The 70,075-nt window shown below is 42.2% G+C and overlaps 5 protein-coding genes across 10 annotated transcripts; 4 read left to right on the forward strand and 1 right to left on the reverse strand.

Annotated features, from left to right (window-relative positions):
* The first annotated feature begins 570 nt into the window (after positions 1 to 570).
* mapre2 (microtubule-associated protein, RP/EB family, member 2) lies at positions 571 to 9,467 on the forward strand. Of its 3 annotated transcripts, none has more exons than XM_071523659.1 (7): positions 571 to 648; positions 5,033 to 5,160; positions 5,871 to 6,016; positions 6,181 to 6,397; positions 6,757 to 6,899; positions 7,598 to 7,756; positions 8,045 to 9,467. In XM_071523659.1, the coding sequence occupies exons 2-7, from the start codon at positions 5,040 to 5,042 to the stop codon at positions 8,141 to 8,143; spliced, it is 885 nt and encodes a 294-aa protein (XP_071379760.1). In that variant the 5' UTR covers positions 571 to 648; positions 5,033 to 5,039; the 3' UTR covers positions 8,144 to 9,467. The 3 variants fall into 3 exon arrangements, with proteins under 3 accessions (XP_071379760.1, XP_071379759.1, XP_071379758.1); XM_071523658.1 differs by lacking the exon at positions 571 to 648 and adding an exon at positions 3,042 to 3,275 and having other exon boundaries at positions 7,598 to 7,760; positions 8,052 to 9,467; XM_071523657.1 differs by lacking the exon at positions 571 to 648 and adding an exon at positions 3,042 to 3,275.
* Positions 9,468 to 10,415: 948 nt separating this feature from the next.
* Positions 10,416 to 35,791, forward strand: spidr (scaffold protein involved in DNA repair). The gene is made up of 20 exons (XM_071523676.1): positions 10,416 to 10,578; positions 10,930 to 11,088; positions 11,260 to 11,323; positions 11,941 to 12,156; positions 12,966 to 13,108; positions 16,233 to 16,468; positions 16,909 to 17,009; positions 18,698 to 18,917; positions 22,662 to 22,878; positions 23,716 to 23,957; positions 27,930 to 28,088; positions 30,472 to 30,559; positions 30,981 to 31,121; positions 31,264 to 31,323; positions 31,975 to 32,173; positions 32,388 to 32,588; positions 33,851 to 33,944; positions 34,047 to 34,161; positions 34,445 to 34,501; positions 35,232 to 35,791. The coding sequence occupies exons 1-20, from the start codon at positions 10,564 to 10,566 to the stop codon at positions 35,349 to 35,351; spliced, it is 2,847 nt and encodes a 948-aa protein (XP_071379777.1). The 5' UTR covers positions 10,416 to 10,563; the 3' UTR covers positions 35,352 to 35,791.
* A 167-nt stretch (positions 35,792 to 35,958) lies between these two features.
* cebpd (CCAAT enhancer binding protein delta) lies at positions 35,959 to 37,447 on the reverse strand. Its single transcript, XM_071523664.1, has one exon. The coding sequence runs from the start codon at positions 37,205 to 37,207 to the stop codon at positions 36,305 to 36,307; it is 903 nt and encodes a 300-aa protein (XP_071379765.1). The 5' UTR covers positions 37,208 to 37,447; the 3' UTR covers positions 35,959 to 36,304.
* Positions 37,448 to 38,811: 1,364 nt separating this feature from the next.
* Positions 38,812 to 47,071, forward strand: mcm4 (minichromosome maintenance complex component 4). The gene is made up of 17 exons (XM_071523667.1): positions 38,812 to 38,845; positions 39,123 to 39,197; positions 40,007 to 40,165; positions 40,524 to 40,687; positions 40,917 to 41,018; positions 41,123 to 41,218; positions 41,386 to 41,481; positions 41,742 to 41,880; positions 42,072 to 42,292; positions 42,444 to 42,564; positions 42,715 to 42,974; positions 43,486 to 43,851; positions 43,999 to 44,126; positions 44,520 to 44,727; positions 45,205 to 45,433; positions 45,680 to 45,813; positions 46,344 to 47,071. Exons 2-17 carry the CDS (start codon positions 39,134 to 39,136, stop codon positions 46,437 to 46,439), a joined length of 2,583 nt encoding a protein of 860 aa, XP_071379768.1. The 5' UTR covers positions 38,812 to 38,845; positions 39,123 to 39,133; the 3' UTR covers positions 46,440 to 47,071.
* A 391-nt stretch (positions 47,072 to 47,462) lies between these two features.
* ube2v2 (ubiquitin-conjugating enzyme E2 variant 2) lies at positions 47,463 to 51,693 on the forward strand. Of its 4 annotated transcripts, XM_071523671.1 has the most exons (5): positions 47,593 to 47,612; positions 47,658 to 47,662; positions 50,234 to 50,379; positions 50,516 to 50,641; positions 50,834 to 51,693. In XM_071523671.1, the coding sequence occupies exons 1-5, from the start codon at positions 47,593 to 47,595 to the stop codon at positions 50,978 to 50,980; spliced, it is 444 nt and encodes a 147-aa protein (XP_071379772.1). In that variant the 3' UTR covers positions 50,981 to 51,693. The 4 variants fall into 4 exon arrangements, with proteins under 4 accessions (XP_071379769.1, XP_071379771.1, XP_071379770.1 ...); XM_071523668.1 differs by lacking the exon at positions 47,658 to 47,662 and having other exon boundaries at positions 47,463 to 47,608; positions 50,231 to 50,448; XM_071523670.1 differs by lacking the exon at positions 47,658 to 47,662 and having other exon boundaries at positions 47,463 to 47,608; positions 50,231 to 50,388.
* Positions 51,694 to 70,075: the final 18,382 nt, after the last annotated feature.

Raw genomic sequence — 70,075 nt, forward strand, 5'->3', positions numbered from 1 at the left:
TCCTGCGTCATACGTCAAGCACTGTTGGCATTATGGTTTTATTGGGATTTGGATTGGATTAGATTGGCTATTGTTATAACAACATTGCAATGCTGCACCTTGCAACAATGTCCTCTAGTATCTTGTATTTTGATAAACCTGAAGCAGTTTTCGGGACTACGACTGTATTATTTTAATAAGGTTTCATCCACACATTCCTCTATTTAGGGATGGTTAATTTTATTTAATGTTATACTCTATCAAGGGAGGTCACCCTATGCTCTACGCCTATCTGCTGCACATCGATCATATACTCAGTCAAGCAAATAATTTAAATTGATTTATTTTGCAGTAATTGCAGTGGGACTGTTTCTTTTAAAATATGAATTTCTCCAATCAATAGAAAGGGAAAGTGACACGGAGTGACACGACGGAAAGCTGTCAGACGTACTCACTGATCAACGCATCGAGATATAATTGGTCGAACTCACAACAGATGTCACCACCAGGCCAATCAGCTGCAGCAGCGGTGACACATTGTCCAATGAAACGTGCGCGCGTTTTTAGCGTCATCGTCTAGCGTGAATGGGTGTTCGGAGGGTGGGGTGACTCCGGAAAATAGTAGCTTTTTAAAAAATCGCCTTGTAACCTGCGGATCTGAGTTCACTGGTGAGTCATATTTGCTGTGTACAATGTGTGAGATTTGCCTCGAAACGTGCATCTTAATATCTACACAAATTGGACCGTATCCATCTTTGTGTCGCCGGTTGAAAGCGTGAAGTTACTTAGGGTTAGTGCATATGTCGGCTGTCACTATTCTGTCAAAGTGTGGGCATAAACATAATTAGCTTAGCTTGAGGTTAGCTGAGCAAGCGGTATTGTACTGTATGCTGCTCTCTGATAACGTCCAACTCTCGGCAAATCAGTCACTCACTTGGTTTTGTCTCGGCGCTGTTCAGTTACATACTGGCGAGCTTGTTCAATCAGTTTCTTTCATTTACCAACGCTACCTAACACAAGCTAACCAGCCAGACAGCTTTGGAGCAGCCGATGAGACCAAGTTAGCATCATCTATAAGATTTGCTGAGCTACTTCGGCATGAGGTTGTTAAAAAAAAGTGTAGAAATCAGCAAAAGTGTCTTGTGTTTTCCATCCATCAGTAAGCCGATAACTCAATGTTTCAGACCATCAGCACTGGCTCTGTAGCTGTAGAACAAATTGTAAGAACATTGTGTGACGTTAGCTAGCAACCTAGTTAACGTTTACATCATTTTGACTCGCCTACATCTCCCCAATTTAGCTCTACCCCTGCATTTAGGCCTACTGCATATACGGTTGTTTTTTTTCTAGTCGTTAAACTATAGTCTTGAACAGCATGACACTGACAGCAGTCAGACTAGTCTAACTTGGGTCAGCTGCTTCAGATCAGACACATTCCTTTTCAATGCTGATGTTGTAAATGGCGAGAAAATACAGAAGAATTCACACGGTCGTTTTCTTTTTCCTCTATATAACCACAGATGTGTCTTTGGTCTTTCATATGTGGGCTGGGCATTTTGTTCCGGTCTCAGAGGAGTTCCCATGTGTGGGCTGCTGGTGTTTTATTCCCTACAGTAATATGCACCAAGGAAGAACAGCCCCCTACACATGAGGAATATACAGAAATTGCAAGCGTAAGCAAAAAATAGGCCCATAGGGTATGCATTTAACTTATTATGGGCTGTCTTACTCCATCCTCAGGTGTCACACTCTGAACATTGAGTTATAACAGGCTGTGTATGCATGCTGCACCTCTTAGTGGTGGCACTTCTGGCTTGGAGTTGAAATGTAGTGCTACATGCTTTTGGTGTTTTGCAGACATTCATCACTTTGTAGCAACCACAGTGGTGGCACTTGCGGATGACTAGATTATTAATTGATTATGCCTTTGGCTCTGCAGGAATTGATGTAATGACTGAGGACTTTTGACCTGGTGTTGACAGGCAATCCTAATTATCTGCCCTTCTATAAGAACTGTGCATTTTTTCCAACATCTTGAGCTACAGACAGATATTCAGCCTTGGTTTGTTTCTAATATTTTGAAACTGAAAGAGGAGCTCAAATGCACATTTCAACATACGTGTGAGCGATTGGTGTCACAGTGAAAGGTTTGCAACTTATAGTGTAAATGCAATTGAAAGTTTAAATATTAACGCTGGTGGAGGCAGTTACAAGGCCAATGGTAGGCCAAGGCATAATTCTTGCACTGTGCATGAAAGCTCATAGCAGTAGTCCCATTTTATGTGCTGATGGTGCGGATCAATGCTCTTGTGGAACTCTGACACCAAGTCAAAGTTTCATTGTGCCTGTTAAATACTTAGCAGACCTGCTGTGGTTCACATAAAGCTTGCCATTGTAGATTACTAACCATGTTCAGACAAGATTGAACTGCATTGGCCTTGCTGCCTGGCGCATTTTCATACAGACATTTGGACATCAGTAAACACTGAAGTGATGATACAGTCGCAGCAGTTGAATCAGCCAACTTCTGTCTTTATGATGTTATCATAGTGATCAATTTATATGGTTAGTAATCAAAACAGCATTTAATTATACTACGTCACACCCAATATGTGTGTTCATCATTTTCATCAGCAACACTTAGGTCTATCTAACAAAAGATCTGCCTGCTTTTTTGACCCATATAATAGTATTTGCATGCCTTCTGTTGTGCATAGTAACTAAATGATAGATACTCATAGATTATAGATATCATAATAGATAGTCAGGATTTGAGGGTGAAACTGGGTGGGCTGCATTTCCCTTTAATCACACAAGTACTTTTCAGTTGATTGGGAATTGTCCGAGCATTTGATTAAGAACCTGTTACAACGTTAATCTGCATCTCAAAAGCAAGAAGCAAGCTTTGCTTCATGACTTGATCTGATTGATGATGTCCTTTTTAACACAGAAATGATCAATTGCATTTGGTGTATTGAAATAGCCCACTGTATGAGGGAACAGGCAGCCACCCCCATCAGTCACGTGGGCAGGGTGCAGCAACGTCATTAGGCAGAGATTTGTGAAGAATAAGCAGACAGAAGGAGCCCGAGGTGCGGCACTTTCTTAGCATTTGCATCGTCCTTTTTTTTGGCCAGAGAGAACAGAATATCTGTTCAATATTTTAGAGACCCAATGCCTGGTCCCACCCAAGCACTTTCCCCAAATGGAGAGAATAACAACGACATCGTCCCGGACAACGGATCCAACATCATTCCTTACAGAAAAAATACAGTGCGAGGAGAGCGCGCCTACAGGTAAATCGGTGTAATGCCGCATTTGATGTGGTCTCATAAGATAAGGATTGGAGATATAATAACACTGCTGCAAAACGGCATTCAGGTCCGTTTGGCAGTAAGCGCTTCTCATCGTTTGTCGGTTTGCTTGTGCGCCCATCCGCAATTTTCTATCCCTGTTGTCCCCTAGTCTGCTGTCATACTAGCTCTATCTCTCTCTCTCTCTCCCTCTCTCCCTGTGTCTGTGTGACTATGGCGTAAATCGCTCAAGGCCCTTCCAAGTAACACCCGTCTGCTGGTGTAATAACGAAATCATTGGCACGGAAGGTCACCTATAATGCCCCCATTTTCCACTACAGTCGTGTTTAATGGCACGGTCAAATAGGAAGACGGGATCGAAACTCTCCGGCTGGCCAGCTTGTCAAATGTCATGCAAATACACACAGCCGCCCCTGCTACAATATTCCCATTCCCATCATGACATGACATGTTAGTTTAGCCACTTCGCAGCCGACTGGTGTATCACGATGAATGTGTTGGAATTGCGTTGTCATATGTGAAGCAACCCAACGCTATAACGTGCTGCACATGAGGGTTTTCCCAGTGTAAATTGTCCCAGGCATCCAGCCCAGCCCTTGTGTCCGGCTATCCATGGCTCGGCTAGCTAACAAAGCATGCTAACGGTACATCCGCTTTGTTGACATGGAGAGCGGCTGGCCCAGTTTCCTTCCCGGCGAGTCGGTGGAGGATCTGCTCCTGTCCTGCACGGATGTGATAATAACTTTAACGCTAAAGGTTATTACCCCAAATACCGCCGTTAGTGTTGGCTAGTGGATGGTGATTACGCATGATGCAGTAGCATATTAGTCGTTACCGTAATCCAATAAAGGGGGAATGTTTTGTTTGCAGCTGTCCTGCTCCTTCTCGTTATCACTGACCTAAGCCCAGTATTGCTGACCTGATTGATATTGCATTCTTCCTTTTTATAGATACGTTTGAGGAGGAGTACGCACTTTTAAATACAGGGATGTCGGCCCCTCGATTGTTTCTTTTATTGAGAAGTAAAGTAATACATGATTTTTTTTAAGTTATGCATTGATTCACTATTTTGTGACCATTCTCATGAATTGCTCATGACAGCCTAGTCCTGCATTATTATTCATCAGTAGCCCAAGGTCAAGGGTCAAAGCTTTGAGTTCCCTGATATATATGTTTTGCCACAGTGTATGCTTTGGATAGATAGTAAAGGTGTTATAATATTGTAAACGTTTGTGCAGTGTTGCTGTTGGGTTTCCAGTGGGGTTTTTTTTAGGGAAAGAGTCAAAGGGAAAATTAGGTTAGGGCTAGGGTTTTCTTATTGAAGTCATTACTAAATCTAATTTGACCTGATTTGTAAGTGGGTTTGAATGAACATCAGTACAGCTGCTCACAACAAGAACCTAGTTACAGTTGCTGGGCTTGCCTAGTTTGTGTTGTAATGATTATTAATGGGTCCTTTGAGAGGATACAGTATATGTTGCATTGATTATCTGCACTGGTTTATGTCTGACAGACAACATATCACTAATATAATTGTTTACCTTTTTTTGGAATTTGGATTTATTTGAATAGGAGACAAGATTGGTAAACTAACTGATCCATGATGTGACCAAACAGGGTCTTTAGTCTCAACATATTTGGCTTTGCTTCTTATTTCTTCATTGGTTTTAAGTGTTATACTTAATTTTTTTGTGTTTAAACAGAAGTCATCTGCTCATTTTTTTCCTTCTCTATTGTAGTTGGGGGATGGCGGTCAACGTATATTCTACCTCAATAACCCAGGAGACTATGAGCAGGCATGACATCACTGCCTGGGTTAACGATATTCTCTGCCTAAACTACACTAAAGTGGAGCAGCTCTCTTCAGGTGAGAACAAAATGATCCTTCAGAAACTGCTCTCTTTCTCTCTCTCTCTCTCTCCCCCTCTCTCCCTCTCTCTCCCCTTGCATGCTATATGTGTCGATGAGGCTGGTTGAGATGGGGAAGCGTGTTTTTTGTTATTGCAGCTTTGCATGTAACACAAGGGGATAAACTAATTTTGGATATAAGCTGCTAGTTAAAGCGACCTGGGGAAACATGCTCACCTATCCCTGGCAGAGAGTTGTCTATAAATAAGCCTGCCATGTCCTCCTGCTGTATCCAAGTAATCTAATCTCAATCACTCAAGGCCTACACACACACGCACACACATAAACACACAGTCTTTTTCTTTTCTTAAGGTATATGTTACTTGTTTAGTGTAGATCTCTATTTGGGCATATCTGATTTGCATATTGATAGGCCCCAGTCAGCCAGCCAGCCAACAGGTCAAACTGGTTCCCTGGTTCCATTTAAATTGATAAAAATCTAACTGAACTCAAATTCATAATTGGAGCCATGTTTGTGAGAACATGCAGACATAGTTTTTTAGGAAACATGATCAATGATCTGGATAGGGAATAGTTTCCAGAGGTTTTGTTGTTGACAGCCATAATACACTAGTCTATAGCTAGAGTCAGTTTTCCTTATTTCTATCGTGGCAATCAAGTTTCCAGCAAAGGCTTATGAACTCAACTGTCATTTTATTCCTTCTTTAGGAGCAGCCTACTGCCAGTTCATGGATTTGCTCTTCCCTGGCTGCATCAGTCTTAAGAAGGTCAAGTTCCAAGCTAAATTGGAGCATGAGTACATTCACAATTTCAAAGTGTTACAGGCATCCTTCAAAAGGATGAATGTGGACAAGGTGGGTTTGCTAAACCTTATTTGTACCTTGTTAAATTTGCGAACTTTGTATTGTTGTTCCATGTGTGCTTTACCATGCATGTACATTCATTGTACATTCAAATTCAGATGCTTGAATTTAAAGGTTACCTACTTTTTGTCCTCTTTTCCTTGCCCTTGATTTAGATTATTCCTGTGGAGAAGCTGGTTAAAGGCAGATTTCAGGACAATCTTGATTTCATCCAGTGGTTCAAGAAGTTCTTCGATGCCAATTATGATGGTAAAGAGTATGACCCGGTTCAGGCCAGACAGGGTCAGGATGCCATTCCCCCACCGGACCCCGGCGAGCAGATCTTCAACCTGCCAAAGAAGTCCCACCACGCAGCCAGCTCCCCTACTGCAGGTCAGATTGATCCCCTGTGATGTGCTGTGGGGTAACAAAATGATCTGTGTTGGATCTGGTGATTATTGTTACGAACCTTTCTCCTGATATCATATGGCCATTGTCAAGGGTTTTATCTATTTTCAAACTTAACTGATGTTTGCAGAGGGCAGGATATTTTTGAATTTTTTATCACTGACCCTGTTTTTCTATTTGGATTTCTGGGTTAGACTAAGGAACATTTTACATTCATACCAACACCACCTGTGATTACAACGTCTAGGTTCTATTCTTTTTCAAAGAGAAATTTCATTTTTCATTTTTAACTGTGCGTGAGAAATTTAATTTACTTACTACTGATAACCTTTCATCTGCTGCAGGAGCCTCAAGGGCAAGCGCTACCACACCCAAGGCGTCAACGCCGTCATCCAGACCCTCATCAGCCAAAAAGATCCCTGCAACATCGGCTCCTGCCAAAGGAGAGAAAGAACTGGAAGCGCAGGTCACGCATCTTAACGAGCAGGTACGTTTACGTTTTATTTAATTTCAGCAGGTATCAAGAGTTTACCTCTTTTGGAACTGTCGGTGATGTGATTGGCATACTTAGGAAGCAACTTTAAAAAAATGTTTGTGTGATATTTCTTTGGATAATCCAGTCTGAATGTCAAATGAGTCGTATCACTTAGTCCTTAAACATGAAACAGTTTCTTAGGCGGCGTTCACATGGGACATTTGGCACATTCGAGGACAAGTATGTGTTGAAAGCGCCTGGGTCGCGTTGCTGTGGGCGTGTCTGGAAACCTTTTGAAGCAGTCTGGACAAATTTCATTGGCTCATGAAGTCTATTTTAGCGGATGACGTTCACCTGAGCTCCCTCAAAAGTTAATTAGCTAGTTTCAACTTTTTTGATGGACTGGGTTGTGATATTTTCATGTACTGCTTTCCGTCAATCCATGTTATCCGTCAAACATAGGTCTCATTGAAATACATGGGATATTGTCAGTTTTTTGACCTATCACTAATGCTCATATGAACGCTCCCTTAGAGTGAAGCACTGGGAGATCAGTACAGTTCCATTCCTTTGCTACTCATCTGTTCATTGTCCAGTTGAGCTTGTGACTCCTTATCTGTTGCTTTTTGACTGTAACCAAAGTCCAGCCCATTGCATAGCTGAATATTGACGCTACAATTTATTTCTTTGGTTGTTTTGTTTTTTTGTAGGTGAACACATTAAAGCTGGCGTTGGAAGGAGTGGAGAAGGAGAGGGACTTCTACTTCAGCAAGCTGCGGGAGGTGGAGCTGCTGTGCCAGGAGCAGGGCGAAGAGAACGCCCTGTTTGTGGAGCGGCTAATGGAGGTCCTTTACTCCACAGACGAACAGGTCAGTCTGCTCTTGATTGATCCAAACAGGCTTGTCAGGGCAGCTGGAGGCAGTTCTGGTCCTGATTAGATAGGTCGGTGCATGCAGGAGTTGAATACCAGCAGAGCGTGTGAGCGTCTGGGTTTGGTGAAATAAAAGCGTAGCAGAAAAATCATGTGGAACTTAACGTGTGACTGACAGAAAGAAGAATCCAGTCTTTGTGTGGAGTCACTTCCGTTTGCCCTTGAGCAGACTTAAATTCAGTAGCACTAGTGTTAAGCTCTCTGTGCCCCTATTTTTTTTTTTTAGGAAGGAGCTGCAGAACTGGCTGAGGGAGATGGAGAGGAAGTGGACCAGCAAGCCCACGAAGAGGCACCAGATGATCAGCAGGAACAGGATGAATACTGACTGCCATCATCCCTCACCGCAAACTACACGCCCTTTTTATTTTGTGAGAACTGTTCTTAAGGATTTTAATTTTTCCTCATGGTTTCTTTTTTGTTCTCTTGAAGACTGAGCACATGAAGCAACCTCCTGAAAAGAAGCACCGTCATTTTTTTTTTTTTTTATCCCACTGTTCACTATTCTGTGTTTTTTCGTGACTGTTGGTGAAATGCTGTGGCAGGTTTGCTGTTATTGCCTCCACTAGCAGACAAGCTCAGACCATCACAGAAGTTTCCAAGGACTGTGCGAGTGAAAGGTCAATTCAAAATCCTAGATGTGATGAAATGCTGAAGTTCAGACAGGTACCTTTACCTGTCAAGTGCAAGTGTTAATTTGCCAGCTTCTGTCCCTTCATTTTAGTTTTTTGTATTTGTTTTTTTTTTTAAAGTTTGCATATCAACCATATTAATCACGAGAATGCAATAAGCAAAGCCCTGAAGGGCCCATAGTAGCTCTTATCTAACCTCCTTCCATATGTTGCACTGACATTTGATCCTGTATTGGACAATCTGTCCATAGACCCTCACCATATTTATTAAGCCTTAGGAGTAGTGTAAGATTCTACATTGCATCCTCATGAAGGGAGACGATACAGTCAGCGAATTGTGAATGAACTGTAGTTGTGTAATACCAGCTATGACTGTGTGATGACTATCTTCACAAATTTCAAGATTTCTGATAATCAGTGTGCTCAACAATGTATTATTCACACCATGTAAGGTGGTCTGGTGACAGAGGTTGACTTGGTATGCCATAAACGTAGGGAAGGAAGAAACCGTTATTGTGGATTAGTCTTATTGCAATGAACCATTTTTTAGTTTTTGAAACCTCAACAGCAACATGACACCGTGGTCTGCTCAGATTTCAGATGTTTTGTTTCAGGCGATTTTTGAACCACAGGTCTTAGGAAAGATGTGAGTCAGTTCACTGAGTAATTTGCCATGCTATATTCCGGTAAGTACATTGTATACCCTTTCTTAATGTCGCATTTACTATTATTGAACTCGGCAGTGCACCATAATGCTTTAGTCATATATTATTGTGTAAATGAAAAGGAATGTAAACATGTACTGTCAATAATTATGAATAGTAAATGTTTTTTTCATGTCCCACTCATTATGCATTCCCCAAAACGTGTTGCATGTTTGCATTTTATTTGTGAATAACTTGACCTGCTTTTTACATATTTAATAAAAAAACTATGTTAAGTGAGCTTTTGTATGTTTAACCTGCTGTTTGAAAGATGTTGAGATTCGGATGGATTTGCTGTAATAAAATCTTTCACGTTTGAGTCCAAGGGAGTGGTTCAATATGTTGTCATATCACTCCGACAATGACCTTTTTGATATAAGTAACTAGCCTCGGTCAAGAGCCTTAATATGGTATTTCTGGGATCTAAATATCTGCTGATAAACATAAATAATGTCTGTCTCAGAGTGGAGGTTTGATGTAGGGCAGCAACAAACATTTCATTTATTGATTAATCAATTAATCATTTAGTCTTTAAAATGTCAAAAATAATGACAAATGCCCATCACAAGTTACCAGAGCCTTAATTAGTCTGACCAGCAGCCAAAAAACGTATTCACTTTACAATGAAATGGATTTGAGAAAAGCATGCAAATCTGAGCATTTGTGAAGCTGTAACCAGCAAATGTTTGGTATTTTTACTTGATAAATGACTAAATAAATTAAACGATTATCACAATTATAATCGATTAATTTTCTGTTGATCGACTAATCATTTCAGCACTAGTTTGATGTAGGTTTTTATTCCTCTTAGGATGTCTGCTTGCCTTTGTTACAGCATGAAAGTAGGGCATTTTGTAAAATAGACTAAAGTCATTAAACTCCCCTTGCCTAGGAGACTCCTGCAGACAGCTGGTCCTTTGCACAGTGATTTGGTATACAGCTCTTGTAGAAAGAAAGTGAACAGTTGAGGATGTTTTTAAGTATTTAAGCATTTTGTAACACTTTAATATACTTATGCTAGTATATTATTATAACTTCATATCATTTAATTTACTTACTTAATATACTACTAGACAAACAATGTCGTTGTTTGCGCTACCTGGTGCAGTTCTCTTCATACAATCTGGACATAATTTGGCACGGGAGGACTCCACCCACACGGACCAACCCCGGTGTACGCCGGTAAGGTGAAGGAACGCACCCTCTTCAGTGAACTCACCGAGCAGGCGCGAGAAGATAGTTCGCTGGATGGATAATAGTAATTTGCTTTGCAAATAGTGAGATAGCAAACAGTTGCAAGCAGTTACTTTACAAAGATGGGTTAACATTGGTTAATTTGAATAGATAACGTTGTGTCAATACAGACAAAAACGACCGCAGTTGCTCAAACATACTTTACGTTACTTGTCGTCATGTCTTCTGTAAAGGTAAGAAGCGTGCTAGCTAACATGCTAGCCTCCGTGTTCAACCAATGCAGTGCCAGTGAACTTCACTGGCTAGCAGGCTAGCTTTGGCCATGTTATCTTTTTTAGTGACTCCGATTACAGACATTGTTTGCCCATAACACTCTATTCCCACTCTCTACCCTCCCAGTTGAGTTGAGCTTAACTGTCAGTCATGTACCTGATTCAAACTTTTTCCAAGTTATTATCGGGACAGATACTCATCACATTAGTGTTTGTAGTCTACAAAGTCTCCAGTAACTAACAAACCATTTGCATAATTAGTAAAGATTGTTTTTGGTCTAAACCTTCTTGCCTTGTGTCCTACTGTTGCAGCGTAAAAGGTACTCCAGCGACATAAAGTGTATTTTCTTTCCGGATGATGTCAAACCTGGTGCCAAGAAAGTGGGGAGAGAGCCATCACTTTCATCCACTTCTGCCGCCAAGTGCTGGGAGAGGTGTGGAGACAGCTTTCTGGACACTCCAGTGATACAGGTTGATGGATTTACCTCGTCTATTAGTCCTTGAAATGCAGGACGATATAAATAATAGCTGTTGTTGTTTCTGCAATACATTCACACCTCCCTCTCAACATCAGGAGCATCGTCCTTCCAGCTCTTGGTGCATTATTTTGCTCTTGCTCTAACTGTATTTGTTTTACTGCAGAATCTCAAGTCATCAGGAAGGAAATTGTCTGCTGTAAGAAAGTTGGCACAGACTCCTGCTTCAGGTAATTTGTTGTTCAGGATAACAAAATTGCGTAGTAGAGTGGTGAGGTTAGTGGGAGCCAACATTTAAAAAAAAATGTGTCTTGTGTCTAAAATGGTTCCTCAACACCCTTGGTTATTATTAGTTTTCAGGAAGTGGATACAAAAGTTATTTGGTGGTTTTTTTTGTGTGTGTCTTGGAGACTTGTCCCATTATCTTTTGCTGGGATGTGTTGCACACTCCAAATTTCAACAGAATGAGTTTTTCATGAAATAATAAATTATATTTTTACAAAAGTAATAATTTTATAAATTTAGATGTCCATACCAACTTTATTGAAAAGTCTCCAGTATGTGGGATTCACTGCTATCTTCTCATGTATTAACCAATGCCTCCATCTTTTTTTTAAGTAGTTCTATTTTGTATCTAGACAGAGAGAAAATAGAGAAGGAGACAGAGTAGGGGACACACATGAAAGAAACCTCTGGAGTTTTTTTTGCCAGTTGCGGCACTTAACCACTGAACTGTCTCTGGGCATGCCTCTATCTCTTTAGTTAAGTGTTTTGCTTTAAGGGACACCTCATCTTTACCTGATGATGACACACTAATATCTCCTTGTCTACTCTTGTGGTTGTCCAGTGCTGACCAGTGCCATTCACTGTAATGAGGACCCAGTGCATATTGCGTGGAGCTCCAGTGACAGTGAGCTGTCTGACAGTGACACCCGGAAGCAGCAGCTGCCCAGAGGTTTGGCACCGCAGCAACAAGGGCCTCAGAGACCTGAGAGACCAGGGAGAGCTGCAGCTCCTGTTCAGTCCTACACCAGAGCGCTGCGCTTGCTCAGCTCTGATAAAGGTAACTTAAGTCTGTGGTGGAGTCCTGGCTCGCAAGGAAATGAGCTAGCAAATGGATTTATAACAGTTTTGAAATCTGAGGTTCAGTTCACATTTCAAAGTAAACAGGTGTTGATTTGGATGATGTAACCCATTGTAAGTTGGTCTAAGGTTTGAGTTTGAGTTTTTTTTTTGGGGAGGGGGGCAGCAGCAGAAGGAGAGGCACAGCAGCCGTCAAGTAGCAGCCTATCCCATCTCTTTCTCATCTTCTCTGCCTGGCGCGTTTGCCTTTTTTTTAACAGCATTACTGAGGGGGAAAATGTGTCCTTAATAACATTGCTGGCCTTCCAACCTGGCAGTTAATTTGTGCTAGAAAATTTAAGCAAATTGGATTAATACTGTGACTTAACTCCTTTGCACGCTACATACTTGTTATTTGCTGGTTGCTTCATTCATATGCAAGTAGCCAAAGCTTTAGCAGGTTGAACTCTTCACTGCTTCATGTTATAGGCTAGAAGAACTTCCTCTTGGGAGCGCATCATTGATTTATCCATGGGAATGGGGAGGGATCTGGTGTCCTAAGGGTGGAGCGGTTTCAGAAATTTTATTGTAAGCATGGGGAGGGCATGTGTAGAGAAAAATGAACCATGCAGGACTCTAGTCAGTGGTCACACCTTACATATTTGTGTTACAGTTCTCTAATTACTGTGGTTCTAACTTTGCATTTCAACTTTTTATTACATATCAAGAGCTGACCTTAGTTTGAACTCTTACATTACCATAGGTCTATAGGAAACTTGACTTTGTAACTTTTTTTTTTTTTTTTTTAAGAGGACCTTCCTGTTATAGACACAGACAGCGATCTGAGCGACTCTGAGGTGGAGCTTGACAAAGACAGTGGGAGACAAATCTCGGACTATGAGTCAGAATCCTTTGATGAAAAGCCAAAAGAATTGCCTCTTATACCCCCAAAGGTGAGTGAGTTATCCTTATACTGCTACTTTCTGTTGCTTCCATGAAACCCTTACAACAACCAGCAGTATTGCATGAAACAAGTGCACTTATGTTTTTACAGCATATGCATGATGCACCTGTCGATATACTCTAACAGGTACAGGTCTTCACAACACATGGCCTTTTTGTTAAGTGGTAGATATATTCATGGCCACTAGGTGGAGCGCTACACCAACATATGCCATGTGCAGTATAAGACAGACAATGTTTAAAATGAATAATATTGTTCAGTATGGTTAGGTTGACAGTACCAGTGCATACATGATCATGTAAGTGTGCATAATGCCTTGAGTCAGTATTTTCCTTAGTGTCCCATATAAAAAATAATATAAAATTAAAAATATTATTCTGTAAATTATGCATATTACATCTGATGATTTTTACCATGTCATATTTTGCTTACACAGCATGAAGGCCTAAGTATGAGCATAGTGTGACATAATAATTGGCATTATGTATTACTTAAAAATCTTCATATTACAATTGTTTTTGTTATTTTATTTTCATTTGTTTTGATTGCGTGTTTAGCTGTTATTCCACTAGATGGAGCATTACGGTACTGCTCTGATGTCCTGAAAAGGCCTGACAGGCCAAAACCAGCTGTGCAGAGTGCACTTTCTAGGTACAGGTCATGTTCCAACCAGTCAAAGTTCACAAGTTGAGGCAGCAACTTGAATAAAGCACTGTCTTAGTGGGGAGGAAAGGGCATATTTTAAATCAGGCTGCCCCTTAACCAAAGCAGATATTAATACACTGACGATTCTATTCATGGTGATGAACATTTATACTGCTTTCCTGAAAACTGCGGTCATTTGTTGGTTTTCTGCAGCTCCTGATTTACCGTAAAACTTAGAATAAAGTGTGCAGTGGCGTTATTTATATTGGACAGGTCAACGTTTCTCTGAAATCAGATAAAACACTTTGAATCATGATATGTACTTAGACGGTGGTTTATTGATCACAATCTTGCTGCTACATTAGGCAAACATATTTGTCCTATTCATTGGAGTCAGCCTTTTGTGGACGCTCCTGTACGGCGTGGAGGCTTGGATTGAGTGTTCCTTCTCAGAAGTCAGTCAGGAGCGGTGTTTGTGAAAGGCAGGGCTGGCATGGAGAGAATGTGAAAGGAGTGGTAATGGTGTTGTACTTAAGCTTAAGACCACACACAGTACTTACTCGTCACAGCGCATCAGAACATGTAATTGATCAACTAATTCCAGCCATATTACTGGGGTGGCAGCAGGGGTGGCAGCAGGGTTGTCTGGCGGTTTGCGAAGGCATCTTTCAACTGAAAATCATCTACCCTTTAGCAAGAAACTGAATCCCCAGGGGTGTCCTGCTGTCTCAGTAGTCTAAGGTGTAACCGTGATGTCCTGGGTTCGAATCTGGCCCTGGATCTTTGTCGCATGTCAGCCTCAGTCTTTACTGTCTTTCGGCACTTTAAACTGTCGATAAAATGACAAAAACAGAAACTGAATCTCTACCAGCTCCAGTGGCGCTGTTCTGTAGCTGACCCTATGCTATGAACGGGGGGAAAGCAAAACAAATTTCCCTATGTGGGTCAATAGCGTGTTACATTATTATTATTATTATCATTTCTTATTCTATGGCCAGCATTTCATGGGGATGAATTCAAGTAACCAGGCAGAGCATCTTGTGACCTGAGTTTGCAAGCTATATGATGAGAGAGGAAGCCTGAAGACTGATTAACATCACTCCCACAGACCCCGCTACTTCCTCTTGTCACAGTTTAATTTACTGCTATCAGCTCTCTGGGGTCAAAGGAGATCTAAAATCACCTAGCTAACTGGAGGTTTGTGGTCACAGGCCTCATAGAAAAAGAGGCTACTATGGTCCTAAATTTGTTGAAATTTGTGCTGCTGAAGTTTACTCATGAGGTAACATTAGACAGTTTGATTGCATATTATGCAGGTGCATATTAAGTAATGGGAACGGTATTGGACAGCTGACAAATGGATATATTATGTGCATGTACTTATGTATTACTATATTGATGGATCTTTGTTTTACAAGGCCTTTCTCATTATACATTGATTTTGATTTAATTGGGTCAGTAGAATATAGTAACCTAGTTTGATTTAGAATTGGCAGAAAGTAAGCAAACTTTCTGAAGAGGAGCCATTTCAAACTGGATCTAACAGGATACAGTGGGGAAGATCTCAAACCAAGGCAGAGTTTTTTTATTCCTAATAAAGCTGAGACAAACGCATGGCTGACTCACTTGATGTATGTCTGCCAGGCCTCTTTATTGTTGTACTAGCGCTGAAAGTGGGTAGGCGGAGCTGTGAGGGCGACAATGTATTTCAAGGCCGAAGAGGATGGCCACTTCCCGGATGAAGCCGGTCCTTGATCCAAGTCCCTAACATCAGCAGCCAACGGGGTTAATAACCTCCGCCACATCGGGGCTGTGCCAGCAGAGCCGGACTATAAACGGCTATTTACTACTGTTTGTTCAGTACAACATGCGAGTGGAGGAGGAAACAGGCAGAGAGCGCAGGGCTGTGTACTTATAATGCTTTCAGTGCCGGGTGAAAACATTTTTGAGCTTAGGCCAGGAACATAGTGTTCCTTTCTCTGTAGCTGGTTAGAGTGTGACGTCTGCTGGCACTCCGCCTAGCAGGGTCAAGTTGATTCAAATAAGAGAGCGCGTTGGCTGACAGAGCCTGGTATGCTGGTCTTGTCTGCACATGACAGGAACCAAGATTTTCTCGTGGATTTTTCCATGAGAACTGATGCCCCAAGGTGTGCTGTGCAGTGATACAGCAAAAAAGATTGTTTTGTTACTATATCTTGGGAACTTATCGGTGTACCATGTCTCCACCCACCACATGTTTCAGTTCATTGAGTCCTGATAATCTTTAATGAGTCATGACTTACTTATTGAAGGCTGAGGTCATGGAACTCACTTTACATATCTCACATGTGGATATCCGGCACGTACGGATATACAGCAGAAACTTTGTGAATTTATTTGAACTGTCAATATGTTTCAATTAATTCAAAGTGATACATGACATATTGAAAAAAATGTGTCACAGCCCTAATTATTACCTTTGTCCCTAGGTGACAGACCTAGAGATCTCCGGCTATGCGTCTGATGGAGAGAATATTAATGACACAATGACCCCGAGTAGACTGGACACCGAGAGCTTTCCTCTCCAAACTGGTGAGGGCAGCAAAAGGTCTGTCAGTGACTGGGTCAGATCTGCTCAGGCAATGCTGCAGACGCCTCAGAAACAGTTTGACAGACAGTCCAAGACTCCTGAAGACTCCGCCAAAAAGAAACAGAAATTTCAAAGGTTTGTGTGATGTTTTTTTCGTTATATTATAAGTCTTTCATTAGTATGAATTTGTCACCGCGTGTGCTTCATAAAACGAACAACGAAAGAAACAACACATCATGTCTGCCAAACGACAGTCAGACATTGACGGCGACATTTTCACGGCAGCACTGATGATGAAAGGGACACCTGGGTATCATGATGTGGGTGCTAAATGTCATTTGCCTTCGCCAAGCCCCCTCAGAAATGAAAGATGGCTATCTGCAGTCGTAAATGATAGCTTTGTGTCTGCATGTGAAATTCATTTTTTTGTTGTTGTTTTTTTTGCAGCCTTCTTTGTAATATACTACACAGTTCTGCACGTGTTTATTCAAAGTGAGTTTGATGTCTTGGGCGCCTCACTGAGCTTTACCTAACACCATCTATCTCCTTTGTGTGTGTGTGTGTGTGTTGCACAGTGGAGGGCTGGCAGAGAAGCTGAATCGTCTCCAGTGCAGACAGCGGTCAGCGATTAGCTTCTGGAGGCACCAGTCCATCTCTGACACCTCGACAGCAACAGGTGATCCAGATCAACCGCTATCCGCATTTACATCAGCATCTGGTGCGCGTATACCTGTGAACCACCATTCAAATTTAAAAATGAACTTTGATTTCACACGCGCTGAGATGGATGAGGCCAGGCGTCTCAGACGTGATTTTCAGTGCAACTGTTTGGTCGTATGGATGGGGCACGTTGAGGAAATGCTGGCTGTACGTTGATCAGTATGGCAGTGAGCAGGGCAGGGCAGTATGTAGGTGACAGGAAACTGCTCGCTTAGTTGTGTTTTTTTTTGTTTTTTTTCCTTTCCGTGGTGTACCAGAGCACTTGTGTTACTCTCGTTGTTAGTATTTCCTTATAATAAGACACAGCCAGTGGCTTGAAGGTGACAGTTGATTGTGGAAAAAGGAAACACCCACCTTATCCAACTTAGAATCTGGGGTCAGTCAATGGTTCGATCAGTTTAAGGCAAGAGTTTATAGCAGGGTAAAAGTGTGGAGGTTTGTATTAGGTTGACCTTGTTTTTAAAATCGAATCAATATTCAGAGTTCTTTGCAAGGATCATCTCTTTTCAAAAGATACATACAGTATACTTCCTGTTTCTGCTTTCTAGATTTTTGTAAATTGATAAAATTTTTCTCTGTATTTGCGCTGTTTTCAGCATCCCTGCTTCTGTAGATGTATAGCTTTCAAACTGTTATCAAACTCAAAAAGCTTCTATCAAAATCCTTTTTTATATGAAAACATGTCAGTATTTTGTGCATAGCCAACAACTTTCATGACAAGATAGGCCTAACTTCAATTTGTACATTTTCATCTGATTTATGACAACCTGGCACATACTTTACAATAACAGCACTGTTACACAACTAGATCATACTGTTATAGAACACCTGTTTATCTTTGTTTTAGTAATTTTTTTAGTGTTTGTGTGCATGTGTGGGCGGGTGAGAGTCATTCCCTCACATAATGCTCTGCTCAAGATTGATCAGATCATTACAGGTCAAAAGGAAGACTATCATGTACTGTCTTAATTTTGGCCTGCTGCCCATGGATATTCTGATGTTGTTGTAATTTAGGTCTGATGCACTTAGCAGAGATTAAGCACTTAACATGCATGTTTGAACAATTCCCTGTAGATCCCTTGAGTATGATTTACTCTGTTATATCGAAATTTCCCCTCTGGCCATCTCCAGGAATTGTTACGTACTCAAACACAGAGCTGCATTGTCTGAGCTGGGAGTTCTGATACTGAGACTTGCATGCTCCAGTGCTGTCGGCTTTACACACCAGATTTGCATACAGCCAAGTTGCACTCTTATCTCAACGTGATTTATTGCTTTGGGGCATTGTGTTGATTTGCTCTTCATAATTATCACCCTCAACTTGGTTGTTTTGACCAAAGGCACAGTCAGCCCTGTGGTAAAATTCCAAACATTGGCACACTCACACATTTACAGTGTAACTCTGCCTTGGTTAGTTACGGCTTTACACATATGCAGTGCGACTTGTTTCGATTGTAAAAATCAAATTCTCTCATAACACATAATGAGTCCCACTGAGAGCGAGAGAGTCCGTGAGACCATAACTAAACTCCACATGCGGACACACACACACACACACATACACACACACACACACACACACAGGCATGCACGCTCAAACAGACACACACTCAACATCTGTGTTGTTGTTGCTCTGCTCTCCAGCGGACAGGCCTGGCGTGCTGGTGCTGGAGGTGCTGGAGGTTCAGGAGGAGTGCAGCATGCAACTGGCTCAGTGTGAGCACCACCCGCCTCCCAGTGTGGGCCACCAACACAGCCGCCCGCTCCCCGCTGCAGGAGCTCGAGTCCTGGTGTTGTTCAACAAGGAGACTGCAGCCCAGCTGATGCCTGCACCCAGAGATGTTATCCACATATACCCACCATGGTGAGAGGGATGTGTTTGTGATATTTACCGTTAGGGCCGGACAGTTATTCAATATCGTCTTTCAGTGGAATCATGTTGTGATATTGTGATATCCAATCATGTTGCCTAAATTGACGATAACAAGCAAATTGCATTTAAAAACATTTTAAGGAATATTGTTTGACATCACACTTAACATTACTATGCAGTTCAATGTGATGAACATCAATTTGATTATTTAACATGTAATTTCATATAAGTAAGCCATGTTGTGATATATATCGATATTGGAAAAAATTCTTATGATTATCGTGATATTTATTTCAACCATATCGCCCGGCCCTATAACCGCCCCCTGAATCAGAATCAGTCCATTGGGTGCACAAGGAGTTTGATTTGGTTATTTGGTGCTGACATATTACAAGGCAGTTACCAAGATCCGAAATGAACACCCATTAAGCACCAAATAGTGGTAAATTTAATACAGTTAGTAATAGGGGGCACTTGCCACACTGGTCAGCAATGTTTTGAAACTATAAAATTTGAATGCCTCAGTTATATTGAGTTCTATTGCACTTAATGATGAATTACGCACCTTATCTATTGTACAAGTGAATGAGCAAGTTTTAAATTAACACACAGTACCTGATTCTATACATGAAATAGCATTGAAAACAGATAGGGTAACATAGTTCTATGAAGTGTATATATATATCAATTGCTTTGACTGGTAAAATTTATTATTGGCAGGTATTTTTTTTTTTACTTTACCAGCCCTTGGCAGGTGAGCCAGAAACTCAAATGCAATTTCAGACACTGGCAGTTACACAATACAGGACTGACTAACTAGGTGCAGGACAATATGTAACCGGACCTCACGTATAATGCTGAGGAGATAATACTGCATGACAGTAGACTAGACATAAACACTCTTCATGTATACATGCATAGTGAGAGGGACAGTGATGCTGATGAGAAGAGGAAGTGTAGTAGATATTATTGCTCAGTAATTGCCGCATGTTTTTCCATAATTGTTGTTGAAATTCCACAATCGTCATAATTTAAATATAATTATTCTGGGTTTTGACTATAAACTTTTACTATCCTCAAAATCCCCATATTGGTCACAATAGCAAGCAACAAAACCCCCAGATGTGCAGAACAGTCCTGCACATACAGGGCGGAGGGGCAGGAGGCGTGTGTGTGTGCTTTTTTTTTTTTTTTTTTTTTTTGGGATTGTTTTGCAGTACGAGCAAGGCAGCAGTTGACTCCAGCTGTTGGGAGTTTGGGTTGAGTGTGCTCTGGAATATCCAGGCTGGCGGAAGCACAGGGGCCTCCTCAGTGCTCTGACGTCACGAACAGCTCCAGGGAATGCTTCACATTCCTCTTCCTGGCAGTAGTTAGGTCATTTCCAGCAAGCTGGGGAAAAACACAGTAGGATTATTTTCTGGAGCATTTGGGAATGGAGTGTGGAGGGAGCCAGAGAGCGGGATTGAAAACACATGGCGTTCTGAGAGTATCACTGGTTTTGTGTTTTAGCAGCTCTTTTTCACCGTTGTATTCTATTCCTGAAATCACAAGTGAGTGTAGAGGAGTGCCCCCCCCCCCCGCCGCCCCATCCTCTACTCTTTCAAAGCACTGTTTTTCATTTAAATACATAAATAATTTTGTTATTGATGTGCAATATTGATTGATTCAAAACGTAGGCCAAATCTTCAAAAGTCCCTCAATAATAAGAAAAAAGAAGCTGATCAAGTTCGATATATTGAAAAAAAAAAAAGAAAATCATTCATATAACATCTGCAACACCAGGACAGGCGCAAGTGGAAAAACCCGGAATTTGGAGCATCAGAGTGTCTGGTAAAATTCCTCTTATCAGTTTCCTGTGTGACACTTGAACGGTTGCCTCCCCCATATTCCTGCGCTGAGTGGGTTGGCTCCTCCCACCTCCCACTCCCTGTGTGAGTGGGCCGAGGCTGCAGCGGAAATACCTGCAGGCATTATTCATTTACGAGCTGTGACGCCAGCAGCCGGGCCACTCCTTAACCCAGCTACCTGTCTGGTGATGATGACAGCTGCCCACTCACCTGTTCACAATGGGTCACGTTTCCTGTACTTTTCTTTTAACAGTATGTTCTGCTCTACTTCCGTTTTGGTTTGGCTTTCACTGGTTATTGGCCCCCGCTCAGATTTTGGACCGATAGATATTGAGCGCTCCGTAATTAAAGCTTAACTGAGGAACTTGTTACAGGCTTTTTTATTGGGAGCAAAAGTCAGTGTTACGTCCGGTACAGTTCACATAGGCTTCTAAAATACAATGCCAGAGTTTCAAAAGCCACTCTGGGTGGAAGATCATTTACGGGTATCTGCACTAGCAGGTAATAAACTGTATGTGGCCAATGCATAATCTGTGAACTCATTTAGTCATATGTACATCTTCTTAGGTGCTTGGGGTGAAGAGAATTCTGCAAAAATAAAGCGTAGGACCCGCACACTATGCTCTGAAATCACTTTTATTAATTAAAAGACAGCATTTCAACCCATGAGAGGGACTGGATGACGACGTTTGACCCTAATGGGTTGAAACCTTGTCTTTTAATTAATAAAAGTGATTTTGGAGCATAGTATGCAGGTTCTATGCTTTATTAATGCATAATCTATCCTTCTGCTTTGCCTTGCTATTGGCGTTACTCAGTCTTGTGTACTTGTACTTGTGTACTGTACATAGTGAATATCTCTCACGTAGACTATGACCAGCATCCAACATTTTAATTACTCTGGTTCAACTGTGATACCGCAGATCTTCGACAAGCTGTGACATATACAGTAGCTTTAGCCACAGAGACTGCACTTGGCTCTGAGTCAGTGATAAGCCATCATATTATTATCCATGTCACATGCGGAAAAAATTAAGTCGGAGCTCAGACTTGCCATAAACGATATGCCATCTAATTATCTGGCAGGTTTTCAAATTCTTCATTCTCAGGCTGAGCAACTCTCAGGTGTGCTTTTTATTGCCGTGATGAGCTAAAATCCTTGAGAGAGCCGTTAAACAAATGTTTTTCTTAGATTTTATAGATAAATTCAGTTTATTCTACTTGGCACACTTAGATGAGATGAAATCAATGCTGGTAACACAGAAATAAAAGAATGGCAGGAGAGCACTTCATGCCTCAGAGTGTTTGAATGTGACAGGAAGTGTTAAGTGTTCCACAGTTTCCACAGATGGGGACCAGTTTGGAAAGCATTTCTGATCAGGCTGTGTCGAGTCCCTAGGTGTGGTCTTTGCAGAACCTCAGTTACTTGGAAAATGAGTCTTTATCAGTGAAAGATGACAAATGTATCCGTTGTGTATTTTCACTTACCATGGAGAAGGTTAACCTATTTGAACTTGTATTCTGTGCTTGGTGCTACATAGTGAACAGACCTGCGGAGGTGGTACCTTATCTGTGTTTGACATTCAAACGGTCTTAAGCGGTCTACCAGCCCCCCTGAGTTTGTGCAACAACCTATTCCATTCAGTGTGAAATCTGCATTTTTGCATCTGTTACGTCAAACACGATCACACAACTACTGTTTATCATTTTCCAACAACTTAAAGATGCTTAATTCCATGATGGCTGCAAGGTGCCAAATTCAGTTCTTTTCACTGTAACATTATAATGCAGGGTTGAGGTGTGGTTGAAGGTGTGGTGTGCAGCAACAGAGCCTAAAAAGTACTGCTATATTATAAATCTAAAATTGATCAACTTTATCTCTTTGCAGGCAAGGTCTTTCTATAGAAGGTGACAGCTGTACTATTATTCTGAATACGCACTTCAGCCAGAAAGTCTACTCTGCTTCCAAACTACCCAACGTGTCAATTCCAATTCCAAGAGCCCTGCTCCCAGCAGAGAGGAGCATGCCGTACTCGTTGACTAAAATATTTGGACTGCTGGAGGTGTACGGCACCACAGAAGAGGAGAAGGACAATGCCAAACAGGTGTGTCCGTTTCTACATCATTAGACTGAAGTACCTTACTTTAAAGCCCCAATCCAGAATTTATTTGGTGCTACAAAATTGTGGTCTGTTCACATGGATTCACATGGAGTTTGCCTTGAGCATGGAAAATATTACAACTTTGACAAACGACCATAACTGAAAATAAGGCCCTGTTTTACCTCAGCATTAGCAGATTTTTAGAGTCTCACAATGCATCTTAAACTCACATGCTGTCAGTCAGTCACTGAGGGTGAAAAATGTCCTCAGTCTAGCAAATCAATATATAAACACAGTCAGTAGTGGGCTGACGGTGGCTACTTTTACATGCATAACAGTAGTCTGGCTATTGGCCATACAGGTTAAGGTCTTATTTGGGTTAAGGCATTAAGATGTGCCTTTGATTTAGAAAAATGAATGCTGCCACCAGCTATGCCCTCCCCCTTTGACTGAGCAGTAAGTAACTTATAGTAATACAAGTACTGCGCCTTGACATAAAAATGTATGCTTAATGCTGTGCAAGTCTGAGTTTACACAGACGGCATAAAACAAAAGTGAAAGGAGTAAGATGTTTCCATGCCACAGTAACCTGTTTAATATCAGAGGAAGTCAGTCGTCTTAGTTGGGTTTCTCATAGTTGCAGTTTGAGCTTAACCCGGTTATTCTGAGTTGACGTTTACATGCGCTGATGCAAAACCGCGTTACCTGAATGGCCAGTGTTTCAACAGCAATTGCATATGGGGTGGGGCTTTAATTTGAGGCACCCAAAGCTGAATCCATATTAAAATGTAGCCTATATGATAATGTATTAACTGATTTTCCTGACTTGCTCCCCTCCAGGTTTCTGCCTCCCATGCTCTGTGCTGCCTTGGAGCCCCACGTGTTTTGAACGGGTGCTGTCACTCCCTCCTGGAGGCCATTGAGGGACTTGGCCAGGCTGGCTCTGTGGGGCAGGATGTGGAGGCGGTGGTCCAGAGGGTTTACTCTGTCCCTGTGTCTGACTGCTCTGCGGGGTCCAAACTGAAGCCCAGATTTCCCTCCAGGTCCTCCTCAGCTCCTCTGCCAGAGAAAGGCAAAACCAGGTACTATTTGACTAGATGATAATTGACTTTTCAGGAAGCCCACTGAGGCCTTTGGTCTGCACGTCAGAAGAGACCGGAAAAAATGAGCAACATTTTATCCACTATGTATGCCTCTCGACCGCATTGTAAATTGTTCTTTCTGTAGAAATTACATGCTGGTTTCCTTGGTCTCAGGGCTTGCATGCCTCTCCTTGGTGGCACAATGTGCCTCAGTAGTCAAGCTATTGTTCACGGAGCAGCAGGCCCCACGAAGTGCTCACACTGTCTCCAGCCATATGGCATTGCTTGACAAAGGACACAAACATTTCTAATTGAATCCAGCCCCTCAGTGAGTGATCCAGGCCAATTCTCAGGAAAGACAGCATGATGTTTTCTGAAACTCCTGCACCAGCAGGCTAGAGTTGAATTGGTGCCCATTCAAAGTCCACAGGGTGGCACAGGTTTGCAGCAGCCTTTTACCTTAATGCTCCTATGAAAACTGCAAGTATCTTTTAAACAGATGTTACATTTCATGCCTCTCAGTATTACTAAAATGTGTGGCTGTGTGGAATGGGATCAAATTTGTTTTACCTTTGGTTACCTGATCTGAGGATGAAACCTATACCTTGTATTGGCAAAAAGGTTCATGGAAAAAGAATGGGGTTGGCTTTCATTTATAATATGTCCAATTAAAACAAACAAGAAATAATGTAAAACAAGTGTAATGATGTGGTTGATAATCAATTTAATCACCCTTTCAACAAAAAATTTAACTGAAAGTTGTCTTATTCCATGAGAGATTTGCAGTGAGCGCTATATTAAGCTCCCTGTGTTATTGAAATGACTTAGGGGTTTACTTGAGTGGTCTTGTTGTAGTTAATGAATCAGTGAAGGCCGTATGTGAGGCCAAGCCAGCAAGCATGACCTTTAGTTGCCTGGCCCTCCCCAGGCGTGTTGTTTTTGTCCTGTGCTGAGTAATAAAAGAAAAGTATTGGTTTTTCGGGGTGGGATTGGACGGAGGGGCCTGAGGGGCACGTGGTGGGGAAGGGAGTCATGAAGGGAGGAGGAGAGCCGTGGTCAGCTGACAAACCTACTGACTAAAGGAGTGTTGGTTGTAATATGATGCTTGCTCCTGCCATGCTGCTCTTGCGGCTGGTAAACAAACGCCGCCCTCTGACCGGAAACACTCTTGCCCTTCCCTCCCTCCTTCCAGCCCTCGCTCAACCAGATTGAGCAGGCTCAGTTGGTGGTGGTGGTGGTCATGGTGTGGTGGAGGAGGTGTCAAGGGTGACCCTGTCTGTCATTAGTGACTGCTTGATTTGAATGTTGTCCAGCATTTCAAATTTATTTGATTTTAATCTTAAGTTTTTATCACTTGTCAATCCTTTTTCTAGATTTCATTTTCATTTTTGGCCCTCATTGAGTTGAGTTTTTTTCTAATGTACAATAAGGGGTTGCAACAAACTTTTACTTTCATTTTTGCGCTTTTTTTGGAAAGCATTTGTTTGCACAGCTTTGTCATACATATTCACATGTATAATTGAAATGACTTCTTCTAGTTAATTGCATCCCTCTTCCTGATAGTACTTTTCCAGGATCTGTGCCTGGTCTGCAGAGGAGAATGTAGTTTACTTCACAGCCCACTGGCCCCATTCAGTTTAAAGACAAGGACAGTTTGTACCTCTCATGTCTTGTCCCCAATCCCTATGACTCACTCCCCCGGTCAGCATGCTCATTTGATCCTTTTGTTGTTTAGCCTCTCTGTTAACATACACAGGGGAGAGAGGCCAGTATGATATTTATGCCTGAAGAAGATGTTTAGTTCCCGTAAATTCGGAATAGAATAAACAAGAAGATTAACTGTTTGCAGGGAGTGAGCAGAGGCTTTTTTCTTGCTGTAGAGGGAACACAATGTGCTGCAGGGATCCTGTTACAACCATGTTTATCGCTCTCCCTGCACCGATTGGCGGACAGCACATAGGAAGGAATCCCGCCTGTGCGCCCCCTGCCAATGAGGCCTCTCTGTTGTGTTCTTAATGTGTGGGTCGCTTACTTACTGTGGTGCCAAGTAATGTGTATGCGCACACTCGTGTGTCTGTGTGTGAAGGAGTATGTGCGTGTGTTTGGACAGGCTCAGTGGATTGCAGTTCCTGGAAGAACCCCTGAGCTGCTGAGAATTCTGTGATTGCTCACAATAACAAATTCCTGAAATCGGCCTGTGACTGAAACCGGCCAATGGCAGAAGGTTTTGGGAGTGAGGGTCGCCGTTTGAGGAAGTGGGGCTGTGAACAGCTAAAAAAGAGCGGCTGAATGGGGAGGTAGTTAAGGGGGTGGTTGTTTATGTCAAGCTGGTACTACCATGAGTCTCCTCTCCTCACCCTTTTCTCTTGACTCTATCTGTCATGTACCCTATCAGATTTCATGTCAAGTTTTCAAGTTCAAACAGGCTCTGCTATCCCAAGGGAAAAAAGTGAAAGTTGTAGTTCTCACTGTCAGATTTGACTGTTGCAGTGACTGTTCTGTTGTGTGAAGAGCTAGTGTTCATATTTCAGACAATGTCAAATGGTGATTTTAGCCCAGTATTGGCCAGATTTCATACTATGCGACTATAATGAATGTAAGCTGTTTCCTTTTTATTTACCCAGTGTTTCACATATAAGGGTCAAACATGATTATATTACATCTTAATTTTGTTGTTAATTTCTTGAAATATCATTCACTGTGCATGTACTTGTCCAACTAAGTAAAGCGTAGCCATTTCCCTTGCCTGTATGCAGTGTGACAGTTGCATAAATAACATTGACAGAGCTGTCAAAAACATTGATTATTGGTAAGCAACTGGTAATTGATTGCATTTTTCAGGACAGTGTTCATCGCATTCTAGCATTAATAAGCAGTATTGCTCATTCCAACATTAGACTAATGTTGGAATGAGTAATACTGTAATTACTATGCCTGTGTTTTGAAAGATGGTGACAATGTTTTCCTCACCACCATTCAATTTTACCTGAGGCAATTTCTTGACTGACTTTACAAGATGGCCATCATGTAACTAAATGATTAATCTTTCTTTTCCGTGATGAATACCATCCATGCATATCGGCTGGGGCCTGTTCACTCTGTTTTAGACTTTGCACTTAAATTCTCATGTTTACAGGTCCATACGAAATAGCCTGGTACTAGTAGAAAACATTCTAAACACTTTAATTGTCTGCTCCATTTTGTCAGTGAAGCATTTCATGTTGTTTTACCAAGATGTGGCATCTAGGCCTGATTTGGGATTGTGAATTAAACAAACAACTGGGAATAATCGCTCAAACATTGACCTACCCCACCAAAGTAATGTCAAGAATGTTGTTTAGGTATCTATTTCCAGGTCCCTCAAAATAAACCCAGACAGACCCCATGTTTACCAACACAAGCCATTTATAGGTTCAATCAGGTGGTTGAAAACAGGCTCAAAATCTTCCCAATGTCTGGAAGGTGCACATGCACACACATGCATGATGTGCACTTGCACAGTCCCTCTCCCTCTTCCCTGTGTGTGCGTGTTGTTTTTTTTCCCTTCCTCCCCTGGCCGTTGCTTGTCTAACCAGGGGATATGAACTCTACTGTTTACTCTCAGGGCTGGTACTGGCTGTGTCTGGGCTTGAATGGCTGAGGTGCTGTAGCCTATAGCAGTTCCAGCTTTCTGCTCACTGGGAGCAGTAGAGCACAGGGATACAGAACGGTTTAGTGCCTCACAGCTTTATAGGCCAAAGGTCTTCTCTGTCAGCAGCAGCCTGTCAAACCAGCCACCAGCCATTAACACTTCAAAATGTCAGTTCTGGGCCTTTTTACAGTATTGACAGTGTGTAACCAGGAGTAATGGATCATGAATGTTGTCGGTTCATTTTCCCACAGTATTTTTCATCCATATTTTTCATCAATTTAAATATTTGCCATACTGAATCAAATCAATGTGTGGTGTTTTGTTTTGTTTTGTTTCCCCAGACTGTGTGTGCTAGTCCAGGATGGCTACGGGATGTTCAGTGTGGTCCAGCTCCACCTCCTGCCCAGCAGGGACCACCTCCATCGCTACATCCAGACATGGCAGGGGAAGGCCTGCGTGCTGAGAGGCATTAAAGTGGTGCAGCGGGTCACTCGGGAAAGGTGAGAGCCACACGCTCCTGAGCCAGGTCAGCCGCCAGCCACCCCTGGATGGCTTCTCACCTGGATTTCAATTCACATCCGTGTGTAAACTTCAACCTGGGGCTATTGCTGCTTGCCATAGTGTACTCTATTTGTGATAGGGATTTCTGCGATATGTGAGGTTATCTAATCTAGCTCCTTAGCCATCTGGGACAACAGCCCTAGGTAAATGCCTGTGATAGCCAACTCCTGATATGAAATACCATTGAAAAACAGCCGTAGGCTATGGAAGCTCTAAGCCTCAGGTTAAACTGTGAAACAGGTGACGACATTAGCTTTAGTATCTTATGTTCAAATTATTCAAATTTCCCATTTCCATCCTCGCATGCCTTTTTCAAGCATTTACACAATGCATTTTCAATGAAATGAGTATTTAATGTTTTCAAATCATATAAGCCTGATTGTGCTGCCCCTGTCACCAGTGCCACTGTGTTTACATGTAAAATGATACTGAGGTGCATGCTGTGAGTCCCTTGTGAGTTTCCATAGTCAGGATCCCAGATTAGCAGCAGTTAGAAGAACTGGCAGGAGGACATTTAGAGACCCGCCGGGGGTATGTTTACATCCTTGGTATTCTCCATACCAGACAGCCTATAATGTCTCTGGAGGTTTTCTGTGGTCAGATTATGATGAATGGTCCATCCTCAGGCCGAGCACATGGGCCATCTTATTAGCTCAAGTGGAAAAACACATGGAGTTGGCATTCAATCTTTCGCAGATTTCCAGTTTCTTAAGAAATAGTACCAGTTTGATTTCTATTCATATCATAATACCATGCACCTTGGCTGTGCCAGTCTTTGGGGGAGTAATTTTCAAAAGAACTGATCATAGGCTACCTAGCAGCTGTGTGGGCAGTGTGCCCCGTCTACACCAATATCTGAGAGAGCCGTTTTCCAAAGAACATACCCTATTCTTGGATGTGTGCCAACTAATTAGAAAACAAAGCTGTACCTGTAAGGAGTGATCCACACCTCATTAATTAACAGTGGACTGATAAGAGTGAGAGATGAGAACGGACATATGTTATTAAAAGTGTCTCTAAAGAAGTATACCAACGCACTGAACTTGCAGAGAAAGCAGAGATTTATCGAAGCAAAAAGTCTTAAACTTAAAATCATGCACTATCCCTGTCTGGGTGGGTGGTGCAAAATGAGTGGCACTTAGAGCACCAGTCACCTTGTAAATTATTTTATAAATGCTTGAAGATTTTATTTTGAAAAGCCATGTATTGATTTTCTTTTTACACCACCAACAGCAGTACATTTCTACAGGCTCCTTATTGCTTACAATTGTATGGTTCTTGAGTAAACTGGCCATTTTCTGTCTCTGCTCACCGCAAGGTTGTGCGTTTATAGCAGTAAAACAATGGTACATTTAACAGCAAGTGTAGAAGCTCGGTATCAAAGTTACAGTGAGATGAATGAGTCCTGTTAGTTTGTTGTTACTCTGAGCTCATCCTTGAGCTGGCCTCACTGGACCTGAATGGGCTGCAGAACCAGTTCCATACAAAGGAAGCCTGTGATTAAAGGCTGACTAACAGGTTGTTAAGCACTGACTGATTGACAGTACCCAAGAAGACAAATTAGTAACACACTGACTGGCCACCCTGAACTCAACAAGCACTTCCTAGAAAAGAGACACCGACTCCATGAGTTTCATGTGTCCTGCTGTAGGAGGTGGTTGAGGATGGGTGTATAACTTTTTTTTAAACCTAACTTCTTCTTGAATTTTACACTATCAGATGTGCTGCATGAAATGTCAAAAAGCACATAATCTGAAAAAAACAACAACACATAATCTACCGTAATCTCAATCCATCATCACTGAGATTAAGATTGTGGCGAGGCAAATGTCACGAATCAAGCATAGTGAGTTTTCAAATCACTTGTAATTTGGTTTCTGAACCTTGTTATTTTTGCACCACAATGATATTGATTTACGTAGGGTGTGAACTGCGTCCCACCCTTCACTATATCAAAACCTGCTTGTAAAAAAAATTGTTTGTGTGTATCGGCTCTACCAGCCTGAGCATGCATTAATTTGAAGTAGCTCTGTCTTAACAGATTTCGTTTCAATGGAAGTGAAACTGGCTGTGAAAGCTCTCCGCCTTCCCACTCCCACAGTTTCTTATTCCTTCGTCTTTCCTTCTTTCCTTCTTTCTCTGTCCTTGGCTCCCTCCTTACTCCTACTCTTACTTTTCTGTCTCTCTCTCTCTCTCTCTCTCTCTCTCTCTCTCTCTCTCTCTCTCTCTCTCTCTCTCTCTCTCTCTCTCTCTCTCTCTCTCTCTCTCTCTCTCTCTCTCTCTCTCTCTCTCTCTCTCTCTCTCTCTCTCTCTCTCTTTCAGGTGCACCAGGCTTTTCAACTTGATAGACAGTCTCTGGCCCCCAGTGATGCCTCTTAAAGTACATGGAAACACACCTAGCTCACCCAGTGTAAGTTCTCAGTCACTGTAATTCTCAGAAATTAGGCATTTCTCTGTGGCTCTCCACCAAGCCAGGCCTTGGTTTTGGGATATATTCACATTTGTCTAATTAGAATGTAACTACATCAGTTTTGAATTAAAAACAACTGCAGATGGAAACAATGTTCTCTATTCAGTCATTTTCTGCAAGAAAACTAAAATTCACCTTTCCTGCACACGTCCAGAAAGTATGGGAAAGTGTCAAATCAATACATTTTCAAGTGTAGACTCCACAGATCTATAAAGATCTATAAAGATCTGTTGAGAATTCTAGAGAAATAATTACTCATTTAGCAGCACACTAACAGGCAATTTGATTCACATTTAGGAATCTAGAGCCTATATTGTCTTTATCATAGGGTGATGGTATTCACAGCTCTCCTGTATTGTAGGAGAGCAGACCCGCGGGGCCAGCGCCCAGTTTCTGCTACCTGCTGTCTGGCCAGGAGGGATCTGTGGAACCAGTAGAGGGGCAGACTGTGTCCTCCCTCTACCTCCCCCCCGCAGAACGAACCTTAAGAGATATACTGCAGGTGAATGGTCTCTCTCACACGCACACAAAATTGGAAATTTTTGCTCAAATGTCTGGAGGTTATGATAACTCTGAATTTATCTCCAGGAGGCCATTCCATAAACCTCCAGGTGACAATAATCCCAAATGTTTTTCTGTTTCAGAGTGAGCTCAAAAGCTATCGTTGCAGTTTTGTTGCCACTGTTATATACAAGAGAATGCAGGTATTCCTTTTTATATATATATATATATATATACTGTATATATACCATTTTGAAATGTGATTTTGCTCATTTAAGAAAACAATTTGCCACTTTAACTTTTTTTAAATTTGTTTCCTGGAGCTGTTCAATCATTGTTTTGAGATCATTTGAAATGACAAACTGATAAGAATCAGCTCTGACGTAGAGACCAGCATTCATCTCACTGTGTGTATAACAACCTATGTGGGGCCCAGGCGTTCTTTACCATTGATCAGTGAGACCTTTGCACTTTGACCAAGATGAGATAGCAGCTAAGAACAAAGCACTGGACTTTGCCACACTCCCGCACCACTGCAACACACATGCATGCAGTTTTTTGTCAGTATCGTAGCCATCGTATTGTATCTAATCTGTTGAATGAATGATCACCTCACATCTTTTTTGGGGGATTCTCACAGAAATGACAATATACGTTGTGCTTTGTGCTTTGTAAGCTTTTGTTATCAAGTGTTTCCTTTTAGACAATCACTTTTTAGGTAATTCTCTGTCTTGGCCTGTTTCTGTCTTTGTCCGTCTTTCTCTCTCCCCCTCTCTCTCCCTCTCTCTCTCTCGCTCTCTCTCTCTCTCTCTCTCTCTCTCTCTCTCTCTCTCGCACACTTGTGCTCATTTCAGAATAGTGATGTAGGTCAAGGTGAGGTTTGGTTGGTGCTGACAGACCCCAGTCTGCAGGAGGAGCAGCTCGAGGGGCCATGCAGGCGAACGGTGGCCATGTGCGTGAGCAGTTCCTGTGTGCTCACTTCCTCTGTCGTCAAAGCGTTAAACTCCCCCACTGCCTGTCACTTGTCATTCAGCGATGCCATCAAAGAACATGGTATTGCATTATTAACTGCATGACAATGATGATGATGTTGCTATTCAATCCATTCTCTCATAATTTAGTTTGCACTAGTGGATCATGTGCAGCAGGTGTCATAACTAGTTTCCTGTTGATTTAATCAGTCATAGTTAGTGCACAGTGTTTTTTTTTTTTTAGGATCAGGGCAACCAGCCTGCAATAAGATACCACAATTTCACTTCAAATCTAGGTGTTCTCCTGTGTGCGGAGCAGTCAGTTGTGCAGACGCACCCTGTGGAACCTGAGGGCCGTCTTGACCGCACAGCCAGGCCAGAGTCACCTTCACAGTCGCTGACCGAGCCCGAGGCGCAGACTGATACCCTGCCCCAACCTGTGCGACTAGATCCCCTGGGTCCCGAAACCACACCCAACTCCGTCTGCACTCTCACAGGCCAGTTTCCCCCCCATCCATTGAATCCTGCGGTTTTTGTGTCACTTGATTCATCTGAAGTGATTCCTCCAGAGCCTGGCCAGTGTGTCATTTTCTCAGGGAAACAAAACCACTTGTTGTGTTTTTTTTGTATTTGTTGTTTAGCGAGAGGCCTTCATGTGGCTTTAAGGCATTGCTTTCTGCTGTTAGTTATTCACATTGCCCTCGAGCTGTCATTGTTTGGAACTGTATAAAATACAAACACGTGAAAATTTAGTGTATTTGGTGTATGTATCTTTATCATTTGACAGTGAAATTAACATGCCTGCGCCCCCTGTTTTACATTTCATATGAGGGTTGCATAATGTTCTTGTGAAAAAAAAAGTTAAAAGTAAAAACTTAAAAGTATTCAAAATATTCGTACGAGTTGTCAACACAACCATCAAAACTACGCCTCTACTGTATAACTAGCCAGTTTAGCAGAGTTTCTTTAAGTTCATGACTTACGTTTGTTTAATATTTAACAATGTAGATTAGACATCTGCTTTGCTTTGCTGCTAATCCCAACCCTATTGATTTCATGATTTTGATAGGCAAATAACAGTCAAATCTCCTTGTCTTCAGGTTGTGAGGTATGGCCCTGCTTTCTTTAAGCTTTTGCAATTATGCAAATGTGGGGGGAGGAAAGAGCAGGCTAAATCGGATAATAATCTGCATCTGTTGGCTTCATGTCACAGCAGAGGGCAAAGATCACACTGTGAACCCACTGGTTCTGGCCCCACTGGCCATACATGTTTGGTCAGGTGGCTGAAAAATAAAACAAACCCATTATCTTTTGCGCTCATAAGCGAATTTCTGGAAACTACCAGAGGAAAAAAGGCTCAGACCAGAATGTACAAGATCTTTTTATCAGTGTTAAATTCTGTACGTTATATAAGGTCCTGTGTTTATGTTTGTTGAGCGGCTTCTCTGGTTGTCAAGTGAGATGGTGTTTGGGGAGGGAGTCAATTTCTGCTGTGTTTATCACTAAAATCTCAGATAAAAATGCAAGGGTTTTTTATCTCTCTCTCAATCGCTGTCTCTCACACACAAACATACACCTATTTTGAATGTTGGATAGATTTTTTTTTTTTTTTTTAGCATTCTTTCCCTTATGTCAGTTAGGCCTTAAAATTTCTCCTTTGGCATCTACTAATTCAAAATAACCTGAAATTAATATTAGTAATAAGGAAATTGTCAATTGATTCATATTGAATTTTAATGGTTTTTATTTCTGCATGCAGGTGTAATAGTTGGCGTGGATGAGAACACTGCTTATTCCTGGCCAGCCTGCAGCCTCTGTGGAAGCGACCACTTGGAGATGTCAGTGGAAAGACCGTAAGTTCTCATGACTTGATTACTGATTAGCTAACTCTAATGTCATGTCCTGTCAAAGCATAATAACTTAAGTCTGCCTTGACTCTGTCTGTCTTGTCACAGTGAAACCTTCCGCTGCATTTCCTGTAAGTCAGTGGTGGAAAAGCCAACCATGAAGATGCAACTTGAAGTGTTCCTGAGTTGTTCTTCATTAAGTAATTGCACTGTGAAAGTTAAGGTGAGAAGAAGAAACAAAATCCTTCACTGCAGTGCATCAGTGTAATTCTGCAGTTGTATGTTGCATATAGTGTGATTGTAATCAGGAAAGCAAGGAAGGCAAATTTGCAAGAGATTCTTGTAGTATTTCTACATAAAGCCTTTGGCTAATGCAGACCTCAGTTACTGTAGATATTACTCTACAGCAAGCATTTTAGTGCATTATTTCTTTATTTATTTACAAAACTAAAGTGATTCATAAAAGTGACGCTAACAGCTGCACACCTTTTTTGTTTTTTTAACAGCTGCAGCAAAATACAATCATGTCCCTCCTAAACATTGCAGCACTGGAGAGCAATGGGGTAGGTTTGCCTTCACCTGTTATATAATACCTGACTCTTCCTGCCTCTCATTGAGCTGCACTGTTTGTTCATCCTGTCAATAGTCCTCTGGCATCTGTTCATGTCATACTTGACAGCGATAAAGCCTGACTGTACAGAACAAAGGCCTGTGTCATGCAGGTCATTAATACAATTGAAGGAATTTACAAAAACACTGACATGTTATCTATCAGCATTGAATGGTGACTGATTAGAGGGGTTTGCCTGCAGTTACTACACTGGCATATTATAATTCACTTCCAAAATAACCTGTAAATAATCAAGCTGATGATAATAATAATGCAAGTATGTTGTCATTTACACTTAAGGCATTTAGATGGCGCTCTTTCCCAGGGAAAATAATGAGTGCAACAGCAGAATAATCTTACATTTCTAAATGACCAGAATTACTAGCAACCAATAGTAAGGGGTGCAAAGGTCAAAATTCCTGTGACCACAGAAGCATGATGTAAGAGTGAAGAGCTTGGATAAGAAATTGAATGGAAAGAGTTTTTTGTGTGCAATTAGAGGCAAGTAGACAAGAGGGGACATCATTCAGAGGGGAGAAGATGAGGAGAGGTACTTCTTAAAAAGATCAGTTTCAGCCTAACATAGAGCTAAAGTGTCTGTAGTAAATGAATTGTAAAATTGCGTGTGGTTGTAATGTGCAGTAGGTTCAGCCGTGAGGTTTTTGACGGACCATCTGTTGCAGTTCCCAGGTTACGAGGTAGAGAATGTCCTGGGGAAGGAGGTGGGCCCCCTCGCAGTTTACATCCGAGTCGTCACCAGGAAACCTGCCCTCTGGATCGGCCTGGAAGAAATCTGCCTCTGAAGCTGTCAGAGAGAGGGGCTAATGACATCAATCCTCAGGCCTCAGCTGGCTCCAAAGATCTGGCTCGGACCAAGGCCTAGTGCGCAGTTTGTCCCCCCCCCCGCCCCTGTGAAGGCCTCTTGTCAGGATCCAAGAGGCTGTGCTGAAGCGAATGGGCTGGAAGAACACAAGGTCTTGTTTGTGTGTTAATGATATGTGATCCTGTGGACCAGGAGTTGACAGCCCAAGGGTAGACCAGCAGAGCACCGTCTGTCAAACCGGCCCACGTGGTTCATCAACTGAGGTGACACTACAGTTTGCCTCTTGGCTGTAAACACACTGATTTTTAAGTGGTCTGAAAGCCTATCTCAAGTCATCTACCTCTTTTGTATTTAAGGTTATTGAATGGTGCTGATAGTATGTCAATAAAACAAGTATTTATGGATCACTGTTTTGTTTTGTTTTTTGCATTTCCTCGATTTCCTCTAGTTTCAGTAGTTTCTTGATGTAAACCTGAGGTACAACTCAAGATGTCACTGTTCCCTGACAAAACATTCGTTCAAACTGTAATATATGTAGAGGCTACTGCATCACACTCCAAGAGAACTCACACACCAGGCCATTCTACTTCTTTTCAGCAATTTTATTATAGATTCCATAGACACATGTGTCAAGGTTTCATACAAACTATATAAAAGATCATGCTCTGGCTCTTATACAAAGTTTGGAATTATAAAACATGTACCATGTCAGGTATAACAACATGTAAATGCAGTGGTAAAATAATTTAATATAGAAAAAACAACACATTTTCCCACAAAAATAAAAGAGAATATGGCAGCAACGTCAAATATTTCCAGTGCCATTATGGTTAAGCTTAAAATGCATCTGTTACAGATGGTAAAAAAACCGAAATGTCTGTGTTGAGGTATGTCTTCCAGAAGCTCAGTTCATATTAGTGACATATTTATTTGTCACCGACTGTTTGCACTCGCGGAGTCCACATAGGAGGAGTTGGGTAGCTGTTTGAAGAAATCTCTCAACCCAGTAAGCTCCCTGGTTAGCTGCTCAATAGTTTTGTGTAGCCTGTCGTTCTCCGCGCTCAGTTCAATCATCTTCTGCTGCATGTCCAAGTTGCGCTGCTTAGCTTTATCCCTGCTTTTTCTCACAGCTATGTTATTCCTCTCTCGCCTCTGACGGTACTCTTGGCTGTACCTGTCCACCGACTTTTTCCCCTTCTCCTTCCCCATCTTCCGAGGGGAGGAGCTGGCCGAGCTGACGGCGGAGAGGGGCTCCGGGGTGGTCGGGGGTGTCGGCTGTCCCGTGGGCAGGCTGACGGAGGTCTGGGCGCACGTCTCGATCTGGGACGGCAGGGACGAGGACATGTCACTGTCGCTCCAGTCCGACTCCTGCTTGATCGGCGCGCTGAACACCCCCTTGTCAAACTCCGCTTTCCTCCCGTACTCTTTCTGACTCCCAGCTGCGTAGCCCGAGCTGGCTGACAGCTGTTGCATGCTGCCGCCGGACGATAGCGAGTTGGGCATGTTGTAGAAGTCCGCCTTCTCTTGCTTCACAGTATTGAACAGGTCGAGGAACAGCTCGTCGTTGCACAGCTCCAGGTTGGGCACGGCTGTCATCGACTCGATGTACTGGCTGAAGTCGATGGCGCTCTCGTCGTCGTACATCGCCGCGGCCGTGCTCAGCTCCACCATGGTGCTGCCGCCGTCCTCCCCGGCTCCATCGCTCCTGCCCGGCTTGCACACCGCCTGCAGGCCGCTCAGCTTGTTGTTCTCGTAGAAGTTAGCAGGCTCCATCGCCCAACTCATGTTGCATTGTGGAGACACGCACTGAGAGTCCAGACTGTATATGTCACACATGAACTCTGGTCGTTGCCCACGTGGTGTAGAGGGGAAATTAGTTGTTAAAATGTAACCCGCACAAGTCGTCACGCACTGTTAAACCCGCAATGACAGCACTCCCCTTGCAGGCGTCTTTCTCTCTTTTTGTCTTATGTGGCAGGTTGCGTGGTTTTATCCCAATGTGTTGACTGTCAGGTCTCTATCCTTTAGGAAAAACAAACTTCTTGTCATGTCTTTTCACTACTCTGAGGCGTCCGTATTTCGCGGAGTGTTTTGTATCTTTCCCTTGCTGACGTCACACGCTAACCTCCCCCTCCTGTGAGCCAGTAAAGTCAAGGTCTCCGTTGACTCCCATTTGAGGAGAGAAGGGCGTGTGCAAGTGCCACCCACTTTACTACGACTGTACGAGCAGGCACACACGGTCTTGTGTTGTTTACATAGGCCCCGAAAGTTGGGATTGAGTTTAATTTGTCAGCCGTCATCATTCCTGTAAATGTCTGTCCCGGACCGGACGCATTAATACGCCAACGCACAAAATAGCACGTGGGAAATGTTTAAACAGGGTTGGAAGGAGGGTAAAACCAACCAAAACTCAGTTTATATTGCTTTTTAGGCTGATATAAATCTTAATGACATACATTTATAGTACACTTAATAGTGAGTACTATCACACTGATGTAAGTCATGAAAATATGGCCACACATACATTCTTTCCTGAAAATATAATAGATTTTTGTTGATATTGATAGGTGTTTGCATTAGGATGATCACCAACTGGAAGTCATAGTTTACACACGTTTCTATTAGCACTGTATCACTGGTTGTGAACATCAGTACCATTTATTATGCATTAATATGTTATTATCACAGTTTTCATTAATAAAATCCAGCAGTGTAGGACTATAATATACATGTAATGCACACCTAATGTGGTAGGCCTATATTGATTTTAAATCATCATGCCTGAGATGCACTGCATAATGTTTACAGCGCAAACTTTTGAGACAAGATCTATGAAATAAAGGAAGCTGATAAGCCCATGATATGTATATATTATTGAACAAAATGCTGGAGGGATTACTTTTCTGGTATTTGTAACAAAAAACGCGCATAATGAGCTAGTAGTAATTTACCAGTTAAAAACAGAGATAAAAAGTTATAAGTGACCTTCAACTTACACATGTTTTTACACTTCTCGGAAACGCTCATTATTGTCCTCCTAGAATAAAGAAGCGCGCTGTACTTTTCCAGTCCCTCCTAGGGAAGTTTTAATGAAGTTTGCGCCACCATGTGGTTGATGAATGCATCTGCTAGTGAAATTCAGATCAGGTTGGACGAAACCAAATCAGACAGGGTAAAATATTGTGTATGGGACCACGCGCAATAATTGCAGCATCACATCTCAAATTTGATATTGAGGAAAATGTATCGTTTTTATTTTTATGTAACTTATTAAGTGAATTCATTAAGGATTTTGCAATGTTGAATGAAAGAAACAACGGGGAAAATTAACACCTACACTCTTTGCACTGGGGGAACCGGGCGGAAGGAGACAGGAGGAACTGGCTTTTCATTGGTGCAAAGTTCCCCGCGAAAATAACGTCACTCACAGTTTCGCGCCAGATCTGCTGCAGTCGGACGTACACAAAAGAGACGGTAAGAATAGAGCGTGTTAAATATGTTTTTTTTTATAAAGTTGTTAGTTATATCTCATCAAAGCTTCATATATATTACACAGAAGATGCTTTCTTGATCTTGCATGTACGTGTTGTTTTCTTTGTACGCTTATTTTTGAGTGTAAAGTCAGTTCAGACGCTGGGAGTATGGCTTATTGTTTTACCAGCAGCCACATGTTATCATTGCGGCAGACTTTCCAGTTGGCCTAATGTTAACTTGGTTTAATTTTGTACATTTTGATCCATTTAATTTATAGAACTGACAACGATGTCTTCCCCAACATCAACTCCTGGCGGTCGTAAACGTGGAAGGAACGACAACCCATCCACTCGTAAGTTTACATCTCTTGGCTAGGCTTCAGCATCTCAATGTAAGCGTTGGCCCATCAAGGGCCTCTTACTGCTTAAAGTCGTGCCTTGCCAAATAAATCCTCAAGCTTTCTACCGTTATGACATGAAGTCTTAAATGCAGGTTCTCACATTCTTGGAAAACCTGGAAAAGTCATGGAATTGGTAGTTTCCAGGCCTGGAGAAGTTATGAAAAATGATAAAAGGGAAAAGTCATAATTTTATCTTAAGTTTTTTTTTTTTGTTTCTTGAATACTGTCAAATGTCACAAAAATCTGTGGCTGGCTCTGGGACAGTCTGGAGCAAAACATTGCTGGTTGCTGACTGTTTTTTTTTTTTTTTTTTAGACAGTTAAAATAATATTAAATTAAAGTGAACAACAAACTAATGCTTAAAGTTAGTGTAGTTGATGGTTACTTTTTCATTCAGTCATTAATATTTGGTCATGGAATTTCATTGGTAAAAAGGTTTGGGAACCCTGTTAATGTGTTATTTGAGACATCCAGGTGATTGTGAGTATCGTCAGTGCAGTGAAAACCCTGTATGGAAAAACAGCCTTGTTTTCAGCTTGGCCACCAGGCTTTGTTTTTTTTGTTTTTTTTATTTATCCAGTGGGGTTTTGAAAGTGTTTCATAGGAAAGTTTGGTATAATTCTCTCAACCCATAGAGGAGCATGAAATCCTTGAGTTGAAATTAAAACATGAAAATCACCAAGATTGGACTTTCAAGGTTTTCGCAGAGCAACAGTGATACGCTGTTATTAACTTGTCCTTCCTCTCATGTGTAACCTCAGCTGGCAGCGAAGGCCCCACCTCTCCTCCCTCCCAGCGGCGCAGAGGTCAGGACTCCTCCAACGCTGACCTGCTGCCCATGCCCACCTCCCCGCCCACCGACATGCCCAGCCCCGCTGTGGCCCAGGACACCTCGCTGTTCTCCAGCCCACGACACTCGGGTAGATACATCGCCTTTTTGTTTAAAATCCTTTTTACACCAAAGAACCACAAGTGTGCCCTATTTGATAAGTTTTTTGTTATTTTCTTTCTGAGTCTCATATAGAATTGTTTATATTGTGGGTGTATCAATAATATTACTGAAAGTATTTTACATATTCATATAAGCCTTTTACATATTCATATCCATTCACTTTGCTGGAGACCAGCTGGTGGTTCTTGGGCCCTCTGTTATTTGTGGTATTAGTCACTGCAATGTTAATGAGATTGTAATTTTAATCTTTGTTGTGACACACTTGTGATTATTTCAGCGTATTATAAATATGAATCTGTCTGTTTTATTTTTTTTTTGTTAAATAGTCCTGCCCAGTGAAGTGGACATGAGCTCCCCTCTGATGTACGGGACCCCCAGCTCCAGGGTGGAGGGGACGCCCCGCAGCGGTGTGCGTGGCACCCCAGCCAGACAGAGACCTGACCTGGGATCAGTCAGGAAGGCTCCCCAGGTGGATCTTCACTCTGAGCCGGTCAGTATATGGGCAAAGTATATTCAGAGAATCATCATATTGTGATAATCATTATTAATGGTGTGGTGTTGGATTTAACTTTATATCTGACTTTATTTCCAGAGACAGCATAACAAAATTAGCATTAAAAAAAAACCTTGTCAGACATATGCAGCCACACAAAGTAAACGGTGATAACTGAAACTCAAAACAATGGTGGCTAACAGTGTTGTTCACTCTCTTTTCCCAGCCAAGTGCCGATGGTGCAGTGGCCAGTGAGCAAAATGCAGGACAGAGACTGGTAATCTGGGGCACTGACGTCAATGTAGGAACCTGCAAGGAGAAGTTTCAGGTATGAAAGCACAAGTAGTCGTACCATCCAACTAATCCAAGGTAAAAGCTATTTTCATTTCATAAGAGTTATTGTTTCAATGTTTTGTTTGGTTTTGTTTCCAGAGGTTTCTGCAGAGGTTCATCGACCCGACCGCCAATGAGGACGAGAACGCCGGTCTGGATCTGAACGAACCGCTGTACATGCAGAAGCTGGAAGAGGTGCTGCACTGTAATCATATCGCTGTTCTCTCTTTCACTGTGTGCTCTGTTGCTCAGAGTGTTGGGTGTTATTGATTAGGCCAATCTATACTCTGGTTTACTTCTGCAACTTTATACAACTTGGATGAAGAATGAAGCATAACAATAGTTCTCCTTTTGTCTTATAGATCAGTGTTGTTGGTGATCCTGTACTGAATGTGAATTGCGGGCATGTCCAGTCCTTCGATGCAGAACTTTACAGGCAGCTCATCTGCTACCCACAAGTAATGTCCCTTTATTCACATTCCCCTTTTATTTTCATGGGCTTATGCCTATGTGCTATATATCCATTTGGTAGATGTTTTTAATCCAGAATGTCTTACTGTACCATGATTGCATAATTTTTTCCAGTATGAATGGGAGTGGGAATCAAACCCTTAATTGTGACATTGTTAGTGTTAAACTGTTTTTTTTAAATACTACTTTCTTGAATGGTTTCTCAAATGGTTGTTTGACATCCCTCACCCCTTCATCCCTTTGTCAGGAAGTCATCCCAACCTTCGACATGGCAGTCAATGAGCTTTTCTTTGAGCGTTTCCCAGACTCCATTCTGGAGCACCAGATCCAAGTGCGCCCCTACAACGCCCTGAAAACCAGAAACATGAGGAGCCTAAACCCAGAGGGTGAGTGTACTCATTAAGCTGGATCATTTCACCAGATGGCAAACATGTCACACGTCAGTCACGCTCATTATTACTACCAGTTGAAAGATATTACTGATAATTAGTGTGAATATTACACCATGGTTTGATACAACGTGAGGTGTCAGCTGCATGGTAAAGCTTCGGTGTGCCGTATGTGTTCCCCCCCACAGACATTGATCAGCTGATCACCATCAGCGGCATGGTGATCCGCACCTCCCAGCTCATCCCCGAGATGCAGGAGGCCTTCTTCCAGTGCCAGGTGTGCGCCTACAACACCCGTGTGGAGGTGGATCGCGGCCGTATCGCTGAGCCGGCCGTGTGTCGCAACTGCAACACCACCCACAGCCTGGCGCTCATTCACAATCGCTCTGTCTTCTCAGACAAACAGATGGTGAGCTTGGTGGGGTTGGGGGTTGTTAATAGGGCAGATTGCTTACAGTAAATGATATATAGTCTCCAAGGATGGCAAATGCTAATTAGTGCAGTGTTGCTGTTTATGAAGGCATGGCATCTGTTCACGCAGTGCTCTTTCTTTAAAACAGATAAAAGTCCAAGAGTCTCCTGAAGACATGCCTGCCGGTCAGACCCCTCACACCACTATCGTCTACGCCCATAATGACCTGGTGGATAAAGTGCAGCCAGGAGACCGTGTAAACATCACTGGTAAGCTCTTGTAGAATATAATCTCTTAAGGCATGATATTGCAATTTCTATGGCTTTACAAGTTCTCTCCTAAATCTCTACACTGGCAGAACTCGCAAGTTGTGCGACTCGTCAACAGACATTTTAATCGCCTCCCGAATGCCCCTGCAGGTATCTACAGAGCGGTCCCCATGCGCGTGAACCCCCGTCAGAGCAACGTGAAGTCGGTGTACAAGACCCACATAGACGCCATCCACTTCCGCAAGACCGACGAGAAGCGCCTGCACGGGCTGGACGAGGAAGCAGAACAGAAGCTCTTCACCGAAGACCGCGTGCAGACGCTGAAGGAGCTGGCAGCCAAACCAGATGTCTATGATCGCCTCTCCTCTGCCCTGGCACCAAGCATCTATGAACATGAGGACATCAAGAAGGTGTGAATGAAGGAATGATGTGCAGTCTTGTTCAACAGTATTATCATTAGGGATGGGACGATATATCGAAATTCAGTATATCGCAATACAAAAATGTGACGATGCGTATCGTGAGGCATAAAAATGAATTGCAATATTAGCTACATTTTATTCTGCTGTAGTAATCACAAATGAGACGGCTTGCCCATCACTATTTTACAAGCTCTCCGTCAAAATGGCATTATTTGTATTTTGCAAAGACGTTTTGAAATTGTTTACATTCTAGCAAGCTAATACAAATTAGAAAGATTTGTGGCTGAGAAATAAACATAATTCTGCACACACCGAACTGTTATTACATCATATCGTGGTTGTAAAGAATCGTGAACCCCATATATCGTATCGTGAGATAAGTATATCGTCCCATCCCCAATTATCATAAAGATTTGGTGTTAGTAGTTTGACTGCAGCTTTTTGTGAGTGCTGTTTTTGATGGTAACTTACAAGTACGTTTCGTCTCTTCTCGTTCCAGGGCATCTTGCTGCAGCTGTTTGGTGGCACTCGCAAGGACTTCAGCCAGACCGGCAGGGGCAACTTCCGCGCAGAGGTCAACATCCTGCTCTGTGGAGACCCTGGCACCAGTAAGTCCCAGCTGCTGCAGTACGTGTTCAACCTGGTGCCCCGCGGCCAGTACACGTCAGGAAAGGGCTCCAGTGCCGTGGGTCTCACCGCCTACGTGATGAAGGACCCGGAGACCAGGCAGCTCGTCCTGCAGACCGGCGCGCTGGTGCTGAGCGACAACGGCATCTGCTGCATTGACGAGTTTGACAAGATGAGCGACAGCACTCGCTCTGTGCTGCACGAGGTCATGGAGCAGCAGACTCTCTCCATTGCCAAGGTGAGTTTGAGAAATCTTAAAAATGTATAGGCGGACTTGGATTGGGCGGCATAAGGGAGAGACAGTGAAAGCTTTAATGGTTCTGTTGTTACAAGAGGAAATAATTAGATGATGCCTCTGACTTTACTGTTCTTTTTATACCTTCAGGCTGGAATCATTTGCCAGCTGAACGCTCGCACCTCCATCTTGGCAGCAGCTAACCCCATTGAATCTCAGTGGAACCCCAAGAAAACCACAATTGAGAACATTCAGCTGCCTCACACACTGTTGTCCAGGTGAATACCGCCAGTCAGCAGAATCACACTCAACCTCCATGTAACACTGTATTAATATTGTATTGGTCATAAATATGTCAGCAGTTTTGTTAATGATTTTAACATTCAGAGGATAAGACTGGAATCTGCACTGGACAGCTCCTGATGCAAAATTAATTTATTAACACTGCAGTGGTTACGTTTTGAGCACGTTGCTCTTCATCAGACCACATTTATTAATTCCACTGCGGTTTTAATAAATTAATTTTGCATCAGGAGCTATTTAGTGAGCAGATTTTATTCTTTTCCTCTGCTTGTTTATTCTCTATCCGGCACCTGAGTGACAATTCTTGTTGGATGCATGGGTTTTATCTGTCGTCACTCATTTTAACATCGTCATTCTTGCCCCATCAGATTTGATCTCATCTTCCTGATGTTGGATCCCCAAGATGAGGCCTACGACCGCAGGCTGGCCCACCACTTGGTGTCGCTGTACTACCAGAGCGAGGAGCAGATAGAGGAAGAGTTCCTCGACATGGCTGTGTTGAAGGACTACATTGCATATGCACGGACATACATACATCCAAGACTGAATGAGGAAGCCAGCCAGGCCCTCATTGAGGTAAACATACTTAAAATACAATTTATTTTCTATACGTATTTCCATTACAGATTAATTTCCTGACACTTTTTGAGCACTCATTGAAAATGCATGTATAATCAGACTGGCTTCAATACTAACAGACCTGGTAAACTTGACTAGTAGTACTGAACCGATTAGTTGATTACCAGAAAATTAATTGATTATAATTTTGATGGTCATTTAAGTCATTTATCAAGTAAAAATACCAAACATTTGCTGCTTACAGCTTCACAAATGCTCAGATTTGCTTGCTTTTCTCCGTTTCATATCATAAAATTAACATTTTGGATTTTTTGGCTGCTGGTCAGACTAAGTAAACAATTTTATAAACTAAATGATTCATCAATCGAAAAAATACATTATTCGGTAATGAAAATAATTGTTAGTTGCGGCCCTACTTGTGCGTGCCTAACATGTACAGCGTCAAATCAGCCTCACTGTACTGTTTGTCCTCAGGCTTATGTGGACATGAGGAAGATAGGCAGCGGCCGCGGCATGGTGTCCGCCTACCCCAGACAGCTGGAGTCCCTGATCCGCCTGGCAGAGGCCCACGCCAAGGTGCGCTTCTCTGACAAGGTGGAGACCATCGACGTGGAGGAGGCCAAGCGGCTGCACCGCGAGGCCCTCAAGCAGTCGGCCACAGACCCCAGGACAGGATTTGTTGACATCTCTATTCTCACAACAGGTGCGCAAGCCGGGGCCTCGGGAATATTAGCCATTTGTTATAGAGACATTTTGAGTTATGATGGTCTCAACTTTTGTTGAAGCAATTATGTAATGTGCTTACTGAGATTGTTTTAGGATTGATATTAAAGCCCAGTAATCCAGCTCACTGATTTATTCTCACACTCAGAAACCTTATATGAATTCCTAATAAGTCGTTGTGTTGATGTATTGGTGATTGAACTAGGGGCTTGTTTTCTCATCACAGGTATGAGTGCCACAGCCCGCAAGCGCAAGGAGGAGGTCGCCCAGGCTCTAAAGAAACTGATCCAGTCCAAGGGAAAGACACCCGCCATGAAATACCAGCAGCTGTTTGATGACCTCCGAGGACAGTCCGAAACTGTAAATATTTCATTTTGCCTAGTAGTGTACTACTAGTTTTAAGCCAATTTGAAATCAATGCAGGAAAAACTGTATTCAAAGGATTTTTCAAGACATTGCCACTCAAAACCGTGTGCCCTCTATATCTAATTTGGCAGTGCAAGTGCAGAAATGTATACCTATATGTCGCTGATGTAAGATAATGCTGCATCATAAGAAACCAGTTAATCAACTTTCAACAGAGAAAGTGCATCTGAAAGAAAAATCACAAATGACTTGACATGAATAGTTGTATATGAAGTGAACTCCTTGTGGATCCTGAGTGCAGGAAATGCAAAAAACAACCAAAAAATAAGTGGCAGTTCTGTTTTTAAATAAGGATCCAATGCAGTTTTACATTCCTTAGAATAATATTGGTAATCAAAATCTAATCGCAGTCAAAGTAAAATATGAAACTATATCAAAGTGCCGAATGCCATCCGCATCAACACTTGTAAATGTTGTAAAAGTCTTTCCTGTAGTGACTTCCTGCTTTGTCTCCCTGTTTTCAGGCGATCACCAAGGAGCTGTTCGAGGAGGCGCTCAGAGCCTTGGCTGATGAGGATTACTTGACAGTCACTGGAAAGACTGTTCGTCTACTCGCCTAAGGCACACCCTGCAATTATGTACAGTCTTTAAATTCAAACCTTTTCTTGTGTCGACCACATTATTGTGCTGTAAAAAATTATTGTACAATAGAACCCCTGTGTGTTTTTCTGAGGGATTTAGATGTTTGAATGGCCTGGGTTTTGGAGACGTGATTCAGAACAGATGACTCATTCAATCTGCGATGTCATATCATTGTGGGAGAAAAATGCTTTGTCTGGCAATTAATATTACACAACTGTTTTTCAAAGCTAATATTTAAAAGTGCTTGTATTCCATAATGTTTGATGTCTTGCTGTTGTATGTAGCCTGTCATGGTATGAGGCTCAGTGCATCCCACATGCATTCCTTTATTTGTCAGCTGCGGTTGACTTGAGACACACCTTAACTTGTGCTATGTCGTCATTTATCTTTCATCTACAACTTTCCTCATATTTTGGAAAGCCTGTTCAAGCAAGCTTAAGACACAGATTGTTTCATTTTGTATTTTCCACGTCTTCAAATAATCCTTTAAAAGCTGAGTACTTATTGCCAAACAGTTGACTTAAATTGTTCTTTGTGAATAATCATTGCAACTTGCATTGGCTACCTGTTACTGGGGAAAAATAAAATGTTTCCTATTGTCTCAAGATAATTGGAGTGTTTGTTTTTTTCCAATACATCAGTAAGTAGTGGTTCAAACGTGCATATATGCTCAGTTGTGTTTACACCCTACAGAGTGGCTAGAGAGACTGTTCTGTGATATGAAGGTTGTGGGTTTGACCCCCACATCAGCTGTCCTGTCGAAGTGTAATTAAGCAAGACACTGAACCCCCAACAGCTCACTTTAAGTCAGTCTGTATTTGAGCATCAGCTAAGTAACTGATATTGGTCGGTATTGGACAGTAAGCTCAGACTATACTTAAAGTGCTAAATTGAACCTTTCATACTTTAATTTTAAACTTTGTAATTATAAACTATGTCCAGACCGGTCAACTCCCTGCTGAGAGCCTGAGTATCAGCCTGTACAGTTGATTTGGGCAGTTTCCCTTCTTCCTGCAGGAAAGTTGCACAACTGTGACCTGCCCTGTAGTGCAGTCAGTGGCCGGTGTGATGCTGCTGTTTTAACTGATGTGATGTCACAGTTTTGTGTGCTTCTGGATTTGGCTGAAGAAGATGGCGGCCTCCTCAGGTTCGTATGCCTTCAAACTACATTTCAGGCACCTAAACCAGAGGTGAAGCGTGAGTCGCAACATGATCTCAGGGAGCAAAAGTGGCATTTTTCCACTTCAGATGTTTGCAAAGTCGCGTGGTCGTAATTTCTCAAAAACAACGTATCCAGTAAGCAATGCTCTTTAAGGGCACCGTCTATTTGATGCAGCTGGCAAGTTAGCAAACCTAGCTAGCTAAGCAAGGCGTTGAGAATAGCCCCGAGTTAGCTTAAATAGCTAACAGCCGAGCAATGGGGGGGCTACATTAAACGCTTATTGCAGTTCTGGGTCGGCTAGCAAATCTAATAACTTGTATCATATGTATCATATAAACTATCTAAATATAAAATTGAAATTGGGACTGTAAACAGTGTACCACAGGCGGAGGAGCTACTAACCGCTAGCTAACCAAGCGAACTAGAATATTCCAACACCACACGGCAATGCGTTTCGGTAGATAGGTTAGCTAACGTAAAGTCACTTGATCTGAATAACTCATTTTATGTAACGTTAATTGCCTGGATTGTCCTGTTGGTAGGTTCTTTATGTATGCTGTTATGGGTATACATTTCCAATGAAGCAGTAAACATAAAATCAATTAACACTAGTAAAAAATTTCTATAGCTTCCGTGACACACCTCACGCTACAACAACATACCGTTAACTGAATTATTTAATTGTAGGAAGGGACAAGTCAATAGCGCTCAACGGTCAACGTTAAGTTGTGAAATGACTCCTGCCTTGTCCATACAAAGAATCTAGGTAAATATTCAGTGTTTCCACTGATCGGAAATATGTGTCTGGTGGTGTGGGCAATACAGAAACGCACAGAATTGATCTAGTTGCACGCGTTGTTTCAGCAAATAGACGGGGCCAGACGTTAGCGCTCACCAGGAAGCGTGTGTTTCGGAGTTACAAATCAGGCTAGTTAGAAGCAACTCAAACAACGCTTTTGCGGTTGCTGTAGCGAATACGCATAATGCGTGGTGAAATCACACATATTTTATTTCTTCTGCACTAGTACAATGTACCAAACAGCTGCCATTGTGGAAACATAAAGAATCATGACAGAAGAGACTTGTTTCAAATAATTGGTGTAACAGGGAAGTAATCTCACTCATGACTGAACCGGACTTGCGACAAGTTGGCGCGACCTGCAAATTCATATTTTAGGCTTACTAGTGCCATAGAGAACATACAAAACGAAGATCCTGCATACTGAATACAGTCTGCTGTGAAATCTTTGGGAAGCTAAGGGTATTTAAAATTCAGAAAGTGCAATGAAACATCAGTTAGACCTACCTGTGCTGCTTATAGTCTACCAATTAAAACAATTATCCTGGTCCTGGGTATATTGGTTTAGTTAGCAGGTTGACCTTGACTGGATAGGCTACTTCTCTCATCAAATAGGATAAGTCTCTCCTCAAGTAGTGTCCTCTCAGGCACATTTGGACCAACATAAACCGAAGCTGCTTGGTTTGGGAGCTTGCTTCCTTGAAGTAATTTTCCTGAAAATATTCAGCCACTTGCTATAATCACTTTCATTGTACGTTTCTCGACCAGTGTTTATTTGGTGTCACAGGATTGGAGGCTTGAGCAACAACTTGTGAACAAATGCCTTTTAAGGACACAGAAGAGCTCATATGCCGCTTAAAAGTCAATCCATTGTGGGCACTGCAAATCATCTGAGAAATGTCCATTATAAGTGTTTTGTGAAGTTTGATGTGATGAACGTTGAAATTGGAGTAGGCAAAAATTTAAAATTAAGATTCAGTGACAGGGGAATTTGAAAAGGTTTCACTGTCTCTTCTGTCTGAAGCATGGGGCCTTTTTCAATGCTCTTTTCACTTCCTCTTTTGTGAATTTGTCATCCGGATCTTGATTATGAATAGCAGTTGTTTTACTTAAGAGTCATCACCCTTTCAACTCGTACCACTCCTCGAGTCCTGAACTGTAAACGATTTGTCATTTACACGCCTACTTGTACCTGTCAATCTGTGTTTCCAAAGTGTGAGAACAAAGACAAAACCCTGATTTTCCCAGTTGCTGAAGACTTTGACAAACTAGTTTTGGGTGATGATGTTATCAACTCAACTGTTGTGACATTGATAATAAGATAACTGGATGTCACTCATAATCTATTGTACTTAAAGTCAGTAGCATAGACCCATGTGTTCTAACCTCATGAACACAAGTCAGAGTGCTGACTTGTGTTGAAGCTTCAATGCTCAACAGTGTCGAATATCTTCAGTAACTGCCTTTGTGGGCAAGGTATCAAATTTGGCCTAACTCCACAGTATGTAGACAGCGGTGTGCACAGCGCACTTGACACCTGATCAGACTGGTGTGTACAACATCATATCAAACTACAGAGCCAATTTGTCAATTAGTTGCTTGTCTTAGCTCATCCCGTCCTGCATCTATGAATGTATTTCTCACCCTTATCTTATTTGGATACATTCTACTTTTATGATTGGGAAGATGAATGCATGTTTGCACCAATTTTCAGTAAAGGATGCAAAGTTAGAGCACAGATATTGACACAGCACTTTGATATCGTGTTAAATCAGTTTCATTCCTATGTTGCGTTCTTGTTATTTCAGGAGTTAAAGTTCCACGCAATTTTCGCTTGTTGGAAGAGCTTGAAGAGGGACAGAAGGGGGTCGGAGATGGCACAGTCAGCTGGGGCCTCGAGGACGACGAAGACATGACTCTCACACGGTGGACAGGCATGATCATCGGACCAGCAAGAGTAAGCAAAGCACCCCTAAACAGGAAATTAAGATTATACCACGCCTCTATTCCAATACAGATAGGAAACGTTGAAAGCCACCTAGATACAATAACCAAAGCAAATGTTTTCCCTCTTTGTCTGCTTTATTTTCCAGACTAATTATGAGAACAGGATATACAGTCTGAAAGTGGAATGTGGACCTAAATACCCAGAGGCACCCCCGACTGTTAGATTTGTAACAAAAATTAGCATGAATGGGATAAATAATACCAACGGGATGGTAAGTGTTATCACAAACTTGAAAGGTTTATGTATGAGTGTTGTTGAGTACAATGTAATTTAATTTGTTTGCATTGAGGTATTGTTTAGAGTGGTGTGATAGTTTGGTATGCAAACGTGATGTGTGTGCCAAGTCATTGTCCCAGGTGCTGTCACAATGACTGATGTGGTGTTTTTTCATTTTGTCTCGCAGGTGGATTCACGTAGCATACCAGTATTAGCGAAATGGCAAATTTCTTATAGCATTAAAATTGTTCTTCAAGAGTTAAGGCGTCTAATGATATCCAAAGAAAATTCGAAGCTTCCACAACCACCAGAAGGACAAAACTACGGCAATTAATTGTAACGGATTGTTTTGACCCTCTGTCTTAAACCTTACTCTCTTAGAAATATTGTGTAAATCATCAAGAGGCTCACTTCGCACATCAACAATATCGTCTGCAAGAGCAAGATTGGACTTTCTTATTATGTAGCTCATTCAAAAAAATGTCCCTGCAGTTAAGCACTGAATAGATAGTGAAAAGACTACAAGTGCACAGTTATCCCCTTTTATTAAGATTACTTTGACTATAACCTTTATGTTTGACATGTTGCAACTTAAGTGGGCTTAAAGAGGGAAGCATGGCACCATGCAAAGGCTGTACCAGAGTCCCAACAGTTTTATGTTCAAATGACTGGTCACTGAAACAAACAGCAAGATGTGTATATGATGGCATGTTCTGTAACTAATAAATAGTTGAAGAGAAGCCACATTTTGAGTTGTTAGTCAAATTTAGCAGGTTCATTGAAATGTCATGCAGATTGCTGAATAATGAACTGTGGCTGTAGTCTAAAAGTAGTGTCACAAGGTGAGAAAGATTTTTTTTATATATATATATCTGTATTTGACACAATACCAATATGTTTCTGTTCTACAGCTCTTTGACATGTAACAGACGTTGAAGCCTGTTCTGTTCTGAAACCCTTGCATTTAACTTCTAGTGAAAATGGCAGGTGTATGAACTTGTGATTTTCTGAAATTAAAATCACTGCGAATAAATTTCCAAAGTTGAAGTGTGTTTGTCTTCTTGGCTGAGCCTACAGTAGCCACTTTTCCCACAAGAGGGCCTGTACCAAGCTATAGCTCAGCTGACAAGCCGACTCCGTTGGCAACAAGATGCACGAGTCATGCATTATGTTGTGAGCAAGCTCTTGCTGGCCCTGTTTGGCCATGTAATGGAAACCAGGTTAATGAAACTGTGCAGGGTGACACCACACTGCAGACATTGAATAAGTGACTTGCTCGCATTAGAATAATATAATCAATGCAATTTATTATATGCTGCATTCCCCATTTGCCTGCATACTTATTAGATGAACAACACACCATTTGTTTATGATTGATAGTCCATCCATTGTGGTGTTGTGCAGTGTTTTCTCTTTTGCTTTCTTAACATTTTAACTGATGTGCAGTAAGGGTCCAGTGCTTTCATGAGAAGCATAGTTTCTTCTCTCTGAAAATGTGACCTTTTGTTGCTTTTCAGCCTAGTACATTTATTTTTATTCATAAGTAGGGCATAGACATGTATTAACATACGTGCATTTTAAGGGAATTCATTGCAGATTGCACGTTTCGTCATAAGTAGGCCCACTGTTTTTTTTTTTTTGCATTTTAATAAAAGCAAAATATTTCTGTATTGCTGAACATTAGGAATTACATTGTTGTCACATTGTGGCTGAAGCTTCTTGATTTTTATTTTTAAACCCTTCTCACCAGACTAATTGACCAAGACCACATTCTTTGTTGCAGCATTGGCCTGGGTGAGAAGTTGCAAAGCGAGGCAGAGTTAACACTGTATTGAGGGCTTTTTGGCAATTCCCATCCCCATTAGCTACTGGCATCAGAGTCAACTTATCTTGGCTGGATTAGCATTTTGAGAACTATGATGGCCCAGCCGCTTCCAAGGTATTGCACCAGCAGATAATTGATGAACAGATAGCCTTGCATTAATCAAATGCGCTCAGTTGGCATAAGATTTTCTGTTCCTTATTTTTCTTCATATGCAGATGTCGTGACACTGGACTTGCGTTGTGAATGTCGTAATGATGGATTTTTTAATTTTGAAAACTGCTCATCCCTCTTCATAAGCTAATAGAACTCTTGGTACTGGAGACATCAGCGTCCTCAAAGCATTCAAGGCTCCCAGATGGAGTGTGACATGTAAGGATGATGGACTGTGGCGGTTACACACGAGGCCTGCGTGACCTCCTGACCATATATCTCCCTCGCTGCAGAGCCTGACTGGGCAGCCTGTCTTGTCTCGGGGCTGGGATAAGCACATGTCTGTAGGCCGCCCGCATCGACCGGACACAGCAACACTATCACTGCAGAATGGCACAACTCATTGTCGGTGATGATGCAGAAATGCCCCCCCCCCCACCCCCTCTGCAAAAACAATGCCTTTACTGGATTCACATACTGTGTCTGTTTATAGATCTAATCTCAAGCAGACTCTCTTGCATAAACAGCAGATATATTAAATGGTTCCCCAAGATAGGACAACGAAGGCATGTCCTTTCGCAATGTTTTACTGAATAGCAAACAGAACTGGAGATGGAGATGAATTACACACTTGCATGAGCACAGATGTGATGACAGAATATCAAAGTAACATAAATACACAGAGGAAACATACTTGGAATTAGAACTATGGGAATGCCTCGGCCGTTCATGCAGCATCTGCATATCAAAAGTCACTGTTTCAACTTGTTTCTTTTCTTTCTTTTCCAAGATGACATTTCCATAGAAGGAGCTTTGAAGTGCGTTTTGAGTGAGTGGTTACCGTCCGTCTGGTTCCACACACTCCCATGTCAAGTCAGCACGGCTCTCTGTCCCCTAGAGGGTGCTCTACACTCATGTATGTCAGTGGCCAGGCTCTCTGAAGGCCCTTCTGTCTAGAGGACATGACTGTTCTGAAAAGGCAGGGCCAGTGTGATGCTTCCAGGCTCCATTTGTGCATGCTGTCATTATTCTTTAGAAAACTGACATGTTTTGTAGTTTGCTGAGGGGAACTATGGCCCGGCTGTTAGTAAGCTGCTGCGCGAAGCTCTTAGCCGGTGTCCCTCTCTGTCCTCATTGGGCTTTTGAAGTTGTGCACGATGATGAATAGATATAATTAAGAAATCATTCATACCATTAAGCCATTGGATCCCTGAATGCAAGGAATATGTCTTATTTAATCGTGTGTGTGTGTGTGTGTGTGTGTGTGTGTGTGTGTGCATGTGGGTGTGAGATGACTCAGTGTTTGCTGCAGAGGATGACCTTGCTATTCCTGGGTCCGCACAAGACCAGATTTGACTTTCTTGATGTGACAGTGTGTATATGAGCGGAGCTTCCCTCAGCTGTACTCTTTTATATCAGTGTCGCCAATTGTCTTTTTTGTTTTGTTTGTTTTTTCATTCCAAGTGCTATGCATACCTCAGAAGTTATGAATATGAAATCAGAGCTAGCTTGTGTTGCGGCCAGTTCACTCAGCCTTGTCAACCCCAAATATAAAAGGACACACCCCCAGGTTACACAAGCTTATTTCTTTATTCACCGCATGTATTCCCCGGTAGACTTCTCTAAACCTTTGCTCATGATGACTCCACTTTAGAGAATCTCATTTGAATGTGAGCAGCAAATCCTTACTTGACTATTTAACCTCCAGCCCATCAGACTAATCTGAATTTCAAACTCGGGCACCTGCACAAAGGCAGCAATTGAAACTGAACTGGAAGCTTACTGAGCTCATTACAGTTGTACCACTAGTTCTATTCCGGATCCTTTATAAGGTGTCAGCCTTGTAAGTGCAAGAAAAAGAGTAAATGTTGGTGTGGGTTGGATGGGACTGAAGACAGAGAGCCGGTGAGTGAACTGTTTAGTGATCTAAGTTGGGAAGGAATGTGGTGAGGAGGACATAAGGCTCGTCTGCCGGCTGGCGGCTGGAACCAGGCCTCCTCGGCGACTTCCCAGAGTTCTCACCTTTTGCCCGCGGGGCCAAGAGGTCACACCTTCCGTCTGTTGATACTGTAAAAAGCTTTGTCTTGTTTTATGGCCATGGAAAGGAGAATGTGTCTCTCTTCATGTGAAACACATTTTTAACCCCATTTCTTACCATTTCTTACCTAACTGTTATCACCTTGTGTCAAAGACATATTTTGAGGTTTATAGAAAATAGTTGCCAACATGCAGCATGAAAATAGAACCATAAATGCACAACAATAACATAAAAGTGGGGCAGAGAATGAGATATGCCTCAGTGTTTTGTTTTGTTTTTCTTTTGGAGGAGTTGTTTATTATTAAAAAAAAAAAAAAAAAGTAACACAATAGCATTGTTTGCCCAAGTTAATTACCCACATGGTCAGTTTTTTGGGGGGTTTGGAAAACAGAGAGTGTCTGTTGTGTGTTTAAGTGCTGTATTTACAGTGAGATACATGAATGGCCTCCTCTCACTGTGAGAAAAGAGACAGATTGGAACCACATGTCTGTTGCACTCCCGGCTCTCTGGGCTATTGACATGCACTTCAGAGAACCATCCGCATTCGGATATGCTGCTGTGCGCGCTCGAGGTCATTTTTATGCTTATGGGTGTTAGACTGGAAGACTCGCAGAATGACAGTCTCAAGTTATAGGGAGGCTCTGATTTAAATCGCATGCCAGTATTTGATGTATGAAACACACTATCTGGAACATGAATTGAAAAGTCAGCGCCTGTTACTGCAGAATCTCATCTTGGGTCGGAGTGACACAGAAGAAAGCCTCATACAGAATGTTGCAAAAGGGCAGGAAAAAAGATGACCAAATAATCTGTGTGCTTACTGCATTCCAGGTTATTTATACAGAGCAAAAAAGTCAGTAGACTTCATGTCTCTACTCAGTGGGAACTATTAAATTACCGCTGGATGTTTTTAATTACTTCACATAAATGTTGGAACACAACACTTCTCCAGTGTTGGGGGCTCTATAATGTCTCGCATGTTTAGGGAGGCACTGGCTTGCACTTAATCATGGTGGTCCCTGTGTGATTCTGGCATTGGAAATGTGGCTTTGTGAGAGAAAAGTGAGCATTCCTTCTGCTGGCGCAAGGGAGAGGAAATGGGTAATAAAACCAGAAAAAAAAAACCTCGGCGGCGTGCTGGAGCCAGTGATTCTGGGATCCACTTAATTGCTCTTAAATGAAAAAGATTTTTGGCTTCCCATTTGCTGTGTTTAAAGAAAGTCAAGTCAAATCCCACATGTATACCAGCCAAGCGGTGACTCTCATCCAGCAGTAGGCTATAAGCACTAATCCCTCTCTTTCAGTGGTGCCATCAGTAATATTATTATTAATATTGAGAAAGCTGCTGTTCACAGTCAGCAAACGCCAGAAGGGGCAAAAATTCAGCTCCTTTGCTCGTTTACTGAGGCCAATTCAGTCACCGGGGGAAGTGGATATCAATACTACTTTGTGTTGATTATTTTATCTCGGTGGTTGCTCAGACTTTAAATTTTGCTGTCAGTCTTGACAAATATGAAAACATATGAGTATCTTTGTCTTGATATTATCAGCAGTAATACATGGCGCTATGGTAATTCTATTTTCCTATGTTATGAAGTTTCCTATGTTATGTTATGAAGGAAGACATTTGCCTCTGGACTGAATTCATAACTCAAAGGACTTCATTGAAGTTGCAATCAATCTCCTGAGCATCCGTGATGTGTCTATGTCCACAATTCAGCATGTATCGTCCTCTCATAGTGTCATTCTTCAAGGGCATGAACTCCTGCTGAATAAAACATTTTAGCAAATCTCATTGGTGTTGAACATCATATGGCTGTTTTTCTCTACAAGTGTAAGAGTCGGGTGCGAAGATGCCAGTCAGCCAGCCATTAGGCCTGAAATGTCATGCTAAGCTGTCATGTCGTGTCAGCCGTTCCTTTGTACTCATTAATTGTTGAGAGAAGTGTGTCACATCCTGTCAAGCTGACTGCTGGTGTCCCTGTGGTCACCCCTTGGTGCCCGGTGCCCGACGACGCTATTGTGGCAGTGATGGCCGCAGAGAGGAGCGCCGGGCCCTGCAGGATGTGGGACAATACTGGGAAGGAAGAGGAGGGAATCCCGGAGCTGTGTGCAGGAGCCTGGTCAGCCGAGTGTCTCTGGGAGCATTCCCCCGTGACTTCTGCTCTCCCCCGAGGCCACACTTTGTCATCCTCCTATCTTTGCATGTGCAGGGAATGAGAATAAAGATGGTTTTGTTTTCTTTAGTTTTGATATACAATTCATTATTTTTTAAATAGAAACTCCTAAGCACTTGTGACATGGTGATATCTCCATTTGGTTGTCTTCAGTAGAATTCACCTGCTAGTTAAAAGCCCAAACCGGCAGCTCTTAATGGTTTGTACACAAAACATGGCAATAAAGAGATGAAATATAATCCAAATAAGAGATTTTATGGTACCCTCATGTGCGCAAAAGAGTTTCCAGACGGTCAAGACTCTGTGTGCTCATGTAAAACCAAAAGGAATTACGTAAGAGTTTCTCATGTGTTCATAACCAATTACAGCACAGTAAACACACATAACAGTGCTTCAGGATACTCACATTGACCTTTTTGGTATGATGAAAAACAGCCATGCTTACAGTGGTCATGCCATTTTGGAACATTGCGCATGAATCAGTGTTCCTGCAGTGATAGACAACATGGCACGGCTGGAGCACTAATGGAGAAGAATCTGCGGCCTTGGGAAGCGGTCACAGTCTGCTCATGCTGAGTGGTTGAAATGCAGTCACACAATAAAAAACATGCGAGACCAACCTTTAAAGGTTCTGCCTCTGGCCACTTGAAAACGTGCCTCTTAACCATAAAAGATGATGCACTGGGTTACACTGCAGACAAGCAGGGGAGCGAAAAAGATGTCCAAATATTTCCATGGCTCCTGTGGCCTTCTGCTTGCATAGTCCTGGCATGAGCTCATCTGTGTGCGGCTAGTTTGTGCTCTCTCAGCACTGTTCTTTCCCAGTCTGTAAGTATCAGTGTCGTAGCTAACTAGGCACTGACATAGTCCTCCAAGACTCCTCTCCCACCACCTTTGAGACTATGGCTCCACTCGGCATTGAGGGTTTTCATTAAGGCAGATTACATCTGTATGTCTCATCATCTAATTTTGATAAAGTGCAGCTCACAATCTCAGCTTTGTCTTCATATCTGAAACAGTGGTCATCCTCAGTCAGGGGTCTGGATGATCTACATACATTATAACCAGTAGTCATTTATTTCAATAAACTTGTCTGCGTTTTTTGTAGCATGTAATTATGACTTTAAGCAAGCTTATGAAACACTTATTTCTCTAATTCCCCTTCAGTAGTTATTTTTGTGAGCTCTGAACCAAATGGAAAAAGTTGTTGCTAAATGTTGACAGGAACTTCTTTTTGGTGGGATAAGCATTCTTTTCAACTGCAGTACAAATCTCCCTAAGAATGAGTCTCTGTGGTATTAACCAACCATAAATTGACATGAAATGTATTCCTGATAATGCAAACATCGGGAACAGAGGAGCCAGAAATAACTCTCTCAGGCAAGATGTGGAAGAGATTAAGACCCAACCGACGAGCAAGTGGAGGCGGGAGGTTCGGAAAATGAGATAGGGGAGGAGGAGAGGTAAGAGGAGGAGAGGAGATGGTGGCTGCAGGGGTGGTGGGGTGGGGGGTGGGGGTGGGGGTTGAGCGGCGGGGGGGGCGTCAGTCTGTAGAGGGTTAGAGAGTGAGTCGGGAGGCGAGAACTGAGGGGAGAGGGGGGTGGCCCTGTGAAAAGGAACTCATAAAAGTCACATTTGTTGGTGATGCATGAGGAAGTGAAGCCAGCTTTGGCACATGTGTCTGTGGTGCTAAATTAACTGTTAACACAAATAATCAAAGTGCAGGGCCCATTGAGCGCTGGCGCCAGTGAAATGAGGGGGAGAGGCTGGCTCACAGGCGCCGCCCTCTCTGAGAAGCTGCAGCAGACTAGCTAGCTAGCAGGTGGAGGTCCACCAGGGGCTTTCACAGGATGGAAGTGCTTACAAAACAGACCGGCCAGCCCACTGACAGAGGAAAGCACCGCTGCACTCCTGCTTTCCAGCTATTGTGTGGAAGTGTGCTTCTCTTTTTAGATCTTTCTTTGTAAAGCCCGACATCTCAGAGAACCGGAGGACCTGGCACCAGCAATTACCTCCACGACTGGCTAATGCTAATTAAAATTCCATTATTGTGACCTTGAGAGCCTTTTCCCAGTGTTTTGAGGCTGTGTGTAGGTTTGCCCTAATGACTGGACTTCCACCCGGGAGCAGAGAGCCTTGTTGTGATAGCACAGTCAGGAGCATTGAGGGCAACATGAGTGAGTCTTATGGAGAGTTTGACGATGCACTGTGGCCACAGAGCCACTTCCTGAGTTGAGAATATCTCTTCACTGCTGTTAACAATAGGCTGGTACAAGAGAGTTTACAAACACATTGATTTTGCAAAGTTAAATAAAATATCCTTTCGAATCTGCTGGATCACACCTCTGTCTGTTCAGTTGTTGTCACCCAAGATACCAGACAATATGGCAGGACTGTGATAAAGAATTGTATTAAGTGATAATCCTGTCTTAGTTGCTGAAAAAGGAAAATGGAGATGATAGATTTTCATTGTTATTTTTACATTGTATTTTTGTTTTGATTTCTTTCAACCTCATGAGCTAACTTCCATTGTGTTAAAAAGTAAATAGATCAAGATAAGTAGTATTATCAGCTCAGCTGAAATTCTTCAGCGTTACATGAGACACGAGATTGCATAAATGAGTATTTGAATTTGTGATCAAGAGAGAAAGTCTTTGTCTTTACAAGACCATTTGAGTTCAATTTTCTTCTTGCCAAAAACAGTCAACTCGTGAGGGGAAAATAAATATAACAATTTGGAAAAAGTAATACCCTGCAGCCTTGTGACATCAGCACAAAGGAAGCATGGCCCCTGATGCTCTCCACTTCCCATGCAGCCCACAACTGGGCTGTAGACTGAGGTTGCCTGGCGCCACAGTCATCATGTGTGTCAGTCACTTGCAAAACTCACTGTTTTCCTTAGAGGATGAGCTAAGCTCCTCCTTTAGCCCTAACGATTTATTTTAGACTCCAGCATCCAGAGACCCCCTTTCTTGAAATCTCAGTTTATCTTGGCCATGTTGTTTCAATATGAACCAATCAGCTTAGCCTCCAGTGGAATGTCCCCTGAGACTTGCCTTGGTTTCCCAATAGGCCCATTCATTTTGAGGACACAAGTTTAACATCTGGTTTGTATTAACGCTCCCTACAATAGCTCTCATCTAGGGCTCAGTCGCACACTAAGACGGGAGGGCAATCAGTCCCTACAGAAATATTATTTGATACTAAATCTTATCTAAGAATGATTGACTACATTCTATATAAAGTTGACCATGAGATAAAAATGATATTTTGCTCTACCTTGTAATTACAAGCCAATTATTCTCATGTTACAGTGCATGGATTTAACCCTCCATAGTTAGTGTCTCATTGCACAGGTAGCAGGGTGTCTTATGCTTGGTTTAGTTGGCCTCCAAATGTGTTAAAATTAGCCTACGGGCCTTCGCAGTGTGCAGTGAGAACAAATCTCTATGATGCCACACAATAACACTTTAATACTTTGGTAATTAGCCTTCACATTCCAAGTGTATCCAGATGTACCGTTGTAGGCGGTACATCCTCAGTGAGAACACACTGAACCAGCAGGTGCATGTCTCAGGTAATGGCTGCTGCTCCCAGTTCCTGATAACAGACTGCTTATCCTCCCCTCTTCCCCTTTACCTCTCTCTCTCTCTCTCTCTCTCTCTCTCTCTCTCTCTCTCTCTCTCTCTTTCTCTCTCTCTCTCTCTCTCTCTCTCTCTCTCTCTCTCTTTATCATCTGGACCACACTAGAAAGTGCAGTGTACTGAGGTGCCTGCCAAAACCGCTTGCCAAATGAAGAACAAGAGCGAGGGCGCTTTAAGTCTCTTATCTAGGTGTTAGTGAAATTTCTTTAAGGAAATAATTCATTTGAAGTGACCTTCAATTAGGATGCGCACAGTGAAGTGCTCTCCTTTCACCGCAGCCTTAACGCACTTTCACTTTCTGCTGATGCAATGGCTTATCGTTTAAGCATCTCAGACAGAGTGACTATTTTGCTTTTCATTGAAATTGTCCTCTCAACATTGGTCTGTCTGGTGGAGTTCCTGTTTAAGTTAATGGAGCGTTCTATTTTTAGGAAAATGAATTATTAGCTTGTTATCTATCATTTGCACTGACCCAGATGGCATTCTTGGTATTCATAAAGCTACTCAGGCATATTGTTTATGTCTGCTTCATTGGTATTTGTTCTGCTGTTTCTGTCTATTGTCATTGTAGAGACTGCACAAGAGCCAAACACTAGTTTCGACCCTGTAGTAGCTATCAGAAACAATTCTGTCAATAGTTTATAGATACTATTGGCACAGTTATTTGTTGATTTTTCCCTAAATGTAACATTATTTCTCTTTTGATCCTTGAGTATTCATGGAACCAAAGAGATTGCATTTCACTTTAACTCACATAAAGCTAAACACAACACAGTTCACTGGGTGGCTTCACTGAGTGACAAGGCATTCTCTCTCCAGTTTGTGTGAACAGGCGAATTCAAACACACAGCTCACATTATTGATGTGATATAATATTCAGTCACCCAACTTCACCTCTCTGACTACGCTGTTACCCATTAGAGTGAATGTATCATCAGTTGTTCCAAACAAAAAGCATTGGCATTTCTTCCTGTTGTGCAAAAAGGAAAGGTTGTACATTTCACAATCACATGACCTTATCATTATTTCCAGAGCGTGATTTAGCCTCATAATAACCAATGCTTCATGCCTGGATGAGCTACATCTGGACTTCCTCTGTAGCGTCTTCTTAAGTTAGCGCGGATCTCAAGCTGCGGTGGATTGGGGTTCCCGGGTCACTAATTCATGGGCGGTAACTGTGTGTCAGACTCCATATTAAATCCTGGCCATGCTCAACCTATGGCGTCTCTCTGAAGCCCAAACATTTCAACCTCTGACCTCCTGGGAGGCTTGGTTTACAGCCAGAGTTAACAGTGCTGATAGCATGCTGAGAACCTGCCCATTTGATCCAGGAGACAGCTTGCTGGGGACTGTTTTACAGCCAGTATCACTGTTGAAAACTATGGCACTTTCCAGTGTCCCAGTAGATTATCAAATGAAAAAAACGAAGCAAAACAAAAACAATCTTCTCTGGGTAATGATGGAGTTAACCCAGTGCATACCCTTTTTTTCTATTCAAGTGACTCTATGAATGAGGAAATCCAGCCTATAATAGAATTCCCATCTGTACCCAACAACAATCTACCATCTCCAAGAAGTCCATTTTCAGTAATTTAGAAACATGGCTGGTTGATATTGATGCACGTGCATCTTTAGTGTTTTAAAATACATTTTTAATTGGTTGGCTTAGTCCCACAATCAGTAAACCTGTTAAATGTGGGAGGTAATTTCAACTGGCAATTATAGGACACAGACTGTGTTGCTCATATAATCTTGAAAAGTGTGGAGAAGATTTATGGAACTGACAAGTCTCTTTCAGTGTTTTACACAAGACAGGAAACACTTTAATCTGTAAAGTACTCATGCAAGACTTTCTGGGAATTCATTGTGGATGAATTGGACACTTAGTTTGTGGACATGGTGTGGGTGATCATCAGGGATGGAAAGAGAACCAAAATATCCTACTAAGTACAAGTACTGTCACTTTGCTGCAATTTAGAAGTACAATTACGGGTGTAAGAATCTACATAAGTAAAAATGTATTCAGGGTAAAAGTTACAGAGTTACAAGCTAAAAAATCACATATGATCTTTCTCATGCAATACAAAAAGGACAGAGAGTTCAGTATGTGAAAAATATTTTGTCAGCTTTTTTAGGCAGTCACTATAATCTAATCAGTGTTTTCAGTCTACAATTCTATAATTACTTGAGCCACTGATGCATCAACTGACTTATAACACTGATTTATAACTGATTTATAACACCAGGAATCTGTCATATCAGAGCCCAAAATGATTTTACCCTGGATATGATGTGACAAACTTGAACAAACTGTAAATACAACAATATGGCATATACCTTTGACAAAGTGTTGCTGAGCGAATAAGAATCCAAGTTATCAGCTTCCCAGAACAGCATGAAATATGTTTTGGGTCATGGCCAATTCTATTTCCTTGTAGGGTAAACATCCCTTTTGACCCTAAAGAGTAGTAGTTTGCCCGGCCAAAAAACACTTAACGCTTGAAAAGCTCCATCGGTTTGCTCACAGGAGCATTTTTGGCTCCTGATTTGAGATAGGAAACCATGTTGGGCCAGGCTGGAACCAATGCTGTGTAGCAGTGCTTGAGTGTCCCTTTATAGACCATCTGTCATTTTGGTGGCCCAAAAATATTTTAGCCTTCGGTATGATGTCACAAACTCGCAATTGAGGCCACAACAGTTTGGTATTATTTCAACATGACATACTGCCTTCAAAATAGTAGTAATGGAACTGTTTCATATAGGCTATGGGACTGCTATTTCTAGGTCAACATCCCTTTTGGGCCAGACTGGAAACAATTTCTTTTGAAAATATATGAGCTTGTAGTTATAAATCAGTTGTGCCCAAAATAATTTAACGCATAGCTCTGGATTGAAAACACTGATAAGTTTATGGTGACTACCTATGCCATATGTATTGATATATAGCATAAGTTAACCGAATGCTGTTAAAATATGTTATTCTAAATAGCTGAAGTGAAGAATGAGTGTATTGAAATGTTTTACAGGGTGACAAACAACTTGGGAAAAACAATTGTAAGTCAGCAAGTAATGTCAGCCTTGTGATTCTTTCTCAGAAAAACAAGAAAAGAAAGAGATAATGTAATAATTAGAACAGATCTCATAATTATGAGAAAGACGTAAATATGATGAAAATGTTTTTTTTCAAGAGGAATGCGATATGCTTCCATAATTATTTGATCAGTGATGGAAAAAAACAGAAAATGCTCAATCATGAATAATTCCCATTATTCACAATAACTTTATTACAATGATGTTTCTTCTGCTATTAGCTATCCAACTATCTAGCAAGGTTAGTGAACGAGCTAGACAACAAGCTGGCAAACGCAAAGCAATAACACTGTAGCTGGATGGATGGCTAATGCTAACTAAGCTACTATCATGGATACATTTGAGCATTTAATATTAAAGTTAATAAACTCAGTGTTACGTAAACATGCTTTTTTTTGTAGCAAAGTACAATGTTCTGTCAAAATATACTAAAGTACTAAAGTAAGTAAAATTACTACCTTCAAAAATACTCAACAAAAGTACACAAAAAGCTATTGAATTAGAGTAAGGAGAGTAATTGCAATTTGTTGACTAGTGGTGGTGATCACCCAGGCATATGGATATATTTCCTGCTTCAGAAGTGTTTGCAGTACCATGAATTAAAGTTAATTTGGTTGTACACGCTCAGCCAAACAGCCTGTGAGTCCATAAAGTCAGGCTCTCAGCCGTTTTCAATGGAGCAGCTCCATGAAATATCTCTCGAAGACATCGCAGATAAGGATTCTGGCCGCCTGGTTTCTGGCTTTGGTTGCGAACAAGTACCTACAACTGTCCAAGATCATTACAAAAACATACTTTTGGGTGAACTGTTTGACTTGTGCTTTGATGCATGACAAGAAATAGTTACATAGATCATTGCGTTGATATACATTGCACGACTTCTTTGATGCGGACTCTTGGTGGCGCTTAACAGAACAGTCGATGCATTTTAAGGAACTCACACAAGCTAATGCAACACCATAAAGAGTAAACTGAGAACCCTTTCCGATCAAACAATGCTCTGTGAGAATGCAGCTAATAAGCTGTAAGTGGCCATTTAAAGGGTTCCACATTGACTGCCTCATCCCAGACTATTTTACCACACATTTATTTCCCAATTAGCAGTAACCCTGTGAATGGCTGGCAGAGGATCGTGCTAGCCACTCCGAACTACAATTAGAAGCATTGTATTGATTTAGCATTGTGGAGTCTAAAGTCCCACTCCTGTGAGGGTTAGTGTTTTATTTGTCACCTGGGAGCGAGGCTCTGAGGCCAGGTCACAGCTCCGCACAGCAGGGACCTAGTAAATCGCCTGTTGCTGCCGCCTCGGCTGACCTGCAACAGGGCTGCCATTCAACCGTCCTGTGAGGAATGTCTCCTGCACCGGTGGGGGGGTTTGGACGGAAGTTAGATCTGGTTTAAAGGGAACAGACGGATGAACCGTGTGCGGACAGTGTTTCCTTTGAAAAGCCACTCAAAGAATCCTTTGACAGCGGCTCGTGTCAGCTGATTACAAGTCTTTTGACACTTTTATCTGGTGTCTAATGCGTTTAACTGAAGCACCCGAACCCCCATATTATGCAAGATAATATGGGAAAAATATTCTATAGTCAGCTTTAGTTGGGCTCTGTTGCCCTACTGGAAAATATCTGGACATTTACTTTTTTATGTCCTAAGACTGAGTGATAAAATTCATAATCCGAAAAATAATCAAGCTGTCATCCGATTCAAGTGTGCTCAGGAATGATCATGTTTGCTGAAATGATTTAATTTTGTATTATTTTCTTTATCCATTAAAAACTAGAGAGGTTAACATTCATCTTTTTCATTTGAGACATTATCAAGAGAAGAGGGAAATGTCTACTCTTACAAATCACATACAACCATCCATTTTATACACTACATCACTAAAAGTATCTGAGTTGAAGGCTAATAATTCTCTCCAAAACTTTAGTTTGCTCCTGTGTTGACCCAGAGCTTCCTTGAATACTTTAGGTTACTTCTGTGCAATGCTGGTGTAATTGTAGAAGTAATGAATATAATGCTTGCAGAAACATTATGATGACATCTAATTACTACTCAGTGGGATTGCTAGTGTTATTACATAAAACAAATATTCAATAGCACCCAGGAGTCAACGGAGGTAAAATCTTGAATTGATAGAAGAGGTCAGTCCGGACTTCTGGCTAAAGATGGAAAAGTGGTGTGAAGCACTCAGACTCGCTCCTCCGCTGCCAAAAGCACCAAGATTTGTGCGTCATCAAATTACCAGAAGTGTTGCCAGTCTCAATTGTAGGGTAACATAATGACTGTGCTTTGCTGTAATAATGAATAATTGCAATTCTAACTGCATGGCATATTTGTCTTCAGCGCTGTATAATGTCATTATACCTCCAAACGTTGATTTCTCTCGGTTGATCTCAGTTTATCAGTACCATAACATTTCAGCACATTGAGACAAGATGATTATTCAAGCTTTTATGTATTTACATATGGGAATAACTGTCATAAAACATAGCTCTACAAGCGAATTATCATATTCAGGCTTCTGCAGAACTAGCAATGACTATCATCCCTGTATTCTGAATTATTCAAAGTGCAAATGAATAGAGGAAGACTTGAGCAAGAGTTTCTCAAACAGTCGATATTAGTGCCTCCAGCTTACTGAGACAGTGAATAGCCCATGACTAGTGCACAATTAGCTGTAGCAGCAGGGGGCCAGTCTTAACAATGCTGTTGTTTTCCTCTTGCCATTGCTGTGCAGTTTTACGGCCATCCTAAATGAACCTTATTTGGGTTCCTGACAATTTACACCTCTGTTTTAGATTCTACGTTTACAAGGTACATGGTCAATGGAGATGATGATATAAAAAGTGAGGAAAGACAAAGACAATAAAATATTTAGCACATTTATTATTTATTGCAGCTCAGCTGGTGAGTTGTTTCCTGATTTTTGCAGATGTTTGACAGTTGCGCACCCTTCACCATGCAGTCAAGATCTGAAATATTCCGTTTGTAGTTTGCCGTGCTGGAAATCAATGTAATGAACGTTACACCTTCAAACCCAGTCAGGTGTCTTCTAACGTCAGATTTATGAATACACTGACGTTGCGACAACCTGCCAATAGCAGCTAGAAGTGCTATGAAATGGAGCGTGCTGAGGCGGCCTGTGCCAGCTTGTGGTTGGGCTTGTGAGTGTGTGTTGCCTGGTAGAATCGGCCCAGTCAGGCCTGCGAGTTGAAAGGGTGAGGGAGGTGGTGGCAGGGTGCGGCGCGGAGCAGTCAAGGATAGACCTTCAGTGTTTGTGGAGCAAGGGAGGCCGGCCAGCTCGGGTTCTGGGGGGACTAAGGGGCTCGTGGGCTGGCTGGGGGGTGTGGGGAGGGCGGCGGAGGGGAGGAGGGGTTTTCTAGCTTAGAGACTGTAACTCATTGTAGCCTGACTCCACTGGCTTGGGTGGCAAAGATCGTGAAGTCCTGGACATTCATCAACCTGCCGAGGAGGGCCGACTGACTGGAGCCAGGGCCTGTTTTCTTCCCCCTTCCTCTCCCTCTCACCGTGTCAGTGGGATCCAATGCAACTGTGCCGCAGCAGCCGCCCCGAGGAGACAGACCCGGGTCAGTGCAAATAATCAGGCCTCTGACGCCTTGCCTCGTTACTGCGCAGGGGGGGAAAAAACCCCAAGCCGAGTGTGGGGGATCCCACAGGAAACCCAGGACAGGGGTCGCGCTCGCAGTGGGTCTGTCAGCTCGGAGAGGACAAGGTTAAGAAGTGGCCATGCTCACCAAAGGATAACAACACACAAACACCACTGAGGCGATACTAACAATAATATATATATTGTTGTGATACAGCTTACAACCAGGCTACAGTGGAATCAAAATATGTCCATTGACTAAGCAGCCCACTCCTTGTAGCTTTCTCATGCTTCGTATTCCTTCAATGTGACAGAAACATGGCTGACCTTTAGTGAAACGCATCAGATGGGAGGAACCCACATCTTGAGCGGAGCTAAGCCATTAGTCTGGACATGGGGGCTTCACCCTGTAAGTCATCAGTGGCTTTCCTATGACTTGGTCCCAGTGATAACCGCGCTGAGTCAGGGCCTCGGCTCCGAGCATGGGAAAATGTAAAGGGTGGAATGTGCGGGGGAAACACTGTCTGCTCTGATGACACTCCAGAGTCTGCACTGTGTCCTTTATAAACCAGCTCTATCTTTACTATGACTCAGGCTTTTATGCGTTCACATTAACTGAGTGATGTTATCGTTATCATGCCCCTTGTTCTCTGAGTTCGCTGAGTCCTCCATATTTTTATTTTGTTTTTTGCATGTTGTTTCTTGCCTCTTGTGTAAATAAAAAAGATAACCACGTCACTGCAAAGTCAAATCTCACCTTTTTGAAGCATCTGTGTCGGTTTCTGTTTCATTTTAGGGCTTGTTGGACTGTGATGTTTCTTATTTTATGTGCCTGTATCATTTTATCTTCTCGGAACTGGAAGCCAGTAGTGACTATCATGATTTGATTTAAAGCATGCTGAAATACTCCGGCTAAGACCCGCTTCCGCTCTCATGTCTCCGTTTTCAACAATGAATAGATTTCTCTGCGAAAGTCATCATTTATTCTCCCGTCGACGTAATTCTCTGGTGCTCATTTACCATCACAATACTGAGCCAACGGAGCTCATTATCCCTTTGTAAGACAATATTCAGACATTTGCTACACCTTTTGTGCATGTTAACAGTGTCTGTCCCTCGCTACTCATCAGGTTCCTTCTCGGTTTCGGGTTCTCACATCCAAATATCCTCCCCTGCCCTCTCTTTTCTCCCCCCTTCTCCCCCTCCCCCAGGGTCTCATGGGAGCTCAGCAGTACAAATTTCCGTTTATACCAGTGGCTGGGGCTGACGACACCGCAGCGCTCTACCCCACAGATTGACGAGCCCTCAGATGCCGATTTACTGTACATGGCAGCCACTCTGGAGCCGCCGCACATCTGGAGTGGAGTACGCTTACTGAAAAACAGGGGCCAACCTTGGCCCAAGCAAGTGTAGCAGAGCAAAACCGATGAAAGGCAGCCCCCCCCCCTCCACCCCCCGCCCCCCCACCTCCTCTTCTCTCCCTCAAACCCTCCTCTCCTCCACCCCCCCCCCCCCCCCCCTTTTCCAAACCCCAGATCTCTCAAGCTATTACAAAGGCCTTGGAAGGACTGGATTCTGTAAACAAAAACTTGAGAGAGGCATTAAGAGACATGCTTCAGCTAATGATGTGATTGTGGTGGGAATGTCTTCACCGGAGCTGCTGAAATATTCACTTTGAGAGAGTATGTGTGTGTGTGTGTGTGTGTGTGTGTGTGTGTGTGCGTGTGTGCGTGCGTCACAGTGAGCACAGTTGATTCTTGGGAAAAAAAGCAGTGAACTTTCAGCTCTGACAAAGTCTGCAACAGGAATATTTCCAAATGTGACAACTTGTAGTACTAAAAAATGAAGGCAGGGATTTGAATCAACCATGGATTACATACTGTATGTCATTTATTTTCTTTAATACTTACATTTCCTAGGGATCCATTTTATATGGGTTTCAAACATGGCAAGTAAAATCAAGTAATTTTAAAAAGTATTATTAAACTTATGGAGTGTAAAAAAAATGAATGAGATGTCTTGAAGATTCAGAATGATTTCACAAGCTGATGTGACGTCCAAAGACAACAAAGGAAAGTGGTTAGTTTCCTGTAGGAACCTCATATTTTGTAATCTCTTCTTTTGCAACTGACAGCTGACATTGTTCCCCACAAGAAAAAAAAAGGGTTTCATGAAGCTGGGACTCAGCCAAGCCAAGGAAAGTGCATTGTAAAATGTCAAGAATACCTCTGAATCAAAGGAGAAATCAATCTGTTCTTGTCATTGTTTGAGATGCAGGGGTTTTTGCAGTATTCTTACAGTATAGTTACAACATAAAGTTAATATTGACTAAATCCCTACTACCCATTTTTTTCTAGATTTTCCCTATATTATTTTATTCAGGTTCTCATGTTTAAAACTTTAAAACAGACAGCTCTTCTGTCTTCATTCAACTTGTATTCTGCAGCTGTATTACTCTCAGTTCTGGTTGTTACTGAGCTCAAACAAGGAGAAGGCGTCAGTAGTCTCTCCTGTTCACCATGTTGAAAGTGTGTGAGCGTGTGTTTGAGAGAGTGTCAGCGCGTCTGTGTGTGTGTGTGTGTGTGTGTGTGTGTGTGTTTGCGCGCGAGGTAAAAAGTGTCAAGGAATTCATTGTCTGTTCTCCACCTGTTATTATTCTGGTCCCAATCAACCTGCTAGCCAGTCTGGAGCCAGTGGCCATCTGGAAACACTGCTCTGTTTATAAACTTGGCAAGGATCAGCACTCCGGGGCTCTGACCTCCCACACAAATCTGGAAACAATTAGAGCAAGACAGTCTGGCTGATTACTGCGAAAGGGCCCAGCGTGGATCCCACTGACGGCTGCGGGGACGCCAGAGCCTTGTTAGAGAAAATGCAAACTCAGTTTTACAC

The sequence above is a fragment of the Centroberyx affinis genome, unplaced genomic scaffold (genome assembly GCF_046629955.1).
Source record: "Centroberyx affinis isolate AG114_WGS23_722 - 3 ecotype Tasmania unplaced genomic scaffold, CSIRO-AGI_Caff_v1 ptg001103l_1, whole genome shotgun sequence".
Lineage (NCBI taxonomy): Eukaryota > Metazoa > Chordata > Actinopteri > Beryciformes > Berycidae > Centroberyx > Centroberyx affinis.

Coding starts and splice junctions, on each gene's coding strand:
- cebpd (XM_071523664.1), bottom strand. CDS start 37,207: ATGTGTGACATATACAGTCTGGACTCTCAGTGCGTGTCTCCACAATGC.
- ube2v2 (XM_071523668.1), top strand. Junction 50,449..50,515: donor TTCCAATACAGATAGGAAAC/GTTGAAAGCCAC, acceptor TTTATTTTCCAG/ACTAATTATGAGAACAGGAT. Junction 50,642..50,833: donor TAAATAATACCAACGGGATG/GTAAGTGTTATC, acceptor TTTGTCTCGCAG/GTGGATTCACGTAGCATACC.
- spidr (XM_071523676.1), top strand. Junction 12,157..12,965: donor CTTGCTCAGCTCTGATAAAG/GTAACTTAAGTC, acceptor TTTTTTTTTAAG/AGGACCTTCCTGTTATAGAC. Junction 32,174..32,387: donor CGATGCCATCAAAGAACATG/GTATTGCATTAT, acceptor CTTCAAATCTAG/GTGTTCTCCTGTGTGCGGAG.
- mcm4 (XM_071523667.1), top strand. CDS start 39,134: ATGTCTTCCCCAACATCAACTCCTGGCGGTCGTAAACGTGGAAGGAAC. Junction 41,482..41,741: donor AGCTCATCTGCTACCCACAA/GTAATGTCCCTT, acceptor TCCCTTTGTCAG/GAAGTCATCCCAACCTTCGA. Junction 42,293..42,443: donor TCTTCTCAGACAAACAGATG/GTGAGCTTGGTG, acceptor TCTTTAAAACAG/ATAAAAGTCCAAGAGTCTCC.
- mapre2 (XM_071523657.1), top strand. CDS start 3,154: ATGCCTGGTCCCACCCAAGCACTTTCCCCAAATGGAGAGAATAACAAC. Junction 5,161..5,870: donor AGTGGAGCAGCTCTCTTCAG/GTGAGAACAAAA, acceptor TTCCTTCTTTAG/GAGCAGCCTACTGCCAGTTC. Junction 6,398..6,756: donor AGCCAGCTCCCCTACTGCAG/GTCAGATTGATC, acceptor CATCTGCTGCAG/GAGCCTCAAGGGCAAGCGCT.